The 72,089-nt window shown below is 38.3% G+C and overlaps 3 protein-coding genes across 3 annotated transcripts; all 3 read left to right on the forward strand.

Annotated features, from left to right (window-relative positions):
• The first annotated feature begins 4,947 nt into the window (after positions 1-4,947).
• LYSMD3 (LysM domain containing 3) lies at positions 4,948-10,572 on the forward strand. The gene is made up of 3 exons (XM_083351498.1): positions 4,948-5,087; positions 6,365-6,652; positions 8,584-10,572. Exons 2-3 carry the CDS (start codon positions 6,380-6,382, stop codon positions 9,157-9,159), a joined length of 849 nt encoding a protein of 282 aa, XP_083207624.1. The 5' UTR covers positions 4,948-5,087; positions 6,365-6,379; the 3' UTR covers positions 9,160-10,572.
• Positions 10,573-17,543: 6,971 nt separating this feature from the next.
• On the forward strand, positions 17,544-32,497 carry MBLAC2 (metallo-beta-lactamase domain containing 2). The gene is made up of 2 exons (XM_083355523.1): positions 17,544-18,396; positions 29,627-32,497. The coding sequence occupies exons 1-2, from the start codon at positions 17,892-17,894 to the stop codon at positions 30,010-30,012; spliced, it is 891 nt and encodes a 296-aa protein (XP_083211649.1). The 5' UTR covers positions 17,544-17,891; the 3' UTR covers positions 30,013-32,497.
• A 5,023-nt stretch (positions 32,498-37,520) lies between these two features.
• Positions 37,521-45,328, forward strand: CETN3 (centrin 3). The gene is made up of 5 exons (XM_083356529.1): positions 37,521-37,698; positions 39,072-39,207; positions 41,309-41,423; positions 41,926-42,117; positions 44,225-45,328. The coding sequence occupies exons 1-5, from the start codon at positions 37,682-37,684 to the stop codon at positions 44,266-44,268; spliced, it is 504 nt and encodes a 167-aa protein (XP_083212655.1). The 5' UTR covers positions 37,521-37,681; the 3' UTR covers positions 44,269-45,328.
• The last annotated feature ends 26,761 nt before the right edge of the window (positions 45,329-72,089 follow it).

Raw genomic sequence — 72,089 nt, forward strand, 5'->3', positions numbered from 1 at the left:
CCGCATTACATAGCACAAGGTAACCATGGAAGCATTTGTCCAATTGTTAAGACCCTTCCAGTGATTCAGCCATTCATTTCTTTGAATCAATATTGAAGCTTTTAAGATTTATTATTCAGGAGCTTAGACAAAACTAATGAAAGAAATTTGTTGTTTCTTTCCATCACTCCATTCTATCACGTTAAGCATATATTAAGACCTTGTAAACCCTTGTGTGCAATAAGTAATGTTACTACTTTTTCCTTGTGGAAAGTCTAATCATAAGATCCTGGTATTAACATTCCTGACACTATGTGAAAAGAACTTAAGAACTTCTAAAGCAGATTGCCATAAAGGATGAATCTAATAAAAAGACAAAGAGAACACAAGAATAGAATATGGGAATAAACCTTTTAAAATTGGTGTAGCTCTGTCAGAGGTCCCTTGCACTATTTAGGAATTTTCTCATTTCTTAATATTTTTATTAAAGATTTTTAAATGTATAATTTATTTATGTAGTAAATTTATAAGCCATTCATCTCGTATACATGATGCTGGACAGCTCACAGGGTTGCAATTCCATATACTTAATTGGAAATAAAACTTACTTCTTACTACAGTAACACTGTATGTCAGTTTTGTCAACAGAGTTTTACCTATATGCAGTTATGAAACCAACTTATTCTAATCATTCATAAAGTTTGTGAATGCATAGGGATAACTAAGTGACCAAATGGAAGAGCAGGCAAGCTCTTGGTGGGCTAAGGAATGTTTTTGGCTCTACATTAGTTCCAATGCCTGAGGGAAAATAATAGAATTTTAAAAAGTAGTGAAATCAGAATTAAAGCACACACACACACACACACACACACAATTTTTTGTTTTGATTTCCATTTTAAACAATTGTTGTTTTAATAGTATGCCTAGTTCTCATTTAGGTTTTGCATTTGTTGTTGATCTTTATAATCTGCTTACAGTGAGTAAGTTTCTATGCAATACTTGCACATACAGGTGTCATGCTGTGATTAATACTGGCCCTTGCTAACTCATTTAACATGCATTTAGATAAATGAAGTAATTTACATCATGGATGAGAACAACTGCACCTACATTAGTATTCACAGGTTGTACAGCTACTGTCCTGTTCATCAAGTTGGAAATATACTCTTTTATACACTGATGGGAAAATGTCACTAGGTACAAATAGTTAAAGAAAGGAGTGAGGTAGGTCCTTTTTAGAATAGAAGTGCATGGCTCTAGCAATATTTGATTCTGTACTGTAGATTCTGTCTCAAACATTGTGGGATCACAATCCTCTGAAACCAATACATATTCAGAAGTAACAACTATGCTACCATAAAATTAACATTAGGCAAGAAATAACTATATTATTGCTTTTACACTCTATGGCAACCAAACTACTCACTGGAGTTTGCATAGACACAATTAGTAAGAAGACCTATAGTGAAGGAGAATGGTCTTATTTTGCTTATCCAAGCATAATGGCTTTTCAATTAAAAAGTTGGCAAACCCTATTTATATAGGACATAAATGTTGAAATTAATTTGCCTTTTACATTATCATCCAAAACTTTAAAACAGTGATTGGATAAATATAAATTTACAACAATAAGTGGCAAGGCATTATATACATTTTGTTGTTGTTAGTTGCAAAGTCATGTCCAACTCATCGCGAACCCATGGACAATGTTCTTCCTTCCTGTCCTCTACCATCTTCTGGAGTCCATTTAAGCTCACGCCTACTGCTTCAGTGACTCCATCCAGCCACCTCATCCTCTACCATCTTCTTGGAGTCCATTTAAGCTCATGCCTACTGCTTCAGTGACTCCATCCAGCCACCTCGTTCTCTGTTGTCCCCTTCTTCTCTTGCCCTCAATCTTTCCCAGCATTAGGCTCTTCTCCAGTGAGTCCTTCCTTCTCATTAGGTGGCCAAAGTATTTGAGTTTCATCTTCAGGATCTGGCCTGAAGTTTACTTTCCTCCAATTTATTTGTTGCTGTACTAATTTCTATTAGCCTTTTTGACCAGCCATAACACTATATTTCTCCAATAATGAACACAGATAAGTCATATATTTCCTTGTTACCATCTTTTTACTAAAGTATTGTTTGAAAGCTTCTTTTGTGAAAACTGCTTCTGATTTCTGTCAAACACTAAGTAGCATAGATGCTTATGAATTCATTTATCTTGTTAAATCTTGCAGAAACAACCAAAAAGTCTACCTATACTACTGAAATAAACTTTAATTTAAACTAGGCTTCCTAGTTGTTCACACATAGAATTCACTTTTTCCACATGTACTTGTGAAATGGAATTGCATTATATTAACCAGCAATTCCAGCTAAAACTCTTTTTTTTCCCTCTGAAAAGTTTAAAGAACAGATTTTAGAAAGATGCCTGGGAACAAAAGAAGGGAGTAACAAGTAGTGCAGCTGAACATTCATATTTTATTTCCATTAGAAATGGGGCAATGTCAAGAAAACTCCATGGATTTCAGGTTGAAAAGTACAGGTGAAACTCGAAAAATTACAATATCGTGCAAAAGTTCATTTATTTCATTAATGCAACTTAAAAGGGGAAACTAATATATGAGATAGACTCATTACATGAAAGCAAGATAGTTCAAGCCCTGATTTGTCATAATTGTGATGATTATGGCGTACAGCTCATGAAAAGCCCAAATGCACAATCTCAGAAAATTAGAATATTGTGAAAAGGTGCAATATTCTAGGCTCAAAGTGTCCCACTCTAATCAGCTAATTAAGCCATAACACCTGCAAAGGCTTCCTGAGCCTTTAAATGGTCTCTCAGTCTGGTTCAGTAGGAATCACAATCATGGGGAAGACTGCTGACCTGACAGTTGTGCAGAAAACCATCATTGACACCCTCCATAAGGAGGGAAAGCCTCAAAAGGTAATTGCAAAAGTTGGATGTTCCCAAAGTGCTGCATCAAAGCACATTAATAGAAAGTTATGTGGAAGGGAAAAGTGTGGAAGAAAAAGGTGCACAGGCAGCAGGGATGACCGCAGCCTGGAGAGGATTGTCAGGAAAAGACCATTCAAAAGTGTTGGGGACTTTCACAAGGAGTGGACTGAGGCTGGAGTCAGTGCATCAAGAGCCACCACACACAGACGGATCCTGGACATGGGCTTCAAATGTCGTATTCCTCTTGTCAAGCCGCTCCTGAACAGCAAACAACATCAGAAGCGTCTTACCTGGGCTAAAGAAAAACAGACCTGGTCTGTTGTTCAATGGTCCAAAGTCCTCTTTTTTGATGAGAGCAACTTTTGCATCTCATTTGGAAACCAAGGACCCAGAGTCTGGAGGAAGAATGGAGAGGCACACACTGCAAGATGCTTGAAGTCCAGTGTGAAGTTTCCACAGTCTGTGTTGATTTGGGGAGCCATGTCATCTGCTGGTGTTGGTCCACTGTGCTTCATTAAGTCCAAGGTCAACGCAGCCATCTACCAGGAGATTTTGGAGCACTTCATGCTTCCTTCGCAGACGAGCTTTATGGGGAGGCTGACTTCATTTTCCAGCAGGACTTGGCACCTGCCCACACTGCCCAAAGCACCAAAACCTGGTTCAATGACCGTGAGATTACTGTGCTTGATTGGCCAGCAAACTCACCTGACCTGAACCCCATAGAGACTCTATGGGGCATTGCCAAGAGAAAGATGAGAGACATGAGACCGAACAATGCAGAAGAGCTGAAGGCCACTATTGAAGCATCCTGGTCTTCCATAACACCTCAGCAGTGCCACAGGCTGATAGCTTCCATGCCACACCGCATTGAGGCAGTAATTGCTGCAAAAGGGGCCCAAACCAAGTACTGAGTACATATGCATGCTTATACTTTCCAGAGGTCCGATATTGTTCTATGTACACTCCTTGTTTTAGTGATTGCATGTAATATTCTAATTTTCTGAGATTGTGGATTTGGGGTTTTCATGAGCTGCACACCATAATCATCACAATTATGACAAATCAGGGCTTGAACTATCTTGCTTTGCATGTAATGAGACTATCTCATATATTAGTTTCCCCTTTTAAGTTGCATTACTGAAATAAATGAACTTTTGCACGATATTCTAATTTTTCGAGTTTCACCTGTATTATCCCCAACGCCACACATACACACAAAGTTTTTATTTATTTATTTGTTTTATATACCGCCCTTCTCCCGGAGGACTCAGGGCAGTGTACAGAGCAATAAAGTGAGAATACAATATAGCAACAGAGTGAGAAAAATTGTAAAACCCAAATCCATCAGGCCAGGCCGGCTTGTTGAAATAGATAAGTTTTTAGATCACGCCGGAAGGAGCGAAGGTCGGGGGCCATCTGGATTTCAGCTGGTAAGCGGTTCCAAAGGATTGGCGCACCCACTGAGAATGCTCTCCCCCTGGGGGTCACCAGTTGGCACTCTCTGACCGGTGGCACCCTGAGGAGGCCCTCTCTGTGGGAGCGCACAGGACGGAGGGATGTTGACGCTGGCAGTAGGTGCTCCCGTAGGTAATCCGGACCCACGCCATGTAGGGCTTTATGAGAAGAACACCAGCAGCACATAAAGCACAATAGTATCATATTCCCTCCACTATTTTCCTCAGCAACTTGAAGAACAAGAAATAATAGATGTCATTAAATTCACTTATCATTCTATGATAGAAGCAATGGATGTTTAGCTACCCATTATGCTAAAAAAACCCTTTAGACTGTTTTTAATTTTCTAGAGTTCTAAATTTCTGTAATATCACGATATTAATGACTGCCCAGTGGATCAAGCGTATATAACACGAAATTATGAGAGAGAGAGAGAGAGAGCGAGAGAGAGAGAGAGAGCGAGAATACATGAGCTGTTGCAAAATCTCGCGACAGTAGCATGTTGCCATTTCGGAAAATGCCGTCGCGGGATTTTGAGATCTCACGAGAAGAAGGCGAGCAGAGTGGCCGCCATCTTGTCGACGCGCGGGCGCTTTCGCTCTTGCAAACCAGCTGCATTTTATTTTACTTTCTCGGCTTCCCACAGTGGCATCCGCGGAGAACGTTGAGCTGGCGCACCCTCCGCAAATGGCCGCTCCTGGGTAGATTGGTAAGTAATCTGCTTGCCAGTCTGTAATACGAGAAGGAGGGAACGTTTTTTAGAAAAAATAATTTCTGAAGTCGGCGGGGGCTGGTAAAATGCCGAGGGTAAGAGATGTTGCGGGGCACCACGGAACAGCTTTGCTGATCTGCCACCGACCCTGGAGCTTTTTTTTCCATCACAAACTCGCCCATCCTCTTTGTGGAATCATAGCTTCTTGTTCCAGCTTCCCGGCTTTTGATGCGTGGGATCAGGACGTTGTACCGCTTCCTTCTATTGTTAGGATGGGGAACTTTTTGTTAAAGCTGAACTTTTTGTTAAAGCTCAAGAGAAGTCCTGCAAGATGACACGTTTATCAGCTGGGAGTTTTCATTTGCCTTTTACTTAGTGCAGCGTTTTCCAACCTTAGGAACTTGAAGATGCGTGGACTTCAACTCCCAGAATTCCCCAGCCAGCTGGCTGGGGAATTCTGGGAGTTGAAGTCCACGCATCTTCAAGTTCCTAAGGTTGGAAAACGCTGACTTAGTGGGACTGTTCAATAATTTCGATAGTGGTGGGATCTGGAGATTTCTTTGGTCCGAGCCCTCCTTAGTGCCGACGTGTAAGTGCTTGAGACTTCAAAAGCATGCGGGATACGTCGAAAACTTCTTGCCAGATATAAATATTGACAAAAGCAACTGATGAATCATGATATCAGCTATTTAATTTTAACTAAGGTTACAATAATAGTAGCGTAAATAAAATTCACCTTCAGTTTGGAGAGCCGTCTGTGGCATAGCCATCAGAGACCAGGTGTAGCCCTTACTGTTTCCTTTAATATTGGAGATCTTAGGTCACCTTGGAAGTTGTTTATTCATAATAATGTTTTGATGTCAAATTGCAGGAGGCAGCATTATATTCAGTTTATTTTGATCAAACTTGTTGCAAACAAGGGTGTTCATGATGTCTTATCTAATCCTCTTTATTTTGAAGTCTGACTTCTCAAAAGATTGTTGCAAAGAAGCGCTCATGATATTTGTCTAATTAAGTTTCTAATATATCCTAGTACAAAGTTTTTATCATATTGCCAATTAGGTTGTATACTCTGTACATATTGGATTTAATTGCTTCTTCTGCTATAGCTAGCTGCAATAATACATTGACTTTAAAAAAATATATTAACCTGAAGGATCTGTGTTTATTGAGAGGAATAAATATCCAATAGAGAGCTGAATGAAATAATCTATATACATTTTTATAAACATTTGTGCTTAGTTGCCCTCTTTTTCTTCTCTTTTCTTTGTTAGATTTCTCCTGGTAGAATGACAGGAAAAAGCCAGACTTTAAGTTTCCAACTCCCAGCTGTTGTACAGCCCACTTCAGTGGATAGCCACGTATATCCATTTGGGAACAATCTTAGTTCTGACAGTGATGTTTTGGAGGATGAAGTTGAAATATATGAACTGCGACCTCGGGGAAAAGAAAAAACTCGGAGAAGCACTTCACGAGAAAGAATGGATGATATTGTATTTATAACTAAAGATATACAAGAAGGAGATACACTAAATGCATTAGCTCTTCAATATAGTTGTTCAGTAAGTTTTATCTTTTTCCAGTTGCATATAATTGTATCATGTTAGAGACATATAAATGTAGAATCTTTTTAAAATAAAATTATGCAATAAAAACAATTTGAAGGGCTATTAGATTGTGGACTGTACAAATATACAGTAATATGTTTGTCAAGTAGAATAATAGTTTTTCAAAGTTAGTTTGAAACTGGTAATTGTTAAAATTCAATATTTTTCTTTTCTAACAATATTTTATGAAAGTGATATAAAAATCCAGAAGTGAGAGGATTGTATAGGATTAGAAATCTTTATTTTAATTCATACAAAGTTAACTTTCCTCCAGTTGGTTATTTGTTGGACTATAATGGAGCTATATCAGTGATCTGGTGATACCACCTGAGGAGATAAGCAGAATTAAGGGGGGGGGAAGGTTACTCAAAATAATTTTATTAAACTTACCAAAAACTTAGTACCTAACTAGCATTTTGGGGAGAGGGAAAATTAAGACTATCAAAAATTGCTAATAATCTTTTTTTAACATACAAGTAAAACTATAGAGTTTTTTAATTAGCTCTTTGCGATACATAAGAAACATTCTCTTTTTTAAAAAAAGTATAGGAAATATTATACAACAGTATAACTACCTTAAATCAGATGGCTACTAGGTAATGAAATCGGGCTGTGTGCTCTTGAAAGAGTGTTTAATGGAGCTAGAATGTTTTTTAGTCCTATGCATAGTTTTAGACTCAAAGAAAAATAAATTGCTTTGGAATGCATGCAGGTGTCAGAGGTAGTGTCTATTTCATGTCTTTAATTTCAGTGCATCTTTTCCTGAATCGTGCAATAGCTGAAAGACAACCATGAATTTCCAAGAAATGACATGGCTGCATTAAAGAATTGCAAGAAAGAGTTTTGTTCCTGTCCTCATATTCTAAAGTATTCCAAATTAATTGATTTTAAACTATAAAAAAATGGAGTGCAAGATATTTAGGATCAAATAATTTTACTGCAGGCTATAGGTAAAATGTTTATTTGTGCAAAAGGTTAAGGCCACATTCAAATAGCTTTCTTATATTTAGTGGTTGTTTCTGTTTGATAGTATCTACTAAATGCATTTAGACTGGATGCCTGTGGAATGCTATATCTCTGTAGCACTGACTTGGATTATTGTTTCAAACCATAATTTACCTAAATATGATTAAATTATAATGGTTTTTTTTCAATCATTCAGTGATTTTTTATTAAGTCATTAATTAGGCAAACTATGGCCTTGATTCATGGTTGATTTTTTACTACATGCTGAGCCAAAATCAAGTGAACAACATTATACATGTTAGGGACCAGTCCTGAACAAACAGCCACGTCCTGATTGTTTTAGAAGATCTATCTCCCACAATTGTGAAGTGGCTTGAATTGGTAGTTCATCCCTTCTGTCCTCTCTGCATTTTTTTAAAGAAAAAAAAAAGTAGCTTCAAAATAGCTAAGGAAGAAGAGTACAGGTACTTGTTGTTCTTGGTAACCTCAAATTTTTCTTCAACTTGAGCTCTTATTCATATAGCACAATGGCTAATTTTCAAATAGTGAAATATCTTTGCAACTGGCACTAGGGCTGTGACATATCAGATAAGAGATTATTCTACCTTCATTTGCTTGATTCATTTGGATTGTCTTTATTCAGTGATTTAAGCCAAAATCAGTGAACCAGCACGTTTGGTCTCTCTCCAAGAGAATTCATTCTACACAGGAATCCCCAAAATTTGTTTTATAGAATGAGAGCTAGCCATGTGAATGCTAATATGTAGTTTGATTATTTGACATAATTTAGTTTGATATTGAAAGCAAGACTTTGTATAAATATTGACAGAGCAGGTGCTTTTTTCAAATGATTGAAAGTAATAGGAGTGATTCAGTTAACTTTCTAAATTAAGCTAATTCATTTTATTATAACATTTCAGGTAGCAGATATCAAACGGGTGAACAATCTTATCACAGATCAGGACTTCTTTGCATTAAGAACTATTAAAATTCCAGTTAAAAAGTTCAGCCTTCTGACGGAGACACACTGTTTTCCAAAAAATAGACAGAATTCAAGATCTGCCTCCTCTTCATATTCCGCAGAATTTTCAGATTCATCACTAGCACCTGAGTTATTCTCATCTACTGAAACAGCTGGTAACTTTTTGAAAGAAGTGGACCGTGATATAGAGCAAATAGTGAAGTGTAATGCTACCAAAAGAGAAAATCTTAATGAAGTTGTTTCTGCTTTATCAACCCAACAATTGAACTTTGAACCAGATGGTAAACCCATCAGACAGAAAGATCCCTATTATGGTGCAGACTGGGGAATTGGATGGTGGACAGCAGTGGTAATAATGGTGGTGGTAGGCATTATAACACCTGTTTTTTATCTTTTATATTATGAAGTTTTGGTCAAAGTGGATGTCAGTCATCATTCTACAGTGGAATATTCATTAGTTGCACCATCTCAGTCAAAGCCATTAGAAAATGAGATAAAGCAGCCTATTTCATGAGGATTAAGTTTTGGTTTTACATGCTAAATGTCAGCTTTCTCACTGTGTATTCTGCAAAGAAGCATGAATGTGTTCTGAGTGGAACTGTAAAGTGGCTATCTCTGATGGTAATATACTGTGTTTATGAAAAGTTGTCAATATATTGAAAAATTAAAAGTTTATCTGGATCTGCCAAAATATATGGATTTAAGCTGCCACCCTGCCATTGAAGTTAATAGGACTGAAACCAATCTTAAGTGAAGTACCTTTACAATAAACTTGATATTTACTTTAAAAAAATGTTTAATCTGGGTATAATGGTATGAAGATTCTAGTATATCAAGCAATAATACCTTCTATTACAGTATAGTGGAATTAGGAATAGTTTGGTTTATTAGATTTATTGAACAAGCACACTACCTGGTACTGGTGAACAGGATAATCAGTTTGAATTATTTAAGGAACACTATATAATAAAAAGGAACCAAAGATTTATATGATTCCTTTGTTGTAACTGCAATGAGTTTCGGAGAATGGAAACTTAAACAGAAAAAAGGTGCAAAAATTCCACATTCTTTCAACTTCTTTGTTCCCAAAGTGCTCGTTGCATTGTATCATATTGCATATCTTCAAATGCAGAAGAGCTGTATGCTGTACACAAGCAGTTTGCACAAACTCCATCTTTTAAATGATTTAGAATTTAAGGGTACTAGCTCCTTGCAAGAAACCAGGAATGGTAATACGATGTCAGATTTCTTCCAAGATTGTAACAATGACATTGTGGAGGTTAAACAATCCGATGCCCCTAATGTATCACACGTACAGTTGAGCTGAATTGCTGAGCCATTAAGTGCTTGGGCTTTCATTTGGTATATTATTTTAAACTAATTGTTGGGGTATTTAAAATAAACCTTTTGGCTTGGTCTGCTAGTTATTTTTTTTAAATGGAAAACCAGGGTTCAGGAGCTACGGTTTAGTGCACTGTATAAAGCTAATTCTGTGCATGGATAAGTCATACAGGATGGCAGCCACACAAAATGTATAAAAATACATTAATTCCCTCCATTAGAGAAATGCAGTATTATTAGTGGTTTATTTCCTTCTTGAATCTTCTAATTTGGAACTTTTATATTGTTTTTGCACTCATTCAGAGCCTTCCTGCATTATCTGCCTGATCAATATTATTTTGGAAAGCAAGCCTATTGTTCCTTAGAGCATTATTGGAAGTGTACTACAATGTGTACTTAAGAGAGGGACAAGGTCATTCTTTTCATTTTAGCATATTCTTTTATTTATTTTTATTTTTATTACATTTATATCCCGCCCTTCTCCGAAGACTCAGGGCGGCTTACAAGCTTAGCAGTAGCCTTCATTCTATGTATATGCCTGCTTGTTAGGGCTTTCACACACACACACACACCCAAGCGGCATTATTACAAAGTCAGCTTAATTGCCCCCAACAATCTGGGTCCTCATTTTACCTACCTTGGAAGGATGGAAGGCTGAGTCAACCTTGAGCCTGGTGGGATGCGAACCTGCACTAATTGCAGGCAGATGGTGTTACTTAAGGAGGCATTAGCCCACTGCTCCACCAACGCTCTGACTGGTTGCAAGCAAAGAAATGCAACTGAAATATTTCTGAAAATTTTAAGACATTTTTTTTACAATTGGCACATGAATGCATTAGAAGGCCAAGTATGGCTGACTGACAGAACTATAAAACAAGGAAAATAATAGGCCATGCAAGACTATTTTAAAGATTTCTATGCGATAAAAATTACAGGGTCGTGTATAATATTTTTCAACCATCTACAGTTTTTGAAGTACCAGAGGTTGTGTGCCTCAAGTATGCAATATTTTTTTCTTTTCTTAAAACTTGAATTAAGGCATTTGAAAAGAAAATATTAAAGGCATCAAGGAAGATATAGTATAAGTTTAGGTTAAACGGACCTGGGATTTATCATAGCTCAGGAGTTGTGCCTTATTTCTACAACTGAAAAATATTAATCTATAGTGTTTCATGAATAAGTAGTACACCCATGGAATGGAAGGTTTCTTCATAAAAATTATGTAACAAGTGCATTTTGAAACTAAGGTTAAGAATGTGTAAGCTACAATTCCTTATACATTGTTGCTGTATGTTTTTATCTTTTCTAAGTACATTTTCATCATGTGAAGGACTGGAAAGATTATGAAAGGATAACTTGATGTTAAAGGAAAAAACTTGGAGTACTAAGTTAAGAAATTCCATTTAAACAAAGCTATTAAGTGTCAGAATATCAGATTTGTAAGTACACTACATAACAAATATATGAAATAGTTTTAATTGCCATTTGGAAAAGAAATTTTCACAAAATGAGATTTATGTAAGTTTCAGAATTTATAAAAAGGCTTTTGGCCAGAGTATTATTTCAAAAAGAACAATATAAATAAATACATATATATTTCTAATTCTGTTTAGAGTGATTAATCAACCATATGAATTGTAGAATATATTTAGTAATGAATTTGTGTGTCATACCTTATTGCATAAAGTCTAAAGAAAGTGTGTGTTGTAAACTATAAATTCTTACATAAAGAGTTTAAATAACTCATCTAAAGAAAAATAAATGCATTAAATCAAGAGAGATATACATAGAAATGCCCTATTGTTTTATCGCACTGAATTATGCAAAGGGGGATTGAGGTTTATTCTAAATACCTAGAATTATTAAAAGGGTTACAAAATATTGTGATTTCTTAGAATATATAACCCATCATATATATATTCTTTAAGAATATTTTTCTAATTATAAAAGTGCATCCTAGGATTTATGTAAGGTGTGCTGATATTCAAAATTGTCATGTATATTATGCAGTTGTATTGGAGAAGGGGAAATTTCAATCTCAACTTTTTGGCAAATTGTCAAATTTTCTAGCTGAAAGATGAAATTCACAATGGCTTTCCCTTTCCCACTGTATTTCACCCATAAAATATGACAATGGCATAGCCCTATGTTTCAGTATGGAAGGCTTGTGCCAAATTTAATTACTGTACATAGATTGGGCAAACCATGTGAGCCTCACTCAGAATTACCTGACCATATACCAGGGGTCCTCAACCTTGACAACTTTAAGACTTGTGGAATTCAACTCCCAGAATTCTGGGAGTTGAAGTCCACAAATCTTAAAGTTGCCAAAGTTGAGGACCCCTGCCATATACTATCGGGCAACCTGTGGCTCGAGCTAATTTCAACGTCTTATGGAAAAGATCACTTTATATTTCCTTTTTTTTTTTAATTGAAAAGTTTTAAAAAATACAATTTTCCTTTAAGAAACCCCCCTTCCCCCTCCCTCCTCCCCTCCCTACCTCCCCCCTATCTCCCCCCCTCCCCCTCTCCCTCCTCCCTCCCCTGCCTCCCCCCCTCTACTTCCCCTCCTCCCCCCCTCCCCCCCCTCCGACTTCCCAGAGCAAAATACAAGGTATATATCTAAAAAGCAATCATAAACAATCATATACTAACAATTATAAACTCTAAAATCCATCACTCTCTAGCTTATATAGAGTAAACCAATCCTTAACAATACTAAATATATATAAAGAACTAAAATAAAAGAAAACTAGCATCATTCCCATCTATGTTCTTCCACATTTCCCTATTACCTAAACATATTCTCATTTACACATAACAAACACCTATCCCTATTAACCTCTCTAGCCAAAATAGACTATAATAGATAGTTCTTACACAAATTAACCCGCATTAACCCACAAAACTTTCTTCCTCTTCCTCTGTAATAAATTGTCCATTAATTCCAAATTAAAGATTCTGTTACCATACATATCATCCCAAAACTTTTAAAAACGCAACTACCACTTGTCTATAAGTATATTGTGGAAGTTCCATAGATTTCTGCTGGTCTTATTTTTTTGTCTTTTTTGAGCGTTTTAAGGCAGCACGCGTCACCCTCTGTTCTCTAATATCATCCAAAAGAGTTGCAGCTTGAACTCCTCCTGTACCCTTCTCGTCTATCTGTCCATCTTCATCCTCTTGATGTTCTCCTTCTCCAGATCCCTCTGCAGCTTCCAGAAGTGTTGATGGGGTTACATTTAAAACATTGTTGTAAAAGTCATGCGCTTGCTTCACATTACCCAAACAGTACCTTTTGCCATCATACATGAAGCTCAACCCAGCTGGGATCTCCCATCTGAACCTTATATCTCTTTGCTTGAGCTCGTGCACAAGAAAAATAAAATCCTTCCTTCTCTTTAAAATCTTTGGAGGAATTTCTTTTAGAACCAAAACTTCTTGACCAGCAATCACAACTTTGGTATCATAGGCAGCTTGTATAACTTCATCTCTAATTTCCCTTTTTACAAAATAAACCACCACATCTCTAGGCAACTTTCTCTGTTTAGCAATCCACGAATTCACACGAAACACTTTGTCCATGCCTTGTTTTATTTCAGATGCTGGATGATTCAATACCCCCTCAAAAGCCTCAGAAACCAGCTGCTTTAAATCTTCCTTAATATTCTCTTTTAGGCCTCTAATTCTCACAGCAAACTGCATCTGGTAAAATTGGGCCAGACTCTGTTCACTATCCATTTTGTCTTTTAAATCTTCAATTTCCAAAACTTTTGCTTCTAATATAGCATTCTTTTGAGTCAAGTCTTGCACTTGGTCATCCAGCACCTCCACACATTTAGCAACTTTATGCACTGAGGACAAAATGTCTGCCTTCATCTCTCTAAGTTTCTGTTCCATCCTTTCTTCCATTCTCTGCTCCAATTTCTCCAATTTCTCCTCCATCTGTGCAAATTTAGCACCCATTGACTCCAGAATTAACTGGGTATGTTTTTCAAGATCCTTCAATGTCAATACATCGGGAGAATGCAACGCCTGCAGTAATGATTGTTGTTGCACCGGAGAATTTCCAGCACTCCGAAAAGTTCTAGGGGGAGGTTTAGCCGCCATCTTTTACTTACAATTGTGACGCACTTTCACTTTAAGTTTTAAGCAAAGTCCATCAAGCTTGAGAGTAAAATAAAATAATCTTCTTCATCTCTTCATCTTTCCCTCTTGTACTGCTCTGCCTGCTCTTTTCCTTTCATAGTCTCTCCTTCAAGCAGGGATGGTCGCAGACGCCTGGCTCTGCTCCATAAAGTCCGGAGCAGAGACGCTAGTCAGCTGGGAGCAGCCCAGGCTACGGGGGAGTTCAATCCTTCAGCCGCCCAAGCTCCAAGCTCAGGCGGCCCCGGAGAACTCAACCCCCACCTGGGGGCTCACCCCCTCCTCTTCTCCCGAGGAGGGGGCTTCAAATTCGCCCGAACAGCTGATCGGCGCTGTTTCGGGCGAAAAATCACACAGCTGAGCTGCGGGCAGCCCGGGAAGGCTGTCTCCGGCGCCGCGGAGCCACCGGAAGCCCACTTTATATTTCCTTTTCCTACTCTGATATTTAAATAGAATAAGTCAGGAAAGCACATTAACATTAATTGTACTTCCCCCATAGCCTACTTTTACTACGCCTCAGCAGTGAGGCCTGGCTGTGTTCTTGCAATCACAATTTAATACAAGTAGTTTATTTATTCCCTAGCAGGGTTTTGGATTACCTTCTGCCCTATCCTCTCCTTTCCAGTATCCCCTACTGACAAGAAAACCAAAGCCCAGTTGGTTTTCTGAATTTGTGGCTTGAGGATTCAAGTGTTATTTTTTATGATTTATTTGTTTAGCTGTATTTTGTTATTTTACTGAGTGCTACTCGTACAAAATTATTCCCCAGATGCTGCCAAGTAGAGATCATCCAGATTATTGAGGGAAACTGACAGTCTTGTCAGGAAAATTAAAGAGTGGTACATTAAACAAAAGCTTCTACACAAAATGTGATCAGAAGAGGTGCTTTGAAATATAAAATAGAAAAGCCTAAGCCAGGAATTTCTCTGAACTGTAGTACGTCTAAATTTTTCTTTCAATTTCACACAAAGAGCCACTTTCCTACTCCATATTTGGGGTGACGTGCATTACATGTGCATGAATTCTTCATTATACTGATAGACTAAGAATGTCAGTATAATATCCAAAATAATTCACTATATAATGTACTGGTGGGGATAAAAGTGAATGTCTCATTTATAGTAAACAAAAAGGAAATGTGTGCCTTGGGCTCACAATCTCTAGTTTTTAGGTTGGTGCATGAACCTGAGATTATTATCTCTGCCTTTTGAAAGATAAATACTGCTGAATGACATAGTCCATAGATATCCAATAGAAGGCATGACAACCTCACATGCACCATTAGGCCTTGGAGCAAATGATATTATGTAATTTCTGTGATGTCACTGACATAAATTACATATTTTACGTAATTTGCATGATAAAAATCAAGATGTACATGGCATTAATTCAAGAGCAAGTTGTAGATGGGTCAGAAATTATCCAACACACTAAATCTAGAGATGATTACTTGAGAAGGAGACCGATTATTACCTCCTTAAAGGCTTATAAAACCAGTGGTTTAGTTGATGAATTCATTGCTGCTCAACCATATTCCTAGGAGGCTTTAATCAACAAAGGGGCATTGGTTTTATAAACTGATAGCATATTCAGAACCTGAGGGCCCTGTCAATTTCCTCAAGTGAGGAAGGGGGCTCAAACTAAGTCATACAATACAGTCATACAATACAATACAATCTCCATGGGACATGTGTATTTGGTATCTGATCTGAGCAATTTCACCTCTAGAATAATCCTCATAGCAATCCTAAAGATGTTTCTCTGCCTGTTCTCTGGCGAGCCATTTTAATGAGTACCAGTAGCTGGCATTCTGTGGATACAATAACAGTGGAAAAATAAAGTCTTGTCACTGTTACTAACCTTGATGTAGTCCTTAATATGGACTCTTAATATGTGTTCATTCAGACTCATCTTCATTTTCAACCCTATTTTTTTATTGCATGGAGCTTTTCTAAAAACTACTGAATCCACTAAGACCCACAGACAGAAGGATGATGTATGGAGCCAATCCCATCTGAAGCCATTGTCGCCCTCTCATCCGAAGGGACGAGTAAGGCTTCAATCAAGGTTTGAAGCAAAGCCTTATGAAATTCTGCAAACTCCCTCTGAATATCAGTTGGTGCTTGGGCAGTTCAGACAAATAGGACCTTCCAGTCAGTGTTGCGGTGATGGAAAATGTAACTATAGGGACTATGGGAATGCCTCAGAGCCTCTCTCCCCACCTCTATTTAGCATCTATATGAAGCCATTGGTGAGGTCATCCACCAGCACAGCGTTAAATACAACCAATATGCTGATGATACAGCTGTGTCTTTATAGCCAAATGATATTGTCAAAGGTCTTTCCCACTAACTGAACTCAGTCCTAGCAAGAGAGAAACATTAGGTTGTAGAGCTTCCCCAGTCTAGAGATTTCTCATCTTTGAATCTGGATGGGGATGCAGTTCTTCTGGCAATTTAGTACAATTTAGTGGTCTTTGTGGATTCACAGTTCTTGCTTGAAGAGCAGGGGGCAGCTATAGTTAGTAGCCCTTTTATACAAATGCATCATATGCACCAACTGCATCCATTCCTAGAATGCAAGGTTGCACTCAGGATCACTCACGCCTTAGTCCCTTCTCATTTGTTCTGGTGCAACACACACTATTGTACTAGATTTAGGGTTGTCCTAAACTATGTTCAGATAGTACTCCAGAGTGGTCCCAAATGTAGTTTGGATCAGCTTCTGAATGCTGTAATACCTACAATGTTGGGTGCACCTTTGAATGCTCCCATATCACCATTGCACTGGCTCCCAGTTGGTTTTTGGGTGCAATTTAAAGTCCTGCTAGTTACCTATAAGGCCCCACATGGCCAGGTTATATGAAATTGTCTGACCTCAGTTGTGTTGTGTCTACCTGACCTACCAGATCTGACAGGGTGGCATGCACCAAATCTCTTCTATGAAACAATGCCATCTAGTGGGATTTAGGCAGCATGTATTTTCCATTCACAGCGCCTGCCCTATGGAACAGGATCTCTCTCCAAAGAGATCCAGATGGTCCTGACTATACAGTGTAACCCTTCCAAAAAGCCTTGAAGACTTTGTTTTTTTCTTTCTTCTAGCAGTGGGGCCACACCGAAATGTATGGAAAGTTGATTAAGAGATCGTTTTTTATAGCCCTCATTTACGCTGTAATGTTTCTATGATTTCCCATGTTTTTATGCATTTTGCTTTGTGACTACCTAAATTCACAAGGTTCAGATAGGCAGCTGTCTGAATTATACTGAAAATAGTCCCTGCCCATTTAAATTCTTTTACTCTGGCTTGCAATGGTTCTTTGCCTTCAGCTTTATTATGGAGATTTAATAAAACTCTCTTCTTAAATACTGCACTTAGGAAGCACTAGTAGTGAGAGAGACTTGCATTTTCTTTAGCGCTTTTGTCGTGTAGCCGCATCTTCAGTCTCGCAGGCAAATCCCCACGTGCAACCGCATCCCCTTCCAAGGCAAACCCGCCTTCCCTCAGCCCCCTTCCTTCCGTCTGACGCGTTACTGCAGTGGGAAAGAACCGGGTGGGGACCACCCGATAAGTCGAGTAGGGTTACGCTGAGGACCTGGTGATTCAGTCCCCGCCTCTAGCTCCTCCTCCTTCTGGATCCGCCCTCCTTCGCGTCTAAGCTTCGCGTCCGGGCCGTTCGCACGCGCGATCCTACCCCAAAACATCGCAGGCAGGAGACGGGTCGTCTGGCCACAGCGCTTCTTTGGGCGGCCGGCAGTGATGTCGGCGCTGGAATGGTTCGCCCATAAGTCTCTGGGTGGAGGCATTTACTGGATCCAAGAGCGTTTCTACGAGTCGGGCAATCGGGCCAATATCTGGCTGGTGCGCGGCTCCCAGCGGGACGTGGTGATCGACACCGGGCTGGGACTGCGCAGCCTCCCCGACTACCTTCACTTGGCTGGGCTTTTGGATCCCGATCCGGCCCAGGGTGACCAGGAGGGAGCTGGTCTCGGCGAAGCAGAGAAGGAGCCCGCAAGCAGTGGGCGGCGGCGGCGGCCGTTGCTAGCCGTCGCCACCCATGTGCACTTCGACCATTCGGGCGGGCTGCACCAGTTCGAGGAGGTGGCCGTGCACAGCGCCGAAGCCGGAGCCCTGCGCCGCGGCGATAACTACGAGACCGTCACTTGGCTGTCGGACAGCGAGGTGGTGAGGCAGCCCAGCCCCGGCTGGAGGGCCAGGCAGTTTCGTGTGCGACCCGTCCAGCCGACGCACGTCTTGCAGGAGGGTAAGAGCGGGGAGGGGAGAAGATAATGGGCTAGCAAGGGAGAGCCGCATCTCCTGCTGGAGGCACCTTTCGGGAGAAAGGCAGGCAACTCCACGCCCCAAAAGTGACCAGATGTACAGTCTTGAATTGATGAACGCTTTCTTTTTATCAGCTGCTTTCTGGTCCAAGTCATGAAAGGACGCTTATGTAATGCTTTCAGAAATTATTTTTTTTAAACACTGAGTGATTTCTAGCATTCTATAACGATAAATTTGGAGGGATGGTGTTTCCCCCTCTCCTCCATTTTCTTTCCCCCTTTTTTATTACTTCAGGAAACATCCTGTGAGAAAGAGTCTCTGGCCGTCTGCAGAATTTGGCTTTCTTTAATATCTGATAGGTCATAGGTAAATTGGACCGGCTTGTACCAGGAAGGGTTGAGTATCATCAGTATTATTTCTGTACTGCACATGCCTACTGGGTTCCTGCTGAAGTGGATCATTTGTATAGAAAGCAGGGCTGTTGGAGTCCAGCAACTTTTCTGTTACTGAAAATAAATACTCGGTATTAGCATTTGCCTACCAAAAATGCAAGAGCATTGTCTGGAGCCTTATGAGAGGGTGACATAAAAACAGAAAGTTCTGGGGTTTTTTGTGCATTGTATGTAGTAATGATACTTAATTCATAAAGGTTCAGGCGAAGGAGGCAGATGGATTTTGAACCCTAATGAACCCTCATGCAGAATAAAGGCACGGGAGAGGTGCATTAGGGCATTTCAGTAGCAGAGTGTAAAAGGAAGAGAATTTCTGGTAATTCGGTGAAATAATAAAATTTGTCTGTGTTTATAGCTTCAGTTCTTTGGGAATGGCAAAGAGTGGAGGAATTCTCCTAATATTTGAAATCACTAGGAAATAGATGTATAAGGAAAAGAGAAGGGAAACATGGGGAGTGGGAGTGGAATGGTAATGGAAAACACAGCATTAAGTGATCCCTGTACTTTTATTAAATGTTTTAAAAGGAGATTATAAAATGGGAAGGGACCATAGAAACAGAGTAGTGTGGTTGGTTCTTATAGAGAAAAATGGGAGGTAAATGGATCTTTCATCTATGATGTTGAAATTATCTTTTTGGTGTTAAAATGTATCTCTGAAAGGAGAGGTGGAGAGCATCTTTGTGTGTCTGCCTCTTAAAGGTCATACAAACATGAATGTGCACTGTCAGAGTTGGAAAGAAACCGTAGGGTGGGGACATCTTGGCATCTGCTGAAGAATGGGTGGTATACAAAGTACATGATAGAGCATTTCACTAAGATGCTTAATACTTTGTGCTTCTGTAGGGCATCCCCATTGTGGGGTGAGAAAAGAATAAACAGGCATATTAGCCAGAGAAAAATATCCAAGAATACAATTTTGCCAGGTAGTAACATTGCTATGAACAATGTGTTTTGAACACATCAAATATTTGTGCTGTACACTGAAATTGTTTGTTTGTGTGTAACATTTTGAGAATAAACAATAGATCTTAGTTTTATGAGATTTTTTTCCAGTATCTTTTTCACCCTGCAATTCTATCAACATTTTGGACCAGCAGGTTATATTTAAGAAAATACATACCAAAATCCTTCAAATATAATCCACAGATTATAACCTAGGAGTAACATTTTATGCATGCTTCCTTCAATTAAGTCTTTCACATATTACAACCCAAGACTAATAGTTCAATCCACATGTTTAATATCTAATTTATAAAATAGGCATGAAGAATCGTAAAGACATAATCCAAATTAGATTGATCATCTGATTCTTTTCACTTGCCTCATTACACCTATTATTTTAGACTCTTCATTTTTAATATGTCCCTAGCTACATTTCTGTTATATGTGGTCAGATTAACTTTTCAGGGATTATAAGAAGTACTGGAATTTGGGAGCAAAAGTTTATGGCTTTTTGATATTTTCGTATTTGTAACCCACCTTAATTATATTTAATGTAAAATTGCAGAAAACTGCATTATATCTTTGATCCACCTTTCTCTTTTTTATCTTGACACTAACAGTTGTTCTAAAAGGTTTCTATCTTGAGTCTTTTCCAGCACTAGTAGGTAATATTGTGGCTTGAATATGGATAGGTCTACATGAGCACAAGTGCTCTCCCAAAGAGCTGCAACCATTTACTTGTAATTGACTTAGAAACATCTTTATTTTGCCTAAATTACTACTAACAGTCCATTTGTAATCATAGGCATCTGTTTTTAATTACAAATATATGTTGTAGTATGACACCAACCCCTCTCCCTTTATATATTTGTATTACAAGCTCACATCCAAGTATGGGTAGTCCTCGATTTACAACCACAATTGGGTCCAAAATTTCTGTTGTTAAGTGAGACATTTATTAAGTGAATGTTGCCCCATTTTATGACTTTTCTTGCCTCAGTTGTTAAGTGAATCACTGCAGTTGATAAGTTAGCAACCCGGTTGTTAAGTGAATCTGGCTTCCCCATTGACTTTGCTTATCAGAAGGTTGTAAAAAGTAATGACATGATCTTGGGACACAGCAATGGTCATAAATATGAACCAGTTGCCAAGCATCTGAATTTTGATCACATGATCATGTGGATGCTGGAAAGGTTGTAGGTGTGAAAAACAGATCACAAGTCACTTTTTTTCAGTGCCACTGTAACTGTTGTAAGTCGAGGACTATCTGTATCTGCATGGTAGAGTTTTGAGTCAAGGCCTCATAGAGTACATTCCTTTACCGCCCCTCCCCCCCCCGACGCTCTTTTCCTCCTACAAATTTCTGTGCTTTTAGTGTTTGAGTTACATTAACATATACATGATTGATACATATTTTAACAAGTGCAGGTAATCCTACACAGATGTGATAATTAAAAAGTATAAGTAAATGCAAGTATAACCTTCAGTGTCTCTAGGAGTGTGGGCTATTCTAAAAGAAACTACTGCATCTTCATTTTTTAGTTAGACTTTCATTTCAGGTATAATCACTGAATGTTTGAGGGCCATTAGAGAATCCTAGAGATAGTGAAGGTAGCACTTGAGGACATCTTAGAATCTATTACTATTTTAGTGTTTTCATGTATAAATAAACATCTGCATAGAGCATCAGTACAGTATGTATAAACAGATCCATGCATCTGAACATTACAATGCATTATTAAAATTATTTTAGGGCACACACTACTTTTAAACAGTTTTGCACCATATTTGAGAAAAGTGCAATAGTTCAGTGGTGGGGTACATACTTTGTTTCCATTTTGTACACAATTTTAGATTTTACATATGTAAAAAAATACCTTGGGAAGACCTGAATCATAATATCTGTGAAATGTAAGTACATCCAAATTAGTGTTAATGGATCTGTTGATCATTCTTGTTAATTAAACATTAAAATGCCTAATGGATTATGGTCAGGACTATAATACAGCAAGCTTCTAGTTACTACTATGTACAATGAAGTAATTTTTCCATCGTGGTTTTTTATGGAATCTATTAAAATTGAAAATAGAAAAAAATATCTGTTATGCTTTAACTAGTTGAAATTATATATTATATCCTTTCTGGGAAGATGGCATTCTCAAAGATAGTGAGTCAGTCAATAAAAGCATTGCAAGAAAAGCTCAGATAAAAAATCATTTCATTATTTTAGAGGGACGTATGCATTAGAGCAGGGGTGTCAAACTCAATTTCATTGAGGGCTGCATCAGCATTGCGGTTACCCTCAGGGGGCCGGGTGGGTATGGCCAGGGTGGGCGTGGCCTACTGGGTGGGCGTGGCTAGAGTGCGTATGGCCTACTGGGTGGGCATGGCCAGCTCTAGGTCGTTCACATCAAGGGTGCCTATGGGGGCCTGGGCAGAAGTGGGACAGATCTGAGGGTCCCTGGCAGAAGGAGGGTCTCTGGGCCAGGGCCAAGGTAGTGGGGGCCGTTCCCTCACTGTTTCCAGGATGGCTTCGCGGGCCGCATGAAACCACTTTGCGGGCCGGATCCGCCCCCCAGGCCTTGTGTTTGACATGTCTGCATTAGAGGGATTAGAGGGACATCTGCATTCACAATCTGTCTGCTTACATTTCCAGGTGATGCACACTTATTTATTCATATATTTATTTATAACATTTATATAGCTGCTCATTTTATATCTAACCTCGAGTTACTCCTAAGCAACAATTAAAACAATATCAGTAATAAAAGAACATAATACTGCTAAGCTTGTAAGCTGCCCTGAGTCTTCAGAGAAGGGCGGGATATAAATGGAATTAAAATAAAAAAAATAAAAAATTTAAAAAAATAATAATACGATGCTAAACCATAAATATAAAAAAATGTTGTTGCTGCTGGTACTGTAAAGGTAGATCCCTTCATTTGTTTGATCGTTTTATTTTCTCAGCCACTGTGCAATTATGAGCATTAATTCTTTGCTGTAGAATTAAAGGGATTGCTTCAGAATGAATAGTACTTTTGTTCCTAATTTGTTTTTGTTTGTCTGGGTGCTTCCACAGAACACCTTACACAAGAAGAAATGCATATTAACCTGTTTTGGATGTGGATTTCCAGATTTCTAAATTATGGCAAATGAACTTGAGAAAGATGGTCACCACTCCTTGCTCTTCCTTTCTTGCACAAACTGTAGCCCTTAGGTTAAGGTTTAGTTGAAACCAGAGTTCATTCTGAGTCTAAAATGGAAAGTGATTTAATGTTAGCTAATAAAATACTGTAGATTGTGAGTTAATACTTTAGTGAGTAAGCTGACTGATTCAATAGTTTAATGTATTTTGGTTACAATGAAGATCTCTGGTTTAGGGCAGGGTAATAGGAAATTAAAGCTGGTATTAAGGGGAAGAAGAAAAAGAGAGTTTCCAACTCAGATTTTAATTTCCACCTACGTAATTAATCCATGTGCTATGAGGAATTAATGTCCACAGTTGGAACATCAGACTCCGAGTCTACTTGCAAATTATATTAATTTTAATGCGTATGTACTGAAAACTGCAATATGTCTAAAATGGCTAGAAAGAAACTTAATTTGAAACTTTTTAATTTTTTTTGCTCAAATTATTTTCTGTTGAGAAAGAGGCATAATAAATTACCTACCTTTAATAATATATTTCTACGTGTATATTATTATTATTATAATACCAGATACTTTAAATATATTGGTTTATTTGTATTTTCTCCTACCTATTCTATTATTCCTCTCTGATAAACCAATATGTAAACAATCTGTAAATTAAATAAAAATAATCAGACTAATACACATATACCGTACATATTTATACATATCCCTTTGTACTAGGCACAGTAAAGCCTTGAGACTATAACTTCCATTTTGGAGGAAAAATGTTTTCTGAGATTAAGAACAAATGACTGTAAGAAATCTTGTGAAATTAGTTCAAGCAGCCAGTTAGTTTTAGCTCATTGAATGTCAGATTGATTACTTAGTAATTTTCTAGGCTGCTAAAATATATAGAATTAAGTGAATATGAAATCTAATTGATAAGGCTTCACTGCCCTCTTTTGTATTTTTCATCCTTTATCAGACCCTTACTTTAGCCAATATCTGCTATTGCTATTGACAACGTGAAGAATATGCTATATTGTGCAGTATTTTTGTATACTACATACAAACACAGTAGTTTTAATTCTTCATTATACATACATTCATATGCTATTCTTTTCCAGAGATACCAAGTTTATTTATTTATTTATTTATTTATTTATTTATTTATTTATTTATTTATTTATTTATTTATTAGTTTTTATAAACCGCCCTTCTCCCGAGGGACTCGGGGCGGTGTACAGAGGGAGGAAGGTCTACAGATGAACAATAAAAAGTAATAAAAACAATATTGAAAACAAACTGGGACCCCAATTAACGCTATCATGCCAGGCCGGACTGCTGGAACAGGAAAGTTTTTAAGTCGCGTCGGAAGGTACGGAGGTCGGGGGCCATCCGGATTTCGGTTGGTAAGCTGTTCCAGAGGGCTGGCGCACCCACTGAGAATGCCCTCCCCCTGGGGGCCACCAGCCGACATTCCTTGAGCGGTGGCACCCTGAGGAGGCCCTCTCTGTGGGAGCGCACAGGACGGTGGGGTGCTGACATCGGCAGAAGGTGCTCCCGTAGGTAGTCCGGACCCATGCCATGTCGGGCTTTGTATGTCATTGTTAGCACCTTGAACTTCACACGGAAGGCAACCGGAAGCCAGTGCAGCGCACGGAGGAGAGGTGTGATATGGGAGTATCGGGAGGCTCCCAAGAGTGTCCGTGCCGCTGCACTTTGCACCAGCTGAAGCTTCCGAGTGGATCTCAAGGGCAGCCCCATGTAGAGAGCGTTGCAATAGTCTAGGCGAGAGGTCACAAGGGCATGGGTGACTGTACGTAAGGAATCCAGGTCCAGATAAGGCCGTAGTTGGCGAACTAGTCGTACCCGGGAGAAGGCCCCCTTGGTCACAGCTCCTATGTGGTCTTCTAGGGAGAGCTGCGAGTCTAGGAGGACACCCAGGTTGCGGGCCCTATCAACAGGGGGTAGTAACATGTCCCCGATGTTAAGCGATGGGACATTCTGAATATCCTGGTTTGCCGGAACGTACAGCCATTCAGTCTTGTCCGGGTTCAGTTGAAGCCTGTTCCTCCCCATCCATTCCCGGACCGCTTTCAGGCAGCGGGACATCACGTCTAGGGCATCACTGATATTGTTTGGAGTTGAGATGAAAAGCTGGGTGTCATCAGCATACTGATGGTACCCTATATTGCTTGCAATATAACAAGATTTTTAAAAATCACTTAATATAACCATAAATAGTCCATCTGATGCATCACCGTTTGGGAGTAGCAAGATCTTACTTGGATTTAAATGATTTTCTGATGTGATTTGGATGTTACAAAGGAAGGGGAATATCACTTGATTCTAGATTCTGTAAAGAAGGCATTCCCTTGGTGGCAGTACCCTTAGTAAGTCCTCATCCCCAGGTCTTATGGATGATTCAACTCAAAGGTCATAGTAACACAATATTCAGAAGCCCCTGAGCCATTTAGGCTTTAAGGATGATATTGAATTGCACTTTGAAACTCATTGGCAGCCAGTGCAGCTCCTGTAGTAGTGGTAATATATGAGTGAACCTGAGTGCAGCTATCTAGTCAGGTTGTTGCATACTGTACCATATGAAGCTTCAAAATGATCTACAAGAGCAGTTCCATGTATTTTACATCCAAAATCCAGCTTCAAGATTCATAAGTAATTGTGAATAAAGCCTCCTGATTTAAAAAAAATCAGCCATTGTAACTGATTGTCTTGCTATTGCCTCTACCTACTGTTCAAGTAGGAGTGTCAGTCCATGTTGAACCACAAATTGTAAGTCAACTCCATCTGGGAAAACATTATCCTATCCTGGAACAAAGTTGAACAAAGTAAAATAGAAGAAGTCATCTTCTAAGTCCACAGTGTCATGACAGAATTCAGTTTGTTGTTTTTTATAAGCCACATCCTAACAACCTCCAATCCGTGAATTAGGACCTTTGGCATCTATGTTGCCCAGATTCAGATGGAAAATATGTGATTGAACATCATCAGCCTGTTTGATGACATCTCACTTCATTTTGGCAGATGATCTCTCCCAGGGGTTTCAGATATAAGTTAAATTATAGGTGGAAGATAACTGAACTATGCAGCAATTCAGAACCCAATGTCCTGACTTCTGCCACTACCACTGTGGGAACTGACCACTCAAGAATACAATATACCCCATAATTCTCACAGCAAAATGTCTAAATGCTTATAATAATTGCAGGCAGATACCATGATATATGGTATTGAAGGCCACTCACAAATCCAGCAGGACTAGTATAATTCATAAGAGCCTTGGTGGAGCAGTGGGCTAATGCCTCCTTAAGTAACACAAGCTGCCTGCAATTAGTGCAGGTTCGCATCCCACCAGGCTCCAGGTTGACTCAGCCTTCCATCCTTCCGAGGTAGGTAAAATGAGGACCCAGATTGTTGGGGGCAATAAGCTGACTTTGTAATAATTCCGCTTGGGGGTTTGTGTGAAAGCCCTAATAAGCAGGCACATACATAGAATGAAGGCTACTGCTAAGCTTGTAAGCCGCCCTGAGTCTTCGGAGAAGGGCGGGATATAAATGGAATTAAAATTAAAATTAAAATTATACTCCTTCCATCCCAGCCTTCTCAGGGGTCATCAAGTTTCAATTCCATATCCAGGCCTATATCCTGATTAAAAGGAGTCTAGATAATCTTATGTTCAATAAACTATGTGTTTTGTGAGTAATACTGAGTGGACAGATGTAATTAAATATTGTATACCACAAGTCAGATATTACTATCGTGATTTCAGCTTCAGTCAGTTGTAGATTCTTTAGGGCTTCTGAGAGAGATAGGCTTCATGTTGACAGTTGTTTTGTTTTCTTTTGTTTTATAATGAATAAGGAGAGTGCAGCTAGAGCAGTGATGGCGAACCTTTTAGAGACCGAGTGCCCGAACTGCAACCCCAAACCCACTTATTTATCGCTGGGTGCCAGGTGGGCATGGCCCACTGGGTGGATGTGGCTGCAGTGGTCACGGCACACTGGGTGGCAATGGCCACCTTGATGTTGCTCATGGAGAGGGATGCTTGTGGGGGCTAGGCAGGGTTGGGGGAGATACAGGGGCTTTCAGGTGGGTGGGGCAGTGGGCAGGAGGCTCATCTTGCAGGGAGAGGTGAGGCAGGGGCCGGGGTGTGCCATTGCCACGGAGCAAGGCAAGGTGAGGCAGGGGCTGGGGTGGCTGCTACCTAACACTATCAGCTTCCGCACACAGAGGCCAACAAGTGCATTGGGGCCAATGGTTTGTGTCAGCAACCACAGCCTGCCGGTCCTTCAACCAGCCTACTCTGGGGCTCCATAGCCCGTTGCAAATACCGGATCAGCCCTCCAGCAGCAGGCAGAGTAGGGGATGGGGGAGGTGCGTGATGCAGACCCCCGGATGCGCCTCCTCTATCCCATCTGTTTTTGCTTGCAGTTGGAGAGCAGATTGCTGCTGCTCATCTCCTTGGCCCCCTTGCAGATATTGCCCTTGGCCCACATGTGGAGGCTGCTCCCCTCACACATCCAACTTACCTTAGCCCTGCCTCGGGCTGCCAATGCCACCAACTAGTGCAGGTCTATTAGGATGCCACCGCCGCCTCCTGCCCATGAGGTTGGGCAGCCGGTGTGCAAACTGTTGCCTCGTTGGGCAGTGCTGAGGCCAGAGAGCAGCCAAGGCAGCTCCAGACACACGGCCGCCCCTCGTCCTCCTCCTCTGCTGTGTGGCTGTCTGGGCTGACAGTGAGGGCGCGCCCCACAAACGGAAAGACAAGACTCGGGCACAGCTGGGTTTCAATGGTTACAGGACCAGGCGCTCAGCTCAGCCTGGGACCCCTCCACTTAGGAGGCTCCACAGCCGCCAAGGTGGATGTGGGGAGTTGAGGAGCTCCCCAGTTCCTGGCTTTGCCATGCGAGGCAGCTCAAGGCTTTGAACCACTGCCCTGGAGGACATCTCGGGGACCTGGCCCACCTGTTGGGGAGGGAAACTGGTGGCATGGAAAGAGGCCAACCCTCAGGCGCAGCAATCACGCCAGCCCCGGCCTTGGCTGGGCAGTGCGCCTGCTGCGCTCGGGATGCCTGAAGTGAAGAATGGCCGCAGCAGCAACCCACTTTCCCCCTTTGTGGCTGCGGAAATTTCCCTCCGATTGGTCTGACGCACTCAAAGGGGAAAGAGGTGGTAGCTGCTGGGTGGAGGCCGCAAGTGGAGGAGAGGACCCTGGAATGGGTGGCATGAGGCTGGACAGCAGGACTCGCCAATTCTCTGCCCAGCAGGTGGGATCATGGACCGTCCAAGGTCAGGGAAGCTGCTGTCCCCAGCTTTTGTTGGGTGGTGTGCCAGCCACCAGGCGGAGGCTGCGAAAGGAGAGGACCCTGGAGTGGGCAGTGTGGGGCTGCACGGCGGGATGAGCCACCAATTCCCCACCTGGCAGGTGGGGGTCACGGACTGGCCAACGACAGCAGGGAAGCCGTCGTTGCAGCACTGGGGATTGCGCGTCACTGTCATGGAGGAGGAGGGTTGGCCGGGGACAGGCTGGCGGCGTGTGCAGTGCTGCCCACAGGGGAAATATGACCAGCCCCAGCCTGGAGGGGGGAGAGGCCGAGGGAGCCCGAAGGGAGGCAGACGTAGTGCTCAGGTAGCCCCTCTCCCCCCTCCCCCTGCGCTGCTGCAGAAGGGCTGGCTGGCTTCGGTGTCACCTGGGCAGGCCTGGCCTGACATCTGCCCAGTGGCACTAATGGGGCTGGCCTTCCTTCCTTCTCCTTCTCCTCCTTTCTTCCCCCCTCTCCCTTTCTCCAAAGTCCAAACTCTCATGTCCTCCTTTTCCCACTAGCCTTCTGCAAAGCACGCAAACTGATGCCCGTCCTACTAGTCTTTTCCAAACTCACGCCCACATCACTTCCAAAGGCCATCTGCTCATTCACTCGCTGTCTTGCTGCACTCCCACCAAAACCTCCTCTCACCTGTTCCCGTGAGAGGGCTGCTGAATTCTTTTTCCCTGTCCTTTCCAGTTCCCACTAGTCAGGCACATGTGGAGAGGGGGAGGGGAGCGTCCATCTGGCGTGCGTGCCAACAGAAAGGGCTCTGTGTGTGCCATAGGCTCTCCACTACGGAGCTAGAGGCAATTGGCTGTCAGTTGGAGGTAATGGAAAAGAGCAGAGCTAGGAAAAGTACAAGCTGTCCAGTCTAATAGGACTCTTAGAAATCATCCTGATAAATAAGGATGAAATTAAAACCGCATGATATGATGGACTTTCCAGGAGACCAGTGTTTCTCAATCTTGGCAACTTTAAGTCTGGGCAATTCTGGAACTGAAGTCAATGTGTCTTAAAATTGTGCAGCACTGAAATAGACTATAGCTTGACCATGTTGTTGCTTATCTGCAGATGTGACTGGAAAATAACTTTAAAAAATCAGTTTCTTTTCTTTGTAGTTTTATTATCCCCCTTCCACTGAATCCTAAACTAAGGTAAGTTTTAGTGCTCACAGAATTCTTCCTATCTTGTGTGGGCTTTCATCGTTGTTGGGAGGGAGGGGGGAAGAGTAATATATGTCTTTCTGCATTGTTTGGCTACTAGTTACTGTTCTAAGCATAAGTTTGTAACAAGAGACAAATGTAAGGTTGCATTTTTGAAAATTGTTTTGTCCATAAAATTTTGTTTCTTGTTGTAGGGGATGTGATCAGCCTTGGTGATAGACAGCTCACTGTCATGCACATGCCTGGCCATTCAAGAGGAAGTATTTGTTTGCATGACAGAGAACGGAAGATTCTGTTCAGTGGGGATGTTGTGTATGATGGCTCAATGATTGACTGGCTTCCCTACAGCCGGATAAATGACTACGTTACAACCTGCCAGCGATTAATAGACTTAGTCAATAGGGGCCTTGTGGAGAAAGTCCTTCCAGGGCATTTTAACACATTTGGAGCTGAACGACTGTATCGTTTAGCTTCCAACTATATTTCAAATGCTGGGGTTTGTCACAAGATTTCTATGTGTGCGATGAGATCGGTTGCAAGCCTGGCACTTCGTGCAACAAATTCTAGAACCACTTCATAGTCTTAACTTCATAGCCATGAAGATTCTTATTTTTTATCTAATTAATTTATATTTTAAAAATGCCAGTATACATACCAGTAGCTTTGCTAAAGCTACTCATCTTTTTTGTCTCTTTTCAAAGCGAGTTTGCACATATGTTGAATGCTATTTGACAGATGTTCTAAATAAGTTATTTTGTATTTTGCACCATTTTGAAACATATTGCTAAAATAAAAGTTTTGCCCTTGTGTCATCCTTTCTAATGGAGCCTTCAGTTAGGGGTTATGTTGAAAACCTATTTTAAATGGCTGAAATATAGAAGCAAGGGTTGTGAGAAGGGGCTATTAGAACATTCCACTGTCATGTTGAATGCACTAAGTACCTCTAAGTAATTTTTATTGTATGGGATGAATGTAAACTGAAGTTAATACCAAATGTTCATATGAAATACTGTTGTATGTTATTGTTGTCCTTGAATTGTGTTACATTTAGGTATTGGTTTTAAAACAAATGAAATGTCATTTAATACTTTAAGTATATTGCTTGCTTTTCAAATATAACTAATGCTGTAAGTGTGAGTGTATAACCATTTTTAAGTGAAACATGCACCTATAATTCAAGGTTCCTAAGTTCTGTAATACCACAGTTGCAGAAACACTTCAGTAAGTGTGAGTTGCTGATTGAACAACAGTTGTAAACAAAATGGCATCCAAAACTAACAAGTTGATATAGGGTGATAAGTTGTATCAGGTGCGTATTACATGTGGGTCAGACTAAGTTTTCACACTTCAGTTATTATTCTTCATTTTTTTTCTTTTTCTTTCCTTCTTTTCACAATTTGCATTGTGCTTCTTTTCAACCAACCTAATAAACATTTCTGCCAGTTATTATTTTCTAAGATATTACTAGTCTCTTGTTTGGATGCAGAGCTTGTATCTTGCATTAGAATTTGATTTATTGGAATCCAGTAAGAATTATAATAAAAATGACCATTTTTTACAAGAACAGTACCTTATTTCAGTATCATGGCCATTACACTTGGTTTTTTTCTTTCTTTTTGAATCCTATTGCACAATATCTCCCCAAGATCAAAGCTGCACTTTGATTCTTAATACCATAGTGTTCAACACTTGGTATCCTATGAAAGTATAGTTAGTTCTTAAAATGTTAACAGTGCCTATTTCCTGTTCTAAAATACTGCATCATTTTGGCAATTAACACTGGAATTGCTACTTATGGTAAGAAAAACTATTAATTCAGTACCTTTGAATAATAGGGAAAAGGTATCTAGCAGTATAGCCACAAATTAGCAAATTCTGTTTGTATTCTATTGAAAATTGTAATCTTCACTGAGGAGCCACACAATTGTGGTCCAAAGATTAGGAGCATGTTGCCATATTATGCACTCATAGTCAATTCCTTTTTGGCCAGAGTTCTTCCTCAAGTTGAATAGTTAAGCACAGTATCAGTTGCAGTATTAAGCACAATCAAAATCTGATTCCTGCTTAATCAAGATTTTCAACCATCTTGGAATCCATGAGAGTTTCTAGTGCCTTGTTTATTTGTGATACAGAATGGTTGACTTTTTGGCCTGGACCATTACAAACTGATTTTGTTACAAAATACTGCTAAGCATTAAGTTTTATCCATAGATAAAAGAATCCTCTTCCTTTGCCCATTGACAGTATCTTGAAAGTTATTTTATCAAAGTATTTATTTCTCACTACGAGAGCTGTACTTCACTGTAAGGAATCTTTCAATTTTCAGACTTGTGGAGAAGGACTGATATGAAACTTTTCTATTAGTTTATAAGTTACCAAGCAACCAGCTACTTATAAAATTTGCTGATTTTAAAGAAAATTTCTGTCTTTTTTCATTCTGATTATGTATCACAGAGTAGATTTATTTATTGAAGCTAATAATTACATTTACTAGGAAATATATTCAGACTGGAAGTACCTTCTTTACTGTAATACTGTAATACAAATACTACTCAATTCAGTGAGATTTAATTTCTAGTGAGTACTGGATTGTAGCTTTATTCAAGTTTCAACCTAGCATTGGATTACAGTTCAATTTGTGATCATTATTGGTTAGTAAAATACTATCCCTGAGAGAGAATGCTATAGAATCCTATCTGTTCTGTTTTAAATATTTTTATATTATAAAGTTTAATTCTGAAAGAAAGCATTTTTAAAAATGATACTGATCATACCTTTACTATTATTTTTTTAAAAAGTTTGAAACCGCTAAGCGATTCTGTATTTATCTGTTTTTCAGTTTAAAAACTCAGTAACCTAGTTGAAATAGTTATTTGAAGTTCAGCCATGTTGATACATCACTTCAAAAGATATTATTTAACTGGGTCATGAATATTGCTGTAATGTATGGTTTAAAAGAATTTTTAAAACTTGTAATGCATCATACTAATAAAAATTTACTAATGGTACTGGTTTCAAGAAAACAGTTATATTCTTTATCATTGATATTGATAATAAAAGAATGACACAAAATACTTCTCCAATAAGATTTCAGTTTTTTCTTTTTGATTTATTCCTTCCTTTTTGAATGATAGAATAAAGTTTATTTCCCTTAGGAGAGGTAAGATGAACGATAGGTGTATAAACAATCAAGGTTTTGGAGGTGGAGTGGGGATGATAGCTTGAACATACCAATTCGTACTCCAAAATACACATTGAAATAAGTGGCAGGAAACCCCAGGGACGCACAGTTAGCCTGCAAAGTCAAGAGAGAGGTGAAACAATTGATAATTAGTTCCATACCATTGCCAAAACTCCCCACAAAACTTGTCCATACAGTAACCAAGAATAAAGGTTATTTTGGATTCTTCAAAATTCTGCTATTCCTTATAGTGATATCATTTGTGAAAATGTATCGTTTTCAGGATGATCGTGTTTCTGTAAGACTATTTCATATCTTGCTGTTATTTCAGACTTGGCCCTTTTACATTTCTTGTAAGTGTATTAACTACAGTAATTACCCATTAATCAATCTTGATTTTCTTCTTAGTTCACTAATCTGAGTATTATAAAAATTGTTTTCATCCCAAATGTTTGAGTGCATTACACAATTAATGAAATTAAGCTAGTATAATCAACTGCATGTTACCTCCTTTTTTAAAAAAATATGGCTTATCTCTTCATTTAATGAAGTACAATGCTATTTTGCATCAAATCCTTAGTTCTTTTGAACTGATTATTTTTTTTAAAAAATGTGCTGTTCTATGTTATCTTTTTGATAACCATTCTAAACACTGAGGATGCCTCTATCAACATGGCATGGGTCCGGATTACCTATGGCAGCACCTGCTGCCGGCATCAACTTCCCTCCATCCAGTGCGCTCCCAGAGTGGGCCTCCTCAGGGTGCCTCCGATCAGAGAATGTCGATTGGTGGCCCCCAGGGGGAGGGCGTTCTCTGTGGGCGCGCCAGACCTGTGGAACCGCTTGCCGGTTGAGCTCCGGATGGCCCCCGACCTTCGCTCCTTCCGGCGCGATTTAAAAACTTATTTATTTGAACAATCTGGCCTGGTTTGATGGGTTTAGGGTTGGATCTAATTTTAACATAGTTTTTAAGCATTGTATTATATTGGGCATGATTATTTAATTCTTTTAACTTCTTTTAACTTTTGTATTTATATTTTGATATTTATTGCCCTGTACACCGCCCTGAGTCCTTCAGGAGAAGGGCGGTATAAAAATTTAATAAATAATAAAATAATAAATAACATAAAATACATGAGATATACATTAATTTGTATGGAATGAATTAAAGAAGATATTTAAGGTTCAGGAATTTAACTGAATATGTGAAAGATGCTGGGATTGTAATTTTTCTTATGCTTAAATCATATTTAATACTTGAAAATGAATATATGGTTTTGTTGTTCTAGCTTGGTTCTCAAAAGTTACAAATTGAGTGATATATATATTTATTGCTAACATGAAAACAAATAATCTTACCAAAGAAAGCAGATTGAAATCATTGAGATTTCAGAATTCCAGTTTGTTCAATGTGTGCTGAACAGTTTATTTTATGATGCCATCTGCTGGTGCAGTTGTATATACGCAAGTAAGATAGGCTGCAATGTTGTCTTCAAGTGGGGCAAAACAAAACATTTGTTAAATTGCTATTGAAATTTAAATGTTTTTCCCATTTTCATTTATCCTTTTAAAACTACAGAGACATTACAAAAATAAAAAAAATATATATCCTGGAATGCATTTTTTAAAACTTAAGAGAGTAAGCTTCTTTCCAATTCTGTAAAATTATACTGTTGGTTATGTCCCAACCTCGACAGAGCCAAAGCTCTTCAAAGATGACAAATTCCATTTTTTAGGAATTTAGTTCAGCATCATGTTAACTATGGTTTTCTAAAATTGTATTTACATATGTAGTGAAATGAAACCAAAATAAAGCTATGACTGAACGTGAAATAGTGCTAAAGAATTTTAAAATTGATTAAATCTAATTACTATCAATTTTAAACATTATTTTAGGAAACTAATAAATATGAAATAACATTTTCTGATGAATTACTTTCATTTTTAAACCATAAGTATATTTCAGCTGATTTCTAATGGTTGCTTTAAAGACATTTGAGAGATATACCATATAAGGTGTGGATTTGGGAAATTATATGGGTCAACTATGCTTCAATTAATATAGCTCTAAGTCACAGCATTTTACAGCAATCTTTAACATCTACATGTTTGGAATAATAGTATAAGAAAATTTCACTGTTGATTCAGTAAAATTTCTTGAACAACAAAACACACAGCATTGCTTATAGCAGGAGCTAAATATCTAAAAGGGCAACTAGAAGGTTCTGTTATATATAAATAGAGTGGCCCAAATAACTCATACTCGGCAATATGTGCAATGTGTATGCATGCGTCACATACATTTTTATTGGTTCTTTATCATTACAAATAAAACCCCTGATTAACAAACATTATAGGCTCTTGAGGCCTGTTAAATGTTCTGTTCTGCCTTTAAATCGGAGGAAAGTATATTGACATAAAATATTGCCCCCAGTTTGCATTATTGCACCTAGCAATAATGCTGAGAAATTTTGCTATCCTTACAGAATTCAATTAAAGGCAGTTTCAGGGCAGTGATTTGGTGGCTTTTGGTGGAGTGGGATCGGGAGTTCAAACCTTTATTTTTATGATTTATGTAGCCTCTACTTTTATTATCTGCTATTTCTAACAAGACATATTGAGTATACTGCCACCTAGAACTCATCCAGATTACTGCAGGAACATGAGAGCACAATAAGTCTTACAGAGTGTAAGAGATAAATAACCTTATCAAATAACTCTTTCCCTGAATCTGCCTGAGCAATTTCATGAACTGATACAGAACAGAGAACCCTGAACCAAAATGCTTAATGCCATTGTACTTCTGAATGTTTCTTCCTTTCTTCCTGAAGTCAGTATTGTTTTTTGCCAGGAAAGTTCTTCTGTATGTGTGACTCCAACATTTTCCCCTTTTAAATACTTTTATACTGTATACAATATAGTCGTAGTTGACTGGTCAATCAAACTCCTGGGAGTTTAACAAGAGAAAATAATCAGGTATCTCATTCCTCATAACCAAAGTCAAATGATCATGGATGCCCAATGCTCAGCTACCATATGAAGATGATGTTTACCAGACTTGTCAGTTCAATTGGAACTTAGCAACAACTATTCATACCTATGCATCCTCAAACTCATTGCCAGATTATCCCTTATGACAAGTTTTTGCTTGGGAGAAAGAAAATGCCACTTCCAAAGTGGAAGGGCAACTATGGGCTGCCTGAGTAGCGGGCTGGGGATGTGACAGCAACGTATTGGCAAAACCATAAAAAATCCTTACTGTAATATCTGTGCTCCAGCAAAGAGAATATAAGGTTTAGTCCTATAATTGGTATACAAATAAGTTTGCTTGCATAACAATCATGCAAAAAAAAATCCCATAAAAAGAGTTTTACCTGCTTCCAAACCTTTTATAGGACTACTCAGTTTAGAAATCAGGATAGAAGAGAATTCATACATTTATGTCAGTCAAAAAAAATGTATAAACCTCTTGACCCCCAAAGCAGTTTTTACAATTTGTTCCTTCCTTTTATTTTGTACTATTCTTCCTAATGTAGTTGATTAGGAAGTACAAATCACTGCATACTTTTGATTATTTTAATTGGTGATAATAAAGGATTTTTTCCCAGTAGATCAACTACTGCTAAGCTTGTAAGCCGCCCTGAGTCTTCGGAGAAGGGCGGGATATAAATGGAATTAAAATAAATAAATAAATAAACAGCTATTTTTTTTCTCTGCATGCCTGAATGCCTACAGGAAGATAGAAAATAATTGCTTGATATAGTTTTGTTAATTTTTTTTAAAAAAGTACAAAGTTAACAGCTAAACACAAAAAAGATTTAAAATAAAAAGAAAAAAGCTCAAAAGAAAAAAAAAGTGAAGATAAAATAGTAGCAACTGCCAAGTGGTATTTTGCTTGGTATCAAATCCTGTAAACTTAACACTGATTTGCAAGGTTTGCATAAAACGTATCACGCAATTCCTGATGCCCCACCATCGATCCTTCTTAAAACTAATTAATGATAATAATCATCTGCACAAAGGGAAAGTTTGGAACATGGTCTTGTAAAACAAAAGAAGGGAGGATAAAACTAACTTTTATAGTTACATAATAGAAGGGTGCATGTGAAAGTTGTGTACATAACACAACTCAGGCTGATTTCTTTTAGGATCAAATACCTGGTGCAAGTCACCTAATTTGTAATTTACATTGAGCCCAGTCGTATCAGGTTGATTGTCCACTTCCCTTTATTTTCTATTGACCTTCAGAGTTCCAAATATTTTCAAGACATACGTTATATACCCTCTCGTTATATGTTTAAGTATAACCCCGCGTCGCTCGCCGGATCCACAACATATACAGGAGGGGTCTTCAAACTTGGCCCTTTTATGACTTGTGGACTTCAACTCCCAGAATTCCTCAGCCAGCTTTGCTGGCTGAGGAATTCTGGGAGTTGAAGTCCACAAGTCATAAAAGGGCCAAGTTTGAAGACCCCTGATATACAGTATGCCAAAAACAGGCATATGTTTTTTTTTAATTGCTAAACGTCAAGTTAACTAATTATTACACAACAGTATAGATCTGCCTCCTAAAAAGCCATTGTACTGTTCCAAGACGGAAGGAGATGCTAACAAACTAAATCAAGCATTTTACTCAATGAGAATCCGTACGAAAATGATTCCTCGAACTGCAACCATTGAAATTCGGAGAGGCGGAGCCTCTACGTCACACCCCTTGTCTTCCTAGTCTAGCTAGCTTACCCTCGCTATGACGTTGAAGTCGCAGTGTTTTCTGGGTAGTTTCTGGCGCTTTCCCAACCTAATAGTAGACAAGGAGGGAGGCCTGAAGCTTGATTGACAGGAGGCCTCGCCAATTGCTTTGGGCTACACACAAAGAGGCGTTGTAACGTCCAATTGTAGCCGAAGTCTGAAGAGGGAAGCGGCATTGTTGGCGGAGAGACTTGGGTTTACGTCCCGCTTGCGAGATAAGGCTGTTGTCGAGTCTGAATTTCGGGTTTAGTTGATCATAATACAAGAGATACGTCTCTTTCCCCCGCCTGGTGTCGGTTCAAGGGGTGGGACCGGGAGAATGAATTTGGTAACGAGGTGGGTACGAACGTTCGGAAGGAGGGGAGAGTCCAAGTAACGATTCGCTTCTTGTTGCTATGGTAACGTAACGTTCTCCCCTCGCGCGACGCTTGTCGCGATATCAGCCGTAGCGCGCGATGGTTTCGTGAGCAAGTTGAGCGGTGCGCTGTCACACGTGTTTATTGTGCTGAGGTTTTTCTACACATTTTTTTCCACAGCCCACCCCGGTTCCAGGGGTAATGGTTTCTGCCTGTATCCTGAGTTGATCAGTGCAGCACCAAGGCTCCTTGACTAATCTCGAAAGAGAATCCCTAAGCGGACTTGGTTAGTACGGAGAAGGGAAAACACCAAAGCTGTAGATTAGAAAGGAAAATGGAAAGCAAATGCCTGAAGAAGGCAGTGTGAAGCGTTTCTATGCTTTTTTTAAGGAACATTGTGCATGTGCTTGTTCGTTTACCAGAAGTCAGAGAAATATTCACTTTGAAGTGATGGCCCATCGGATTTTGCAATTTTATTTTTTCCACATTTTTTTTCTTTTACAGTATTGATAGATTTTAAAATAGTAATTTACATTAAAACACCTCAACTGCTGGTAGTTATAATTTGACAATTTAATTTTTTAAAAAAAAAAGTGTTAGTGAGAAAATCTTAAATAAACAGAACCCAAAGGCAGCAAGTCAAGCCGTTAGAAATAGATTTTGGGAATGGGATGAATTAGAGATGTGAAGTTACAGATCTCATCAGAAGGAGCAGATTATCCACAAATATGGCAAAAATATTTTTAATACTGAATGTTGACACAAAAGGAACATTTATAGCTATTAAAGCAAAAGTAAGAAACATTCACTAGCATAATCATAGGTAACTTCCCATTTATCTTATTACAATAATAAATAATGCAGTTGGCATTGCTGATACATAGCAGGGCATGTGAGAGGATTGGGAGGCAAATAATATATGCAAAAGATACAAAAGAAATGTGAATCAGAAAAGTTAAGAATTTGGAGTTCAGAGTTTGGAGTATACATATAGTTTGTAATCCAGGTGAAGGATATTTATACTCAGGGCTTTTTTTCTCATAGAACGCTCAGAACGGAGTTCCAGCACCTTTTTTGGATGGAACCTTGTAGGGTAGGCAAGGCGGGTTGTATGACATGTGTGAGTTCCGGCACCTTTTTCTTTTACAAAAAAAGCACTGTTTATACTATAAATATAAATTTCATGGCTTGGTGTTATTTAAATCAGATCTTATGCAAAGTGACATTTGCTTATTTATCAAAAAACCCATAATACCCATCTACTAAGATGGGTTCTAGATCTGCACACTGCTTATGATGGTTAAGAAATGATTTTTTTAAATAATGGCTACACATTTTTCTTTCTTTTTTTAGAGCTGAATTTTCTGTTGAAAAAACCAAGAGAAAAAAAAGAAGAGAATTAACTGAAGAACAGAAGCAAGAAATTAAAGATGCTTTTGAATTGTTCGACACTGATAAAGATAATGCTATAGATTATCATGAGCTAAAGGCAATCCACTTTCTCTTAAAAGTTTAATAATTTGTTTTGAAATATTTTAGATTAATGGGCTTAGTATTCAAATATGCAATATTGCACTTCTGTAATACATAGTTAATTGCATGTTAATTTAGGAATGGTAAAAATGCAAGTGAAGCTGTTAGAATATTATAACATATTAGACAACTTGTAATTTCCTTGGGTCATCATTTCAGAGGTATTTCCTCAATGTCTTCAGCTACCATGTTTCCCCAAAAATAAAACCTGGTCTTATTTATTTTTCCTTCAAAAGAGTCACCAGGTCTTATTTTTGCTGTGTGTGTGTGTGTCTTTTCCACTCACCTCACAGTGGTGGCACCGACAGCCCCACCCAGCTGGCCCACTTCTGTGGCCAAAGGGATCTGCAGCCAAGAACCGAGCTATGGATTCTAGGCTACACAAGCCTTCTGGAAAGGCCTCTGGCTGCAAAATGTAGGCCAAGCTCCATTCTCTGCTGCAGAATGAAGCTGCTCCTTCTGGCGAGGCAAGTGTCGATCCATGGGAGGCTTGGCTGCAATGGTAAGCTCCACCCTCCCACCCCCACCCTAGCTTGATTTTTAGGCATGCGCCTTGCCCCAAAACTAGGGCTTTTTTGGGCGGGGTAAGGATTATATTAAGCCCACCTCAAAAATCAAGCTAGGACTTATTTTCGGGTTAGATCTTACTTTCAAGGAAACATGGTATGTCAGATCTTCTAATGTACTTGAAAAGTTCTTAAAAATTCAGTGAGAGATTCAGAGATGTAGCTATCTTGAAAGTACTCCATGTTGAACTGTATAACATTGTCAAACATCAAGAGTTGACCACAAGAAATGTTTTATCATATTTGTATTATGTCATAAAATGCTTTATGATAATTTTTATATCATGAAATGTTTTATAACATTTGCCAAATTTCATTTCCATGAGTCCTGGATCCTGGACAAATTCTGTAAGTTGATCCACAGAGATACTTTGGTTCAAAATGCTTTGCCCTGTCACCCAATTAAAGGTTACAAACAGGAGAGCTTTTGTAGTATAGAGATGAAAGCATGGCCAAGAACAGTATTTGCAATAAAGTTTTAAAGCCTTAGTACATCTTATAGATCTCAATTACACTAAGCCCCAATTCACTAAAGGTCTAGGGAAGAGGGGGAGGAGCAGGTCTAGAGCATACCCACATTTATTTCAATTCCATACTACTTGGTCAAAAATTTTAAAAGTGAAGGAAATGCTAGGAAGAAATCTTGAGTTACCCTACTTGTCTTGTCATATTTCTGACAAATTAAATTGAGATTGAAATATGTATGAAATATAAAGTTAAATTAGCTACTAAATATGGCTTTGACTTTAGCATGCTTTATTCCTATGTAACTGATCAAGTTATAGTTTAAGACTCATAGTGGAGGACATATTTTTTTAGTTAATTTCATCAAACTTTTTTCAGAAGAATAATTACAATCTTGCATTACTAACCTAGAATTTCTAGCCATTTTGATTATTACTTAAAATTTAGGGAATTGAGGACTACACATCTGGGAACTATCAAGGTTGGGAGGGGTGCTGTAAATAATATTGTAGTAATCTAAATGAGAACTAATTAAGATACATGAGTAGGTTTTACTTAATTGTTGCAGAAACTCCTACAGTAATGCGTGATGTCCTGTTAGAAGGAAATACTATCATGGTTGCCCCCCACCCCATTCAGATTGACTCCAGATCAGAGGAAATGAAGGAAGAAAGGCTATTTAGGTGGTTTCTCCTGTCCTTAAATTCAGCAGTGCTAGATTCCTCAGGGTAGAACATTTGCCCTCCTGCTAGTCTCCTGAAACTGATCAATTACTTAATCACGTAAAGTGATGGATTTGAAAAATATATTTAATTAGTTAAATGTATAATGTCACATTTATTTTGTTATTGCTAGCAAGGTGAAAGGATTTTCACTTAGAGCATAAATAGTTGTGTCCCTGGAAAATAATGCATGAACAGTGTGCTCCCAAATTTTCCTATTACCTCTTACCTAAATTTAATTGACAAAGAAACGTTATTTTTATGTGCCAAATTGAAATGTTGTATTTTTGTCTTTCCCCTGAAGGTGGCAATGAGAGCCTTAGGTTTTGATGTGAAAAAGGCAGATGTATTAAAGATACTTAAAGATTATGATCGGGAAGGAAGTGGCAAAATCTCCTTTGATGATTTTAATGAAGTTGGTAGGTATTGGAATGTAAACAAGTTACTGATAAGAAAGCAATAATTGCTAATAAAAGTTTAATTTATATGTATTTTAATAGATATGGAAGAATTAAGCTATTGACAGGGTTTTTTTAATATATTAGGAGAGAGGCAGGAGAAAACAAACCATCAGGATTTCAAAATGCAAGCTATATTTTCTATTATTTTACTTAACTCATGGGAAAAATAACTTTAATCATGTCTTATAATATTTTATATTTGTTCTTAATGTAACTCCTCACCATGTTTGTATAGATGGTAATAAGTACCATAGATTTATTTTACTGCTTTTACTAGCGAATAAACCAATGTGCATGCAAGTACAGATTGACATTTTGGTTGATTATAGAAGTGCATCTTTTAAATTGAATCATAAAGTTGATGTCTGAAACAAAAGTAAAATTATTTTTGTAGAGAATACAATTCCAGCAGTAAAAAATGTCTTTGCAAAAGATACAACACTTTGTTTTTCCATTTTAGTGACAGACTGGATACTTGAAAGAGATCCACATGAGGAGATACTCAAGGCATTTAAATTGTTTGATGATGATGATTCAGGTAAAATAAGCTTAAGAAATCTGCGTCGTGTAGCTAGAGAACTTGGGGAAAACATGACTGATGAAGAACTTCGGGCAATGATTGAAGAATTTGATAAGGATGGTGATGGAGAAAGTAAGTTCTGAAGATGTATGCTTGATTCTAATTTAGGACCAGAGAAGCAAAAAAAAATGTGCACTCTGTTTTCTGTCTTTGAAATATTTTCATGATGAGACCTATGGAAATACCGTATATACTTGAGTATAAGCCGACTCGAGTATAAGCCGAGACCCCTAATTTTACCCCAAAAAACTGGAAAAAGTTATTGACTCAAGTATAAACCGAGGCTGGGAAATGCAGCAGCTGGAGGCTGGATCCCCCGAAAGACATCTCTGCTGAGATGAGAGAACGGGGTGGCAAGCCGCCGAGAGAATGGGGCGGTGGAGTGCTCCGCCGAGAGAATGGGGCGGCTTGCTGTTCTCTCTGTGCAGCACGGCAGAGGCTGGATCTCGCAAAAGAAGTCTCTGCCGAGAGAATGGGCGGCAAGCCTCCACCACCCCATTCTCTCAGCGGAGCGCTCCACCGCCCCATTCTCTTGGCAGCTTGCCACCCCGTTCTCTCATCTCAGCAGAGACGTCTTTCGGGAGATCCAGCCTCTGCCGTGCTGCACCGAGAAAACAGCAAGCCGCCCCATTCTCTCGGCGGAGCACTCCACCGCCCCATTCTCTCGGCGGCTTGCCACCCCGTTCTCTCATCTCGGTGGAGACTTCTTTCGGGGGATCCAGCCTCTGTCACCCCCTTTTCTCAGCTGGGCTCTGCCGAGATGAGAGAATGGGGCAGCAAGCCGCTGAGAGAATGGGGCAGTGGAGCGCTCCGCCGAGAGAATGGGGTGGCTTGCTGTTGGCGCGGTGCGGTGTGGCAGAGGCTGGATCCCCCGAAAGAAGTCTTCGCCGAGAAAATGGGCGGCAAGCTTCCACCGCCCCATACTTTGCGGAACGCTCCAACGCCTCATTCTCTCGCTCAGCGGAGACTTCTTTCGGGGGATGCAGCCTCTGCCGCCCCCTTCTCTCAGCTGGGCAGCTGAGAGAAAGGGGCGGCAGAGGCTGGATCCCCCGAGAGAAGTCTTCGCCAAGAAACTGGGTGGCAAGCTTCCACCGCCCCATTCTCTCAGCGGAGGCTTGCAGAGGTGGCGGCGGAGCTGCGGGCACAGCTCTCCAAACTGCCGCCGCCTGTTTGGAGAGCTGCTGCCTTCGTCCATGTTTGACGAAAGCAGCAGCTCTCCAAACTGGGGGGTGGAAGTTCTTTTTTTTGTTGTTCACTGGAGTATAAGCCGAAGTGGATTTTTCAGCCCAAAAAGTGGGCTGAAAAATTTGGCTTATACTCAAGTATATACGGTAATTCAGTTCAATTCAATTTCCATAAAACCCCAAATCTGATGGGGGAGATAGTATGTCCATTCTTTTTCTTCTTTTGTGTAGAATGAATCAATATACTGGAATTAGCTTTTGCTACAGTATAAATTACTGAAAAAAGCATAACATTTACCTCTCAATTTAAAAGCTATAGTATTAATGTAAACAAGCGCTAACAAAAAATATGTCTAAACATAGAACCTAAAGCAACTGGATGTACAGGTAGTCCTGGACATCTGACCACAATTGAGCCCAAAATTTATGTTGCTAAGTGAGACCATTGTTAAGTGAGTTTTTTTCTGTGTTATGACTTTCCTTGCTCCAGTTACGTGAATTGCTGCAGTTGTTAAGTTAGTAACACAGTTGTTAAGTGAATCTGGCTTCTCTACTGACTTTGCTTGTGAGAAGGTTACTCACAAATATGTCAGAAATATGAGCCAGTTGCCAAGCATCTGAATTTTGATCATGTGACCAAACAGTCATAAGTCAGTTTTTTTAGTGCCATAGTAATTTTGAACAGTCACTAAATGAATGGTTGTAAGTCGAGAACTACATATGATAATTACCTATGGTTGTAACTATAGTATAACAAAACTTAATTTCTTAATAATAATTGTTTCCCTCCATTATTAAATACTGTCCATCTATTAAAGGGATGCACTTCAGGATTTCCAGTTGAAATTACTAGATGACCTCAGTTCTTTTTAGAAAAAAAAATCAGGATAAGTGGTCTTAACGGAATGAAATAAGTTTGAGGTACTAACTTCAGTGTACATTTTTTGAATAAGAATGTGGTACATATCTAATTGTTTTTTTTTTATTTTTAACAGTCAATCAGGAGGAGTTTATTGCTATTATGACTGGTGATGTTTAATATTTCAAGAAACGAACTTGATACAAAAAGGAAACATTGTTTTCAGAAGCTGCAACGTTTTTATTTCAGTTAATATCTACAGCAGGAGCCATGAAAACTTATTAAAGGACCAAAAGAAATATAAAGTATATGTATTGAGAGGTTAATATTTTATATCATTAAATTTTAGAATAAGCGTGTTTGTTTGAGTACTCATTTGTAAAATAGCTTTGTATAAAATGTTTAAATTAAATCATAAAATTTTTTGACATTATTTTAGCATTAGCTGTGGCCTTAGTTTTATATAAAAGTTTAACAGACACCCATTTTAATAAAATCTTCTTTTTATATTCTGTAAACTTTGTTGGAGTATTTAATCCAGAGTCAGGCCCAAGTCAATCAACTGACCTTTCTGTCTAAGGGGGAACTAGAATTTGGGATTACCTACTCCTAGTCCAGCACTTTAACCATTGGCTATATTGATTCTCAGTCTGAATCAACAATTGGTTGTGGAATTGTGGATTTCATTACAGATTGGTAGCTGTTGATGTGATAGCATTTGTGAATTTTAAAGGCAATCAAAAGGGAAAGGGCATCAGTTTTCATGAGAAGCAGCAGGATAAAATTAAGGAAAAATACTTCCTTGAATTATTGGGGAGGGGGGGAGGAAAAAGTAATTATAGTCATACAAAAATGTATAATCTTAATAAGAATCCTAACATTAATAAGTTAATACTGTGTTTTTATGAATGCAGTTGTCCATCTCTACAGCCATTCTGAAATAAATTTGAAGAAGGGATCTAGTATTCTAGAAAAGTACACAAAAGTTTATATTTCTGTGCAATCTCTTAATAATGACAGCATATCTTCCTACCTAAGTGTTTAGTCACAATTTTTATCTGATACTTCATGCCTGTTCTTGTGCTACTTTGATCAATGTCTCAGTGCTGTCTTTTAGTCCATCTCTTTCTGGCCACTAGGACGGCACCATGTGGTCATCCTACACAGAAGCCATGGGGCAGATCAGCTGGTTCTCCTTTCCAAAAGCGACCTATGATTTTCAGGAATATCTTTTTTACTTCCTCTTTTACCACTTCATGTGTTGAGGAAATCTCCAAGATCACCTTCGGGGAAAAAAACCATGGCCCTCCTCCTGTACAATATGGTGGCTGTGTAGTCCTGTCCTGGAAATGGATACCAGTTTGGGAGCTGCCACAATTCTCAGATTGTGAGAATTGCAACCATTTCCAAAATGGTGTCCATTTCTGGGATGGCATCATATGGCCTCTGTATAGGTAGGTGGATTGGCCATGGTAGTGCAGTTGGTAGAATGCAATATTGCAGGCGAATTCTGCCAACTGCCAGCAGTTCGATTCTTACCGGTCAAGGTTGACTCAGCCTTCCATTCTTCTGAGGTTGCTAAAATGAGGACCCAGACTGTTGGGGGCAATATGCGGATTCTGCAAACCACTTAGAGAGGGTTGCAATTTCTGTTTATGCTGAAATTTCAAGGGCAGGGTTTTTGACTGATTGGTTAGTATCCTGTTAACCACATGTTTTTTTGGAGGTAAAATAGAGGTGGACAAGGGACATTTAGGCAATGATAAAGTGAAAGAGAGGGAGAGACAGAGCCAAACTAGACAATTTCCTTCCTTCCTTCCTTCCTTCCTTCCTTCCTTCCTTCCTTCCTTCCTTCCTTCCTTCCTTCCTTCCTTCCTTCCTTCCTTCCTTCCTTCCTTCCTTCCTTCCTTCCCTTTCTTGCCAGGTGTTTGAACTTCTCACAAGCAAAGGGCTTTGAAATTAGGCCAAAATTAGGCCAAAAGATTAATGAAATTAGCCCTGCTTTAAGTATACTTGCTTTTAGATTTGCCCTGGTCTTTGGTATTCTAGATGTGATAACTGAGCAATATTGCCTAAATTTGAGTACTTTGATAGAAGCAGCAGGCCTTAGTAATTGTTTGATCATCCATGGAAAGTACTTCTCAAAGGTAAGCAACATATGCTTGCTATGTCAGTGTATATCTTGTGTGTATATGGTAAATAATGTAAGTAACAAAAATGGTAAAGTAATTATGTATGTGCTTCAGTTCCAGAAATTGCCAGTATTATTTGTGAGGCAAGCCCATTAAAAAATTAAAGGAACTGGCTTCTTTCTTTTTTTCAGGCACTATCATGTTAGAATTTATATTTAGCCTAAATACACATATTAATTCCATTATAACATCAACAAGTGCTTTTATACCAATATGTAGTAATTGCTTTAAATTTATTTTACACTATTGTTATACTGTTTGGTAATCTTGATGCATATTAATGGCAAAAATGATTGTGATAAATATTTGTTCAGTTATGAAATACATAGAACATGGATTTCATATTTGTGGACTCGAGGATTTTGTGACATGATCACTTAATGAAGCAGTTCTGCACTAAATAAATAGCATCTCAGGCCTTAAATTATTAAAATGACACAGAAACCTTCATTAAATCTCTTGAGTGGGAGAGAAGTTTGAATACAAGAATCAAGGTTGTTATGGTGGAGTGGTGAGGATAAGTAGGACAACATCTATTTTAATTTTTATCCACTAGGGGGACCTATTGCTGTTGTAAAGTCAGTTTGAAGTAGCAATAATTGCATCAACTGACAGATTTTATAGCATGGTCCTTTAACTCTGTCAATGCATTGACACCTTAAAAGATGCGAGTTTTCCACCATAATAACCTTTAATTAATTTCTAGACTTCTAAATTTTTAAGTACTCTTAAGCTTCTCTGCAGAATTGCAAGCAAAAAGCAAAGATTTAATATATTCAAGTAGTCTTAGTCTCTTGCTATGCCATAACATACATAAGAAATCACACAGAGAGAGAGAGAGAGAGAAAGGGAGAGGGAGAGAGAGAGAGAGAGAGAACTAGCAAGCCAAAACAATCAGCTAACACTGGTGCAAAATTCTTTTAAATAGTTGATTTTGTGCTTTCTTAAGTAGTACAGGTAGTCCTCGAATTACAACCATTCATTTAGTGACTGTTCAAAGTTACAACAGCAGTGAAAAAAGTGAGTTATTGTTTTTCACACTTAACAACCATTGTAGCAGCTCCATGGTCATGTGATCAAAATTCAGACACTTGGCAACTGGTTCATACTTATGAACGTGTAGTGTCCCGGGGTCATGTGATCAGATTTGCAATCTTCTGACAAGCAAAGTAAATGGGTAAGCCAGGTTCACTTAACAATCATGTTACTAACTTAACAACTGCAGTCATTCACTTAACAACTGGAAGAAAGATCGTAAAATGGGGCAAAACTCACTTAACAACTGCATTGCTTAGCAACAGAAATGTTGGACTCAATTGTGATCATAAGTCAAGGTCTACCTGTGTTACAGCATTTCTGTGCTTTGGGTGTATAAGAAGTTGTGTGTAGGGAATTACTGTCGGTTTTAGCTTCCTTTTTAGTTCACATTACTTAATATATTAAGTAATATATTCATAACATTCTGGATCTCTTCTGTATGCATAAAGGCATCCTAGGTTTGAATCATGTATACAATATACTCTGGATATCAGTAGTCCATATGACATTTTAGATTCCTTGTTACCCATTTATTTTTATTTTTTATATTTTCCTTTATACCTATTGTATTCCCTTTGCATGTTTTCTCCTTTAATCTGTTTATTTTTTAAAAAAAACAAAACCCATGTTTGTATCTAAAGGGTCCCTGTGCTCCCACATAGTGGGAGGACAGAGGTCAAGCACTGTGTATCCTTTCTACTTGTATTTTATCATTTGTGATCTCTTAAAAGATGTGGGGGAAGAGAGAGATTTAAGCTATTCCTGGTAAACCAAGCAGGCTGCTATCTTTTTTTTTCTGGGCTAAAGTCCAACTTGCACAGCAGTTGCAAAGAAAAAGCAAGTGCATTGCTAAATTCATCAAGATTTTTTTTAACAATATATAATATCTGTCAAGATAAAATTGCTTTGTGATTTACATTATAATAAAGCCTTATTTATATTATAATAATAGTTGAAGTGGGATGTCTACATCTTTCTCCCTGTTGTGGCATTATGTCAGCCTTCCCCACACTGCTTCTATTCAAATTGTGGAGATTGCAATTCTCAGAAAGTCCTTTCAACTCTGGTCATGTTGCCTATGGATTCTAGAAGATGTGCACCCGTAGGCATTTTTAGATGTTGGGCAGAGTAAAAAACAAAGCCATGGCAGCTGCAAATCTGTGATTAAATTCCACTCCATGTGTTGTGAGTGTGACGTGTAAAAAAAGAGAGACTTCATGATCTAGCCTAGTGTTTCTTAACTGTGACAACTTTATTATGTGTGGACTTCAGTCCTTAGGATTTCTTAGGAAGTGCACACACTATAAGATTACCAAGGCAGAGAAAAGAGGTCTAACCTATAGGCCTGGACATTCTTAAAGGTTTCACAAGTAAGTCCCAGACAGATCCAATACTATTTAGATTATAAATGAGAAAAAGTCAAAATAATGCTACAAAGCTTAATCAAAGTGTCTCATTGCTTTTGTTATTGATGTTACAGGTAAGTGGAGAAGCAGGCATAATTAACTCTGATCATCAACTCTATAATCAGAAATGGTATCAGTGAATAAGTAACATATTAAGGATTTAAATGCATATTAATTGAAATTAATTGAAATTAAAAATTTAAATATATTAGGTTGGTTGACTTAGATAAACTATTCTCCTTTTTCTCTTCTGTACTCATGAATAGACCTCCATGGAACAATTATAGTTTCTTGAAAAAATATTTGAAATATCTTTAGGACAGAATACTGCATCAGCTTTCCCCAAAGTGCTGTGCTCCAATAATGTTGGACCACTATTTCCATTATCCTGAGACAATATGATAAGAAGGACTGCTATATCAGAGGATTCTGGAAGATATAATCTATATATTTCAAGAATATCAGGTTGAGAATTAAATTTATTCTATATTTAATTATATTCATGATCATAGATATAGATATTCAATGCCTTCAACCCCTTTTTGGTGTATCTGTTTACATTTGACGTTTAAAACTGATATTTAAACTTGATGTTTGGTTTTGGTTTTAAAATAGGATTAAGATGCTCTTTCTTTGTTTTTTAAACATGATTCAAAATGCTCCTAAATCATTCAGTTAAATATATTTCCAAACTAATCTCATCAATGAAAATATGCTCTCAAGGTATGGAGTGTTAAGGTTTATTCTTCTGAACTAGAACAGAGGGGTTTTTTTGACACAATTTATTATATTGAGATTAATATCAAATCTAGACAGCCAGGAAGCTCTACCATTGTACAATGCTGGAGACAGAAAGAACTTACTTTGCCCTAAATTTTGGTGTTCTTACAGTTCACTCTATAAGACCCAGAAGGAGTGTGTTTTGTGCAATTCAAATTTGTTGTGCTTTGTACAACCTTTACCTTGTATCTAAGCAAGAGACATGATTAGCAATTGATTACTCCACATTTGTTAATATCAGCTCCTATTGCAAGGACATCACCAATTGACACATTGCCTGCTTATTAAAAATTATGTGTTATTCTTTTGGAAACACCATGAACTGCTCAGCTTACAAGATCAACTGATTGACTTACCAGTATTCCAGCTGAAGCCACTGCAGATACCCATGCGATGTTAAGGAAACATTGAGTCAGTAAAAAAAATGAAAAGTGTGATGCCTGCTCAGCTATTGTATAAATTCAACACAGCTAAGGACGAGGTTGTGAATGAAGCTGCATAAGACATTGTAAACGTGTCTACAGTACATATACTTGAGCACAATTCTGATGCAGTATTTAATGAGCAGGGAAGTTCACAGCATGGTGGGGGGGAGATTTTATTTATTTATTTATTTATTTATTTATTTATTTATTTATTTATTTATTTATTTATTTATTTATTATTTATTTAATTTATATACCGCCCTTCTCCCGAAGGACTCAGGGCGGTGTACAGGGCAATGCAATAAAATACAATGTACAAAAATTAAAAATATTAAATACTACAGCCCTATTCAATAAATTAATACAAAACTATAAAATACCCCTAAACCCATCAGACCAGGCCGGCTTGTTCAAATAAATGTGTTTTTAGGTCCCGTCGGAAGGAGCGAAGGTCGGGAGCCATCCGGAGCTCAACCGGTAGACGGTTCCAAAGGTCTGGCGCACCCACAGAGAACGCCCTCCCCCTGGGGGCTGCCAGTCGACACTCTTTGACCGACGGCACCCTAAGGAGGTCCTCTCTGTGCGAGCGCACTGGACGAAGGGAAGTTGATGCCAGCAGCAGGTGCTCCCGTAAGTAACCCGGACCCATTCCATTTAGGGCTTTATAGGTCATAACCAGCACCTTGAATCTTACCCGGAGGGCAACCGGAAGCCAATGCAGCTCACGGAGTAGAGGTGTAACGGGAGTATTGGGAAGCCCCCACCACCACTCGCGTGGCTGCATTCTGCACCAGCTGGAGCCTCTGAGTAGTCCTCAAGGGCAGCCCCATGTAGAGAGCATTGCAGTAGTCCAAACGGGAGGTCACGAGTGCATGAGTGACTGTGCGCAAGGCATCCCGGTCTAGATAGGGCCGCAACTGACGCACCAGGTGAACCTGGGCGAAGGCCCCTCTAGTCACAGCTCCTATATGATCTTCCAAGGAGAGCTGTGAATCTAGGAGGACACCCAAGTTGCGAGCCCTATTTACGGGGGGTAATATCTCACCCCCATAATTAAAGATGGAATATTCTGAATTTCCCGAGACGCTGGCACACACAGCCACTCAGTCTTGTCAGGGTTGAGCCAAAGCCTGTTCCTCCCCATCCAGACCCAGACCGCCTCCAGGCACCGGGACATCACATCGAGGGCATCACTGGGGTGGTTTGGGGTAGAAATAAAAAGCTGGGTATCATCAGCATATTGATGATATCCAACCCCAAAACCACGAATGATCTCACCCAGCGGCTTCATATAGATGTTGAGCAGGAGAGGCGAGAGGACCGACCCCTGAGGAACTCCACAGATGAGAGGCCTCGAGGCCAACCTCTGCCCTCCTGCCAACACCGACTGCAAACGCCCCAGGAGGTAGGAGGAGAACCACCGTAAGATGGTGCCTCCCACTCCCAACCCCCGAAGACGCCGCAGTAAGATACCATGGTCGATGGTATCAAAAGCCGCTGAGAGGTCTAATAGGACTAGGACAGAGGAGCAACCCCTGTCCCGAGCCCGCCAGAGATCATTTACCAGCGCGACCAATGCCGTCTCTGTGCTGTACCCGGGCCTGAAGCCTGATTGGTACGGGTCTAGATAATCAGCTTCCTCCAGGAACAGAGGGAGCTGATGCGCCACCACACTCTCAACAACCTTCGCAAGAAAGCAAAGGTTGGAGACTGGATGAAAGTTGTTTAAAACAGCTGGGTCCATGGCAGGCTTCTTGAGGAGGGGTCTCACCACTGCCTCCTTCAAGGCGGCGGGAAAACTACCCTCATTCAAAGAAGCAGTTATCACTGCCTGGAGCCAGCCTCGTGTCCCCTCCCAAGCCAAATAAACCAGCCAGGAGGGGGCACGGGTCCAATAAACGTGGTGGAGCTCAGCCTCCCCATAATCCTGTCCACCTCTTCCAGAGTCACAGGATCGAACTCCTCCCAGATGACATCGACAAGACCACCCATGTTCTCACCGTCAGACTCTGCCCAGTCGGAGTCCAAACCGGTCCATATCCGAGCGATTTTGTCCGACAGATGCTGGCTAAACTCCTTGGCACGACCCTGCAAGGGCTCCTCCGTCACCTCCTGATTCAGGAGGGAGCGAGTCACCCTAAACAGGGTGGCCGGGCGATTATCTGCAGACGCAATGAGGGCAGCAAAGTAGTTTGACCTCGCTGTCCTCATCGCTGCGAGTTAAGACCTAGTGAAGGACCTTAGTCGCAATCGGTCGGAATTCAGACCGGCTGGACCTCCAACAGCTCTCTAGGCCCCATCTCCGACGCTTCATCTCCCAGAGCTCCGCAGAAAACCACGGAGCCCACTGGGATCTGCACCGGGTCAGGGGCCGCATGGGTACAACTTGGTCGAGTGCCTCAGTGGCTGCCTTTTCCCACGCTTCCACTAGGGCTTCGGCTGAGCTGTGAACTGTCTTGTCATGTAGTCAACAATTGACTACTCATTCAAATGTCATTGTTTCAAAAAGAGTAATGCTATGCTCTGGTCTTCTAAAACAAAAATGACCAATTAAGCCGGCAATTATATTGCTTCTGTCCTGTCTCATCTTAAGGTTCAGGTGGGGGCATGTGGTTATGTGACCAGTGAATGGCTATACAAGCATCCTAATGGTGGGGTAAGAAGGCTGAATGGATGTGGCTAAGATAAATATGACAACCTGATAAAAATTCATTTAAGGTTATGCATTTATCTAGACCAGGGGTAGGCAACCTTGGCTCTTTTATGACTCATGGACTTCAACTCCTAGAATTCCTGAGCCAGCCATGCTGAGAGGAAAGATTTTCAAGCTGAGCCATGCTGGCTCAGGAATTCTGGGAGTTGAAGTCCACAAGTCATAAAAGAGCCAAGGTTCCCTACCCCTGATCTAGACTCTTTAAGGCACTCTTAGGATGCTACAGTATTCTATTAACTGGGCTTCCTTGGATGAACTGAATAGTCTACATAAAGGTGATTGTAGGTGTTTTCACTGTTACTATTAAACAATATTATTCTTTTTTTTAAAAAGCTTGCAGCTATCTTAAGAACATAAAACATTCCTTCTTACATTTTTTTCAGTGTTTAATTCTTGATCTGAAACATATGCATTTGCATACATATCCATAGATGTAGACAGTGTTCTGAAGAGGTTCATAGCTATATAATTTGCTATTTTTGTGAGCTCCTATAATGCAGTTCTACTTATACTGTACACACTTACTGTGGACATATGCTCACATTAGACAAAATCTGGTAACCGTTTGTCACAGATGGCAACGAGCAATGCTTCTGCTTACTTCACCCACCCAAATCACCCATGTAGCATTCATGCAAAACAAGTTCCCAGCAAATCATCTGGTACAAATAAGAAATTTATTGTCTATCTTTGCTTCTGTAGCTTCAATGATTAAAAGCAATGCTAGAAAAGCCAATAATTATAGCAGTTAAGCAGAATATGATTACCTATATTCTCCTTTTAATTCTGCAACTAGAAGTAATCCATTTATGAGAAATTCTTCAGGCACACTTGGACCACCATGGACCTATAGTCTGGATGTTGCACTAAACCCTGGGAAGTCCTGATTTAAGTCCATCTTTGGCCAGGCAAGCTCACTGACAGATTTTTAACCAACCAAATACCTTTTCCTCGAACTTACACTATAGGGTTATTGTTATTGGGGTAAGAATGAAGAAATATATAAGCTAGTTTCTGCTTCAAGAAGAATGTATGATATACCGTAAATATAAAACAAGCAAATAAATGTGTGTTCCATTAACAGAAGAATGAGATCTAACTAATAAAAATTCCAACTCTCTAGTGTATTGTAAAATAATTATTGTAAAAATAAATTTTAAAAAGGTAAAGATTTGCCTTCTCTAATCATGACTGACTCTAGGGGATGGTGCTCATCTCTGTTTCCTAGCTGAGCGAGCCAGTGTTGTCCAAAGATATTTCCATGGTCATATAGCTGGCATGACTATATGCTGAGGTACATGGAATGCTGTTACCATCACACCAAAGCGGTACCTGTTTATATACTTGTACTTCAAAGTGTTAGGTTATCAGGAACTAAGGCGAGAAAGGCAACTCACCCTGTCACATGGTACTTGGGTTTCAATCTGCCAACCTTCCAGTTGACAAGCCCAGTATTTTAACCACTATGTCCACTGTGTTCCTTATAGCTTGGTTCAATTTATCTTGACCCAAGAAAATGTCTTCATTTTATCCCAGCTTTTTGGTATATTCCTGATGAATTATGTTATTGCTTACATCTTCTATTGTCTGCAAGGTAGGAACCCTAGTGGCATAGTGGTTAAAATGCAATATTGCAGGCAAACATGCGCACACCCTGGGGTTTGAATATGATGGGGCCAGTGGTGGGATTCAGCCAGTTTACACCACTTAGGCAGAACCAGTAGCTAATTTTTTGTTGCCCATGCCCAGAATGGGCTTCAAGAAGCAGCATCTACACAGAGAACTGGTTGTGCACATATTTGAATCCCACCACTGGATGGGGCTCAAGGTTGACTCAGCCTTCCATCCTTCCAAGGTTAGTAGAATGAGGACCCAGATTGTTAGGGATAATGTGCTGACATTGTAAACCAGACATGTCAAACTTGCGACATCACGTGATGTTATACAACATATCGGGACGGTTTTTGCCATTGCCAGCAATGGGGTGGGCATGGCTTCCACATGACGCGTCCGGCCTGTAGGCCAGCAGTTTGACATCCCTGTTGTAAACCATCCAGAGAGTGCTGTAAAGCAGTATAGAGTGGTATATACTGTAAGTCTAAGTACTATTGCTATTGTATATACTACCTGGAAAAATATACTACCTGGAAAAAACACACACTATCTTTTCCATGGTTTTTGGTTTAGACTGAACAGCTGGGTACAATACTCTTAGAAGTTTAAACAAATAAGAAACAGGAAGCTCACCAAAGGTCTATAACATGTAGAGCTGTGCATCTCTTTAAATGTAAAGGCAAAAAGGTGCTTTGGTGGTTTTTCCCAGCACCCCCCCCCCCACACTTTCTCATCAAACAGCTGCAAATTTTCTCAGAATCATGCAGTTGCTCTCCACAGTGTATAGTGTGATCCTAGGAAAAGATGCATTTGATAGCTGTAGACATAAGTTACATGTACATACTGTGCACTCCAAAGCAGTTTTCTGCTGTTGAATCTAAAGTGTGGCACATCCTTAATTAATGAACATTACCAAGCTTTTTGCAGTGAGATTTGTGCATGAGACACAATTGTAATGAAATCACAAAGCTGTTCCCCAGTTGTTGGATTTCCCACTGAGTCCCTCTTTGAAAAGTGATGACATTTTTGGCATGATGAACTAAGTCAAGGTGGGTCAGCTGTGAAACCAGTTTTTAAGCTTCATGTTATGTTATTTTTCTATGCCTATTTCATCCTTATGGCACTTGCTTTATAGACAACAGCTGTGGATTTCTACCCTGAATTGTGCTAAAAAATATGAAGGAACACTTGGAAGAGGAGCAGTACTGAACTGATTCCAAATGATTTATATTTCTTTAGATGATAAATTAAATGAAACCTCACCCTTTGTTATGGTTCTAGACCAGAGCAATTTTTTTTTAAAAAAATAAGATACATCAGTATGGAAACATACTGTAAAACAATATATCAGAACACATATATTTTATTAACTTCAAACAGTACTCAGACTTAATCCACCTGAAGCAGAATTTACATAGAATCTAGCTATATTACCTGAGGTCTTTGTTCTACAAAGGTAATAAAGGAATTATTTTCTTACTTAACCTCGACTGTTCTTTCAAAGGTCTATGTTGAAAAAAATGACAGAATGATTTTTTTAAAAGAATGTTATGCAAAGAAATTGCATATGTCAGTTGGATCTCTTTAATTATGAAGAATTAGGAATTGGACCAAAACAAGCAGCAGGGGACTGAGCATGCAAAATGTAGAGATGAACACAAATGCTTATGTACAACTCAATATGCTGTCATATATGTATAGCAATTTATGTATATTAAAAGGTATTATTATTACTAACATCACTTTGTAGGTCAGTACATTATTTTTTTTTTAGCCTTTTATGAGTTCTGTTTTCACTGGCAAGATCTCCCAATTTTTGCAAAATAACATTTAGGATGCCATGACTCCTGTGCAAGTAAGTTTTTTTTACACAGAATATTCCGAAGTATCTCTTTATATTATTAATAAATTTGTTTCAATCTATATTTCAACCACTATAAACCCAGAAATTTTTTTCCCCATACTTTAGCTGATTGCCAAATTTTGCTCTTTTGCTTGTTTACATTAACATTAGAACAGCACATGTAACATATTGTTGACGCATTGCCTTTTATCCATGAGTTTATTCTGTTTCTTGGTACTACATGCTGTTGGCAGCCAATAAAAAACAAAACAAACTCTGGCTTTCTAAGACTCTCTCTCCCATTTTTGACTTCCCGAATAGTACCATCACTGAATCTTTCAACTGGTTTTTGTGGTCATCAACAACAAAGAGTAAAAGGAAATTGCAGTCTTCTGTTAAATTGGCTGAGTATTTTTAGATACTTGGTAGGACATATTTAGATACTTGGTAGGACATATATCAATGACTAGATACTGTACAGTTAGCAAAGAATGTACAAGATGCATTTAGCATTCTTTAAGTATATTTTAAGAGCATTCGGTTACAGTGTGTGGTGTATAATTTACTGCATTCAAAGTTACATCATTATAATGCTACATATTGGGAAAGTTACTAAAAGAGCAATGTCTTTGAAGCATAAACTGGTATGAACTATAGTACATATTTTGGGAAGGGGAACTTTGGAGATGGGAAAAAATAAAGTGTAATTTTGGCTGTTTCTTTTTATGAACTTTAAAGGGAAAATGTTTTGTATTTTTATCCCTGATGTAGACTTTATGATAATGACTTTAGAACCGGTATGAAATTTTTAAAAAGTCATTTGGAACAGAGGGAGAATAGAAGTGTCGTTTGATTCCATTTATTATAAGTGATCCCATTTATTATTTATTTAATACCTCTTTCCATACTATATAGTAATCTAGCAACCATTCTGGCAATAGAAATAGACTTTAAAAGTCAACATATATTTCTGAGGTTTAAAGATAGTAGAAAAATTTATGTGGCTTAATCCAACATATTTGACATTGCTTAAAAACACAGCCCTGCAGTCTTCTATCTTTGACTGGACATATGTTACAAGTCCCATCATGTGTACATAATAACATCAATGGCTGATTCTGCTTTTTCCATTCCAGGATCTAGACAATGGAACATCTTGTCCCTGGAGATGAACCTTATTTTATTGCAGGAGGGATTTGGTTAATCTGGTTTTAATCTGGTTTTTTATGACTTTTAAAAAATATTTTTAATTCTTGAGTTTTAACCATTTGTTAATGGGACGTTATTGTACAGCATTGTTTCTCAAACTTGGCAATTTTAAGATGTGTTGACTTTAATTCCAAGAATTCCACACAGCCTAAAACTGCCTAAGTTGAGAAATATTGTTGTACAGGAGTATCTGTAAGCTGCCTGCAGCCACAAAGTGGGAAAAGGAAACATATATATTTGAAACAATATAATTTACATATACAGTACTTTACATAAGGAGAGCCAGTGAAGGTGGTGAGATAGGTTGGGAGGGGGGAACTACTCCTTGCCCTGTACCTTCAACAAACCTAATAGCCACATGGCACTATATAGGATTGAAGAAGCTTCTTGGATAAGAAGTGAAACATCTTCAAGGAAAAACAAAGAAGGTCCTTTTGAAAAGGTACGTTAAGGACAACCATGACCTGGATGACTGAGAACCTCCATAGACATATACAGGAGTTAGTGAGCTTGGAGAAGAAATGATATAAAACATGAATTCATAGGCTTCATGTCAGCCCTTATCCAGATATGTCAATGCTGCTAACATTGGATGTTCTTGCTTTTACAACAGATGGAAATGTAGCCATTTTTCTCTATTGCTTTTAGAGTTTGTTGATGCTGGAAGGGGGAATGTGGATGAGAGTCCAGCTAGTCATAACAATAATAACTCAGCCATGGGAACCCAAGGTTATTAGGTCCAGAGTTGATAGAGATTTGGCAGGCTGGAGAGCTGGGGAGAAAGCCCATGCTTCAAGTTAATTGGGAAACATGATTTATGACTGTTAATTGGAGGAGGGAAATGTGCTTTGCTACTTTGTGCCAGGGAGGGGAATTCAACTGTTGGCTTCAACTACATAGTGCCAATACTTTGTTTCTCAAATAAAAGATTCTTTAAGGAAAACAATGCCTCAAAGTTCTTTGAAGAGATTCATCTGTCGCAACCATGATAGATAAGGAAAAAGCTCCACAAGAAGACTAGAGGTAAGCTTTATTGAGATCTATGGGATGCTGGCTGTGCAATTCTAGGAGTTAAAGTCCACACATCTTAAAATTGCCAAAAGTCTGGTTGTGTTTTTCTCTCCTCCCCACTCCACACCCCAGTGAATCAGAGAGGAAGCATTTTGAGACTCTAATATTGTCTCCTTTGTGGGCTCAAGTAGCACTTCTGCCCATTTTGTTTTTGTAACAGGTTCTGAATATCTCCCTCAAGGTTTACATTTCACCAGGCTTCCAAAATCCCCAAAGGCTGAAACCTTGTAGTAGATAAAGCAGTATTGCTTTCAGTATCTCTTTTCTGAAAAAGAAAAGAAAAGAAAAAGAGCATAACTGAATAGGTTAAATCTCAGTTTAATGAATTTGGGTCCCACATATTTCCATTACTATTTGCATATCGTATTGTTTTTATATATCTGCAACTGTATTTCACTCAATAATCCTTTACTTTTCTTAACATTATAATAACATTATTTTAAAACTGAATATACTAGAAATGTTTATCCAAATTTAAAACAAAATGATGAGAATCTGAGATATTTTTCACAATACAAGTCTAACTGGCTCAGAAGTATTGATTTTTAAAATATTCTAAAGTTCTAACAAGTCCATAGTCTAGGAACTTATTTTCACTATGCCACTGTTGTTTCACCATCCGCGATTAATGCCTCTTTTATACTTTACTAAGGGTTGGCCTGGATAACTAGTGTTCCTGGAGTGAAGACATTTCAAAGAGGTTTTATGTGGTGGCACCATGCAGTCTTGCTTATGATTTTCTCTTTCTGTAACAGTGAAAAAGCTTTAAATGAAAAAATCTTGTTAAATCAAACATTTCTTAGAATTTAGATCCACAGTGTGAAAAAGGAACAACTTTCAGTTCCCACAGACAATTTAGCCATATGTTTTGTATACTTAAATGCTAGGGAGTAAAATAGAACTTCATTTTTATTTAAAAAGGAACTGTGATTGTTACATGTTGAATGACATGATTATTTTGAGTTAATAATCACAAGAAATATAATGAAACACCAACATGTTAGCAATCAATTAGTATTAATTGTATTAAGTTACCTATTAAAAATACTTATATACAGTACTGCTTGAGAAAATGCAATTGGCTAAAGCATTTGCTACTCTGAAAAACCTGATGATTTTTTTCTTTCAAATGCATGAATTTGAAATGGAATTTTTTTAACAACATTAATTTATTCAACACAATATCCAATATACAACTTATGTGTAGGTTGCAATGAACCACCTTTTATTTTTTTTAGTTCTGTTCTCCCATTGATGTTAATTCAGAGGGTGCTTTTGAGACAGCAAATTGAATCTGTGCTTACATGGCTATTGTATGTGTGCGTGTTTCTTGCTCTACTTGCTCTACCAATATTTTTTCAGAGCTGCTGAATAAAAGATATGATTAAAGGTGGGATATTAATATTTTCAAACAGACAAAAAGAAATACTTGACAAAGCTGGCATCAGATTTTGTGTCACAAAAGGATGATTAACTGATATGGATCTACAAATGTATGCCAACTGCAGGGTATTTGTGGGAAATAATTCTTAATTCCCCTCACAACTAGCACTTAATTCCTCTCACAACCAGCATTTTGTGAAGATCAGAACTACTGTATGCCTTTGAGATAGCAAAATTATAAGATATGTGAGTAAAGTGTCATTAATTGATATGGAAAATTGACAAGTATGTGAATGATGACCCAGGGTTAAATGATAAAATGTATGTCAGCAGTGGGGTCATGTCTCAGGAGGCATTTAATAAAGAACTTGGAATTTAGGCTGTTCCTGCTTTTCAAATTATGATATTCCAACTCTGAATACTTTTAGAATATTAAATTCATATTCCGAACATTTTCAGCAGAGGCAATTATTTTTAAGTCTCAATGACAATGAGAAAAAAAGCATGTTAGATATGTCAGAATTACTATGATTCTTCAATTTTGGAGGTGCCAGTATCAGGCAGTGTATAATAGGAAGGAAAAAATATTTTCTGCCTGCATGTGTGTTTATGTTGTGATACTACTATTCTCTTGTTTCATTTATACAAACATTTCTACCATGTACTTTGCTCAGTAATCTCACCAAACAGCCAACACTATAAAAGCAACAATAAAGGTGTTGCTATTTATTGCCAGGAGGTTGTGTTCTGCCTCAGTGCTGAGGCTAGCAAGTGGCACTGTTTTTAGTTTTAATGTGAAAAAAGTTAATGAAAGTATTGTTGGATTTCTCTGACTTTGTTTACCTTCCCACAGACCTTCACCTGCTAGTGGGGAAAAAAATAACCAAGCACCAGTTTCTTTCCTAAATGTGAGGGGTAGCAGGACTGGGCAAGTGTGGGTGAATCCACTAAATGGCAGATGGAGCCATCTGTCAAAATGCCCGAGTAATAAGCTATAGGTTCAAAGAAATGGCAAAGAGTGAAGCAGGAGGGAGCTCTCCTGATGTGCTAAATAGGAGGATTAGTGGAGCTTCTACTTCATTCCATGCACCACCTGCTAATCTCTGACCTATCTGTCAGATTAACAGACATGGAGAAAGGCAGTAAAGGGTGATCAATAATGAGTCAGCTCTATCCTTGGCTACTGCTGCAAAAGAATGGCAGTGTTCATAGCACTTGACTTGTAGGCCACATCACCCAGATGTAATCCACAAAGTAGCCAAAATGCTGCTGACCCTCCCTTCCAAAGTAAGAAAATATTTTTTTATACATTTAAAAATTATGGCTGTGCAAAATTCTATGCCAGCATAAGAAAGAGAACTCTTACAATGCACTCATTAATGGCAAAACCAGCAACTCCCCTCTGACAATTCCCCAGGTTTTGTTACTATTAGATTTATATCAAGCCTTTATTTATTTATCACAGTATCAGCAGTAGAATCCTTTATGTTTTTAGGTTCTATAATCACCCAGGATTAGAAATGGAACCTAATGTTAGAACCATCCTTAAGAAAGCACAAGAAAGAATGTTCTTCCTGCATCAACTCGGGAAGTTCAGACTACAGTACTTCAGGAGCTGTTGATACAGTTTTACAGAGGAATTATTGAGTGTGTCATTTGTAATTCTATAACTGTCTAGTTTGATATAGCAACCAAACAGGACAGGTACAGACTTTAAACGTAGAGTTCCTCAACTTTTCTGGCTTTCTGGACTGATGGTGGGAGGAGAGGGGATGGTTCTCTGTGAGTGGCTGGCAGGCATGCATGCACAGCTCCATTTGCTCTAGCGGCATGACACCTCTATAGGCATTGCATGCCAAAACAATTAGCTATAGGGACAGTTTCTTCCCTCATGGCATTACTCTGCCGAACACCTAATTTTCATAATAATGTCTAATGTCTATGTACATTTTCACGTGTTGTGAGGCTGTAGCATTAATGTTATCCTTCTTATCTTCTTTACTACCCCCTCATATTGGTATTATTATTATTATTACTATTACTACTACTACTACTATTATTATTATTCATTAAACATGAACCTCAGTCAACTGAACATTCAAACTGACTGGCGCTGATGGTTGACACGGGTTGCTGCCAGCATCCTAGGTATCAACCAGGTATCTCCTTAAAATGTAAGATGTTCCGAGTAGCACAGTTTTTTGTAGCTTTGCTGGAGTTATTGCAGGAAGCTGCAGTTTCTTGATGTGTTTTGCAAAGTTTTTATTATTATTATTATTATTATTATTATTATTATTATTATTATTATTATTATTATTGTTGTTGTTATTGTTATTGTTATTGTTATTATTATTAAACTTTTATTCATAAAACATGAAACTCAGTCAACTGAACACTCAAATTGACTGGCACTAATGGTTGACACAGGTTGCTGCCAGCATCCTAGGTATCAACCAGGTATCTCCTTAAAATGTAAGATGTTCCGAGTAGCACAGTTTTTTGTAGCTTTGCTGGTGTTATTGCAGGAAGCTGCAATTTCTTGATGTATTTTGCAAAGTTTTGGACATAGTTCCCAGTGCCCCAATGACAATGGGTATCACTGTTACACATTTCATCCATAATCGTGCAGTTTTGATGGCCAGGTCATGGTATTTCATAATTTTTCCCAGTTCTTTTTCTTCGACTCTGGCATCTCCTGGTACAGCGATATCAATCAACTGTACACTTTGGTTATCTATGACTGCGATATATGGTGTGTTGTGTTCCAAATGGCAATCTGTCTGTATTCAAAAGTCCCACAAGATCTTCACCCTCTCATTCTCGACAACTTTTTCCACCCCATGTTCCCACGATTTTTTAGACACAGGCAAGTCGTAGTTTTTACACAATGCCCAGTGGATTAGTTTAGCAACTCGGTCATGTCTAGCTTTGTAATCAGTTTGCGCAATTTTGCTGCATTCACATATTACATGTGAAACAGTTTCAACTTTGTCGTTGCAAAGTCGGCAATTTGGATTGTCAGTAGATTTTTGTATCTTCACTTTCATGGCATTAGTTTGTAGTGCTTGTTCTTGAGCAGTCAGTATTAAGCCTTCCGTTTCTTTCTTGATGGTTCCCATCTTAAGCCATGCCCATGTCAAGTTGTTATCACATTTTCCTTCAATGTTTTTCAAATGCTGTCCATGCAAAGCTTTGGTTTGCCATCTATTTAATCTGTCATCCAGCTGTTTTTCCTTTTATTCTGCCTTTGTTTCTGTTATTTTGATAATGCTCTCTGTTTTCACAGCCTGCAGCATTTTTTCTGTACTTTGATTTACATAGTCATCCAAACTTCATTTTTCTTCTTCTACAGTTTGGTGGATTTGCAGTAGCCCTCTGCCCCCTATTATTCTTGTCAGGTACAACCTGTCAATGTCACTTTGTGGATGTAGAGCGTGGTGCATATTCAAAAGTTTACACGTTTTCCGGTCTAGGTGTTCCAATTCAGCCAAAGTCCAGTTGATAATTCCAGCTGGGTAGAATATCACTGGGACTGCCCATGTATTAATGGCTTTAATTATATTTCCAGCATTCAGCTTTGATTTTAATATTTTGCAGACTCTCCTGATGTATTCCTTTTGGGTTGAGTCTTTGACTTTTCCATTCAAGATGTTATCTGCTTCCAATATGCCTAGGTATTTGTAACCATCGTCCTTTGCTAGTGCTTTCATAATACTTCCATTTCCCAGTTCTATTCCTTTTATTTTTCCCATTTTTCCTCGCTGCATGGATAATATAGCACATTTTCCAAGTCCAAAGTCCATTCTGATGTCACTAGTAAACAGTTGAACTGTGTTGAGTATTGATTCAAGTTCAGTGTGGCTTTTCGCATACAGTTTTAAGTCATCCATGTATAGTAGATGGTTTATCTTTCCACGCTGGCTTGAGATGTGGTATCCCAGTTTTGTGTTTTGTAATATTGTTGTCAATGGAATTAATGTGATGTTGAACAGTAGTGGTGAAAGTGAGTGCCCTTGGAAGATTCCTTGTCTGATGTTGATTTCACCAATGTTCTCCCCATTTGCTGTTAGAACTGTTTTCCATTTTTGTATATTTGCTTTCCAAAATGTACAGATGTTTTTGCTGATTCCAAAGTTTTCCAAACACACATTAATCCAACTGTGGGGTAATGAGCCAAATGCTTTCTTCTAATCAATCCACGCCATATTTAAATTTGTTTTTCATCATTTTGCATTTTTAAGTACCATTTTGTCAATGAGCAGCTGATCTTTTGTTCTTCTTGATTTTTTATAATTTCCTTTTTGTTCTGCCGGATACAAATTGTTTTTCATCAGATGATTGAATACTGAATTTGCCAGTATTCTTGTAAAATGTTTGAACGTTGTTGGCAGACAAGTAATTGGGTGGTAGTTGCTTGGTTCTGTGCTCTTTTTTAAAAACAAGTTTTATTGATTTTTAATATTTACATGTATTTGTGAAACAATATGGTGGTTGGGTAATTAAAATAAGAAATAGCCATTTGTAAATAGGTCAGGTTACATCAACAGAGATGCCCTCTCTAATTCCTTTAGTGATTACATAGTCAAACTAAGCAAGCTAGTATATTTCTAGTTATAACCTAGTCAATCAACAAAATTCAAAATATATTTTCACTAATACATATCAATATTCTGTTTTTAAATTTTATCTAATTGCAATAGGATATTCTAGAATAGCCTATAGTATATAGAAAAAGGCTTAATTTTGGGTAACCCACAATTCCCTATTTCAGTAAAGAATAATTCTTTTGTTTACAAAACTTATATTGTTCATTACAAAACATTTTTATGTTTTACCATTAAAGTCTAATTTTCATCTTACCAAATCACCAGTCATTAGAAATATATTTTTTTGCCTTAGCTGTTCAACAATTATTAAAACGCTATCTTTTATATATAAAATTCTAGATTCTATACTATAGTTCAAAAATAGCCACTGAATATTCTATAAGGGCTTAACCGTACATCAATTATTAAAATACCATCTTTTGATATGTCATTCCAAATTTTATAATATAGTTCAGAGTTATATTTCCTTTACAAATCTAAAAATTAAATGTAAAATCAGTGATATTTTTTAGAGATTCCCCTTAATCCATAAAAGGATATTTGTATAGTTTATCTTTAGGAATCCCAAGTTACTAGTTCAGTCTTTTAAATCTAACTCTTGCCTTCCTTTTGTGCCAATAGTACTTTGCTCTTGGTATCTTTAAATTCTCAAATATATCTTCCTTTTTTCCTAGACCCCTTATTTGTATCCTAGGGAGTGTATCCAAATGTCAGTTTTGCAAGGAATATGTTCGCTTTGTAACCATTGTATTTTTGCTTTGGTAGTTTGGTTTTTGGTGGTTGATATAATATAATTGTCATTAAATCAGTCAAATCTTTTTGTTCTTCCAATTCTGTCTGGGTTAGGTAGAAAGTAGTAACTGGTATTATGTTTGACATTTGATTAATTGAATTCTCAATATAGTTTATTTGAAGGCCTTTAATGTCTTCACTTTTGGTGTTGCTTTCTTCAGATGCTGTTCCTTTTTTGGCTTGTAAATTTTGTAGTTGCTATTAAAGTTTGAACTTTAAGGTTTTCTGTAGGTTGCTTTTGTTGTTCTTTGACATCTCCTATTTTAGTGTTAGTTTCCACTTCTGTTTGGTTTTGGGTTATCTTTTCCTCATTTACAGTCAGAGTTTGATTTGGTGGCTTTAAATTGTCAGATTTGTCTTGCAGTTTGGCTTTAATTTGCTCTGTCATTGCCAAGATCATATCCAGTATTAGTTTATAATCAAGTGGCGGGATGTATTCATCCATTTCGTTGTTGTTTACTGTTAAATCTTCCATGGAGGCTGTTTTAATAATAGTCAAAGATTTTCCAGCTCCTAAAGAGTTGTATTCAGTGCCAGGTGTTCCCACACTTATCTTCAAGAACAGCTCTATTATTCAGTCAGCTCTCACAACAGAAAAAGAAAATTTACTTGCTGTACCAGGTTTCACCACAAGATGTCATCAATAACATATAACATGTAATGTAAGAGGGTTTTTTCTTTTTCTTTTTCCAAATTAATATAGAACTTTTGTAGGATTAGTCCAGTTTTTTTCTTTAATTCACAGTTTAAGGAGAGAATAGGGTAGTGAGTCTCCAGCAACAAATGAAAGCTTTTTAGTAAATACAGCTGAAATTGCTTTGCTGCATTAATTGGATTTCTTTTGTGACTTTGAGGCTTTAAGATTTGTTCCCAAAGTAGATATTAGCCATTTTCTCAAAAAATGGGGAAGGAGATTTTCAGGAAAGTCCCACAGGAAGATGATTAAGGGAATAAGAAAGGTAAAAGCTCACCCAGGTCCTCCAGATTGCTTCTTAGTGCTAGGTAGTACTTTTGGCTTTTGGCAGGGAGCGGCTTAGTGATTGGCCATCTTTATGGCCGGTCTCTTCTTTGGGCCAAAGGAGATGATCCTGGATTCCAGCAGATGGCTGCTGCCCTTCCGTGATTGCAGGGAAGTCCTCCTCTCAGTAATCACCCCTCCAGGGTGATTTTTTACCCTTTTCAGGGTCCTCCAAACAAGAAAGAAACAGATGGCAGGAAACAGACTGTCCCTACACATCCGGAAGCGCCGCGTGCGTGAACTGGAAGCCATTTAATTTTAATTTATTGTACAGAGACCTTTAATTTTGTTGTTGTTAGCCACCCTGAGTCCTTCGGAAGATAGGGCGGGATATAAGTCCCATTAATAAATAAAAAAATTCTGTGCTCTTTTCATGGTCTTTCAGTATGAAGCATGTTCAACCAGCTGTTAACCATTCTTCACTTGTGGCATTTTGAAGCATTTCATCAAACTGAGTGGCCATGCCGTGATGGAGGCTGGTGAGGTGTTTCAACCAGTATCCATGCAGCTCGTCCAGGCCAGGTGCACTCCAGTTCTCCAATTCTTGACCTTCTTTACTTGTTTTGCAACTATATCGGTGGTTATTAAAATATTTTCCATTTTGTTTTGTGTTGCTTGTTTTTGGATATCTTTGATCCAGGAGGTAGTTTTATTATGTTCCACTGGGTTTTCCCATAGTTCTTTCCAAAAGGTTAAGGTTTTTATTTTTTATTTATTATTATTATTATTATTATTATTATTATTATTATTATTATTATTATTATTATTATTATTATTATTATTATTATTTGCTTTGTATGTACACTGAGAGCTTCTACACCAGAGTCAAATTCCTTGCATATCTAATCACACTTGCCCAAATAAAGTTAGACCATTCCATTCCATTCCATTCCATTCCATTTCATTCCATTCCATTCCACTCTACTCTACTCTATTCTACTCTACTCTTCTCTACTCTATTCTATTCTATTCTTATTGCACAACTCAAGGTGGCATACCGCTGGTATTTAACACCAGATAAATTATCTAGAATGTATAAAGGTGTTTCAAATGAATGTTGGAAATATAAGTGTAAAGAAGGGACCTTTAATCATTTATGGTGGATGTGTGATAAAGCAAAGCAATATTCCTATTACAGAAAATTCTTAAAGCAAAGATAAAGATGAAACCAGAAACTTTTCTTTTTTATTTTTTTTTTAAAGTGGCATATTCTCGCCTACTATTTTTCTCATAGCAATACATGTCTGAGATGGGGTGGACTGAGAGAAAGTGGTTGGCCCAAACTCCCCCAGCCACTTACATACTTGAAGGAGGACTGGAACTTATAGTCTTATCTAGTCCAACATCTTAATCAATGTACCAAATTACGGTAATTATCTCTCAGCTTAAATTGAGTACCATAGGACTAGCATTCTCTCAAGATAACACTAGATCTGATTTTTAAACACATCTAATGCTTTTTCAGAAGAATGCCAAAATTGACTCTGTAGGGAAATTACATAAATAATTAATAAATAAAATTATTCTTTCTTCCCATTACATGCCAAAGTAATGTGTTTAGCCTCTCCTAAAGCCCAGGATTTGGCAGTGTCCAGCAAACAGGAGGATTGTGCCCACAAAAGTTTAAAATGACCAGGAGGACCTGGAAAGATCTAGCCCTTCAACATATCAACATTTACATTATGAATGTATCCATGGCCAATAGATAATTCTCTTACTTCTTTGTTTCTGTGTCACTTTTCCCTTTGACTAATTTATAGTTAGGTTACTATGCCTGCCCCCCCCCAAAAAATCTGAACAATCACTAACCATCGTAGCAAGAAAATATAGAAAGTGAACTTTTTTTGTCACTTATTGGCACTTTGAATTTTTGCAGCTCAGATACAGTAGACGTACTGTGCAAAGTTTGGTTTTTTGAATATGGCAGGGGGGGACCTAACTAACAAAATGAAATTCAGTGGTGAGAAAAATAAGGTTTTACACTTAGGCAAAAGAAACCAAATGTGGAGAAATAGAATGGGCAGAAACTGCGAGAGGGATCTTGGAGTCCTAGTGAACAATCACTTAAATATGAGCTAGCAGTGTGGTGCAACAGCCAAAAAAGCCAGTGCAATCCTAGGCTGCAGAATCAAAATCACATGAAGTGTTAGTACCACTTTATAATGCCCTGGTAAGACCACACTTGGAATACTGCATCTAATTTTAGTTGCTACAATATAAAAAATGTGTTGAGACTCTGCAACAAAGATGAGAGACTAAAACATATGAAGAATAGTTGTAGGAATTGGGTATGACTAGTCTAGTGAAAAGAATGACTAGGGGCAATAATAGCAGTGATCCAATATTTGAGGGGTTGCCATAAGGGGAGTCAATTTATTTTCCAAAGCACCTGAAAGGCAAGACAAGAAGCAATGGATGGAAGCTAATCAAGGAGAGAAGTAACCTAGAACTAAGGTGAAAATTCTTGACAGTGAGAACAATTAACCAGTGGAACTGCTTGCCTTCAGAAATTGTATGTGGTCCATCAGTGGATGTTTTTAAGAAGAGATTGGACAGCCATTTTTCTGAAATGGTATAGGGTCTCCTGCTTGAGCAAGGGGTTGGACTAGAAGACCTCAAAGGTCCCTTCCAATTCTGTTATTCTGTTATTCTGCTATTGGAGCTAATCCTGATGAATGAAATTGATGTTCTTTGCTTAAAGAGGATGGGAAATGAAGCTTTCAGAGGAAAGGTTAGTAGTTCCTCAGGAAATTTAGATCAGAGGTTTGCAGATTAATTCTAGTTCAGGAACATTAAGGCAGCCCTGCCTTAAATTCTTTCAAGGTAATAGGTAGGAAAACAGGCTTAATTTCTCACACCCGTTAAAATGTGATATAAAAAAATCACTGTGATAGTAAAGAAAGTAGCTTGTAATACTTTGCAATGCTCACTGTAATTTGTCCTTGGGTGAATGCAAAAGTTTCTTTCTCTGGCTTAGTACTATTCTATTTATGATTTGAGTTTAATGTTTTTGCATCAAATTTGTATCGTAAATTATGTTCAACACATGTCTCTCCTGTTTGCTTGCTTAATTTTAATGAGGCTGTCTTTTTTTCCCCCCTTGGTATAAAATGTACCGGATTCTATAAACAGTAATACACTGCTAAAAGAACAAACTGAAGATAATTAATATAGTTATTAGAGAAGAATTAATCAAGACAAATAATAAATGACGTGTCTGTTATTTAGTCTGTTATTTAGAAACTATTACAGTCATCAAATATCCCAAACACATATCATATTGAAAGATTGTGGGTTTTTTTTCTCAGATGAAAGGGGAATGATTGTATGATTGTAAAGGAATACAGGCTGCAGTGCAATAAATATGTTTCAGACAGGCAGGTCAAAAGTTTAGCAGAGTTAATACATAATTTCTAATTTTCATAAATCTTCATCTGTAAATTGTTTAAAAAGAACTCTCAAGAACATTAATGCGAAGGATTTACTATTTAAACATTCTTTAATTACCTTGTTATTATCACAATCAAGGTGATTGAATAGCTATTAAAGGGTGGAGTTTTGGGTTCTTTCAATATCTCCTAGGAGTTGAATTGGGACTCCATGAATAGGTACTATATGTTTAAGGTTGTTTTTCCTGCATTTAGCATAGACGTAAAAGCTAGGAATGGTGGAAGGGAGGGATGGAGGAAGGGGATGGAGCGAAGGAGAGAGAGAGAGAAAAAAATGAAAATTACAATTTTGTAAATATTATTTCTGAATATTTGATGAAAGGCCATTAAGTATTTAAATGTAATGTTAGAGATAAGAAAAAGAATGAGGTGAATATAAACCATTTGCTTAATCTTCCAAAGCTGCTTCACCTCTTTATTTCAATAAAAGAGAATAGATGTAGTTGAGGATTGAACTGTGGAATTCTTGGTGCTCTCTGAGTTTGGTTGTTTGCAGACCAGGTAACATCAATAGTACTTGATTGTGTGTCTGGTGTCAATCACTGCTTATGTGGGTGTTTATTGCTGGAGAGGATGTGTTCTGATTTTTTCTTTCCTTCTTAGCTTTTTTATTCCTTCTTTTGAATAATGTATAAATATGGGCTATCACTATGAGTCTATTGATAGCTGACTTGTCTGAATGCCAAGCTTCCAGGAATTCCCTGGCATTTTTGGATTTAGCTTGATCTAGGATGTTCAGTTTCCCATGGTTGGGTCCATCCATGTGTTGTGAAATTAAGGACTCCTTATTCTCAGAACACACACACACACACACACACACACACACACACAGAGAGAGAGACTCAATAATAGTCTCAGGTGGGAATCTGTGAGTATCCTACATCAAGCTAAATCCAAAAATTTTAACCATTGCTTTGAACTGCACTTAGAAGAATACCTGGAACAATTCAGATCAAATAGAAATAGACTTACAAGTTCATGCTGCTGCTGCTTTGAACACTCTTGAGAGACAACTCCAATTTTCCATACATGTTATATGATTAAACAGTGAGTGCACTACTTTTTCTAAACCAAGGGGTTTCCTTTCAAGAGTCATACCAAGTGCCAAAATCATAAAAAATGTAGTTGAGACTAGGACCCAAACTAATTTTTATTATTTTATTTTAGTTTTAACATCTAATAAATATATGACTACTCCCAGTGTAATATTTAATACATTTCTCATCACATTAAATATTTCAATTTGGTACCAACTTTTCAAAGTCTTTGAGGTGTTCACCAAAGGCTTTTTAGGATTACATATTATGTACTTGTAGTTTTAATACCTTCTGGAATCATTACGCAAATCACTAAACATGGTTGCCAATGTGGATTGCATCTTTTGGTACTGATATAGTCATACATGCCTTGCACCCCATCTCAGTATCATATTATTGGAAGAATACATGGGTTATTTGGTAATGCCCTATCAATTTCCACTTCTAATTAAGACAATATGGAAGACAGGCTAAACAAATGCTGCATCCTATATTCATATATAGTAATCACACAAAAGCTCATGTTAAGTGGACAAACTTTGCTCTCCTTGTATCTATTACAATTACCCTAGAACTATATTTTCCTTGGGAAAATGGGTAATTTAGTTACTATACAATGACATTTACTGATTTTGAGCATTTCCTCATAAACCCCAGCTGACTGCAAGGGTAAAAGGATGGATTTTTAAGGATCTGAGATAGTACAAGTTATAAACACCAGGCAATAAAAATGCTTTCCACGCAATTTCCCATTGGCCATTTTTCAAGTTGTTCCCTTCCCACACTTGTTTGGTACAAGATCTAGCCTTTCTAAAACCAATGACCTTGTGACATCATATGATTGAGTTTGCACACTTAGCACTCACTCACTGGGAGCACAAATGAAAAAAAGAGGGGGTTGTGATGTGAAGGAGAATGTTTGCTAAATGTTTGCTAAACAAATCTAAGCATTTCTTTAGATGAGTGCAAATTACTAAAGTTGCAAAAATTAAAGACATATTTTCCTAATGATGCATTTAGGAAGAATAATTTCTGAAAGAAAGGGAAAACAACATTGACAATCCTTTAAATTACCAATATCTTTGAGTAACTTCATCAGCAACTCACATACAGTGGATTGTATGCTGACTTGCTTTTCTCAGTAGATAAAATGAGAGATTTATATATCTCTTTTTACACATTACTCCTATAGGTGAAAGAAAAAAGTCAAACATTGCATATTTTCTACATCTTTACTTTCAAACTATTTTTTAAAAATGTCTTTTTCACTGTTCTCTCGCAGGAGCTTCATTCATGAGTAGCTAAAAAATCTTAGTCCTTCTGGTCAGTTTTATGTGCTAGGAATCAAGTATTGCACAGAGTTTTCCCAAGTCCATGTCTGTATTTTAGTGAAAGAATTGGTAAAGCAAATTCTGTTTTGTAAA

This window comes from Vipera ursinii (assembly GCF_947247035.1).
Source record: "Vipera ursinii genome assembly, chromosome: 2".
Lineage (NCBI taxonomy): Eukaryota > Metazoa > Chordata > Lepidosauria > Squamata > Viperidae > Vipera > Vipera ursinii.

Bases quoted from the DNA above. Each gene is read 5' to 3' on its own strand.
- LYSMD3 (XM_083351498.1), top strand. From the start codon at position 6,380: ATGACAGGAAAAAGCCAGACTTTAAGTTTCCAACTCCCAGCTGTTGTA. The intron at 6,653-8,583 runs GTAAGTTTTATC...ATAACATTTCAG, and splicing joins CTCTTCAATATAGTTGTTCA to GTAGCAGATATCAAACGGGT.
- MBLAC2 (XM_083355523.1), top strand. From the start codon at position 17,892: ATGTCGGCGCTGGAATGGTTCGCCCATAAGTCTCTGGGTGGAGGCATT. The intron at 18,397-29,626 runs GTAAGAGCGGGG...TTCTTGTTGTAG, and splicing joins GACGCACGTCTTGCAGGAGG to GGGATGTGATCAGCCTTGGT.
- CETN3 (XM_083356529.1), top strand. The intron at 41,424-41,925 runs GTAGGTATTGGA...TTTCCATTTTAG, and splicing joins TGATGATTTTAATGAAGTTG to TGACAGACTGGATACTTGAA. The intron at 42,118-44,224 runs GTAAGTTCTGAA...TATTTTTAACAG, and splicing joins TAAGGATGGTGATGGAGAAA to TCAATCAGGAGGAGTTTATT.